General features: G+C 46.4%; 1 long non-coding RNA gene across 1 annotated transcript; it reads right to left on the bottom strand.

The window, feature by feature from the left end:
- Positions 1–21,643: 21,643 nt before the first annotated feature.
- LOC144135099 (uncharacterized) lies at positions 21,644–71,067 on the bottom strand. The gene is made up of 3 exons (XR_013315373.1): positions 70,898–71,067; positions 23,995–24,184; positions 21,644–21,796 (listed from the first exon to the last, which is right to left on the bottom strand). It is a non-coding gene; the product is annotated as an uncharacterized LOC144135099 (long non-coding RNA).
- Positions 71,068–72,089: the final 1,022 nt, after the last annotated feature.

Raw genomic sequence — 72,089 nt, 5'->3', positions numbered from 1 at the left:
CTTGTTGCACACCAGAAGACAGATGTATAAAATTTGACGACTCGTTGTCTACTGTTACTTGTTGGACACGGCAACTAAGGTATGAGGTAATTATTTGATGAAATTTTCCGCGAAAGCCATAGTGTTCGAGTTTCGCCAACATTGTGCTGTGATTGATGCGATCGAACGCTTTCGAAAAATCAATAAAGATGCCGAGAGTGAAAAGTTTTTGTTCAAAGGACTCTAGAATTAGTTCTTTTTGGGTTAGAAGCGCAGTTTCTGAAAAAAGTTCTTCCTGAAGCCATGCTGGATAGGCGTTAATATGTTACATTTCTCGCAGAAACTGGACATTCGCTTGTATAATATTTTTTCAAAACACTTCGAGAAAATGGGGAGGATAGAAATTGGCCGATAATTGGACAGGTCATTTTTGTCTCCACCCTTATGAAGAACGGTTACTTTGGCAATCTGCAATCGTCGGGGAAACACCGCATGTTCGAGGCAGCAATTAAAAATGTGCTCTAAAACTGGGCTAATTACATCAGCTACATATTTTATTGGTTGGAGTTTAAGATCGTCTATGTCTCGTGACCTGCTGTTACGGAGAGTGAGTAGGCAAGTTTTGATTTCATTGGCGTCCGTTGGCATCAAGAATGCAGTGGAAGAAACCCGCGAGTCGAAGCATTTGATATCCTGGGGTCCGTGATTGCCATTTACCAGTGACGCGAAGAAATCGTTAAATTTTTCTGCCAAAGGTTTCCCACTGACTGGTGTGTTATCAACCAAGACCTCAAGCATTCCGCTTGCATGTCCACCTGGGTTTAGAACTTGATTTATTGTTTTCCATACAAGGTCACTCCTTTTAATTACGTCTGGATTAAATAGTTTTTCCATATACTCTTGCTTTGTTTGGCGTAGAAAAGAAGTGACTTGGTTTCGATACGCCTTAAAACATGCTAGGTCATCGAGGGATCGGCTTTTGATAAAGCAGTTGTAAAGATTCATTTTTTGTTTTACCATTTCAAGGCATTCTTTTGTTATCCAGGGCTTACGGGCCTTGCGGGGTTTTTTATAAGTCACAAGTGAAAAATTTTGGTCATAGACAGACTTAAATGTAGTAATGAAGGCACCATATGCGTCCTCTGGATCATTATTGCTGAGCACGAGATGCCAGTCCACGCCTGCAAGTGCTGCGCGAAAGGAATTTAATGTGGCCTGGTTTATACGCCGATATTGTACCGCGGGAAACTTACGTTGTTTTGGGGGTGTAAAAGAGTCTACAAACATGAATATGGGTAGGTGGTCACTTATCCGGGAATTAATGACTCCTGAATGAAGACAGTGAACAGGATAGTTACTAATGAAGACGTCAATTGCCGTCGCTGCCTGCGGCCGTGTGGGGTTAATTATGACATTAGTAAATCCGTTGCTGTGCAATACGCAGTCGACCTCACGTTTATTTGTAGATTGAGATAGAAAGTCTATGTTAATATCACCGCCTAAAACTAGATTAAGGTTGTTTGCGGTGATCCATTGCAGATATTCATCAAGAAACCGATCAAATTAGATATGCTGCCTTTAGGAGGCCAGTCTATCGCACTCCACGCATGCACTGAAGACTTATGCAACGTCACACTCCATTCTTCAGCCGCCAACGTCAGTTCTTCCCCCATGGAAGTTTGTACAGCTCAGCGACAACAAGCCAACAGATAATCGCCGGCCAACATCAGCTCATTCGGCATCGTTGTTTCGCCAGAAATTTGAGGAACAAGATGCTTGCCTGTCTGAAGGATTCATTGTTGTCTACGTAGACGCAAACATACAAGACTGTAAAGCAACAACAGCTATCTACTGTCCGTGCAGACCTGCCCTGAATCAAACCTCTTGGTTTCAGCTTACGGAACCCCGTTGTCCTTTTGTGCTGAGCTCGTTGCAGTTCAAGCAGCACTCTGCTCTGTGGCCGACATAACTGTGCTCCCTGCGGTCCGCGTTGTCATCCGCACTGACGCCCTTCAAGTTGTCCGGTTGCTACGACGTGTTAGCCGCTGTCTCACGATATGTCAGGACATCCACCACCTCGCGGCACACATCCCGCAGCCAGTACGTATTTAGTGGGTCCCACACGATCTGCTGACCTATCAAAGCCAGGCAGATTTAGCGACCCGCCTTGCGAATACAAACTCATCACCGCCTCGGCTCCTTCATTTGGATAATTTTACCCTCCTTTCATCAAGAAAGGAACTCCTCCGGCGCCGTACACGTGCTCCCATCCCTCCGTGTGCGGTAACCCTCCCCCGCGGTCTTACCCGTGCAGAGGAGGTTGCGCTTAGGAGGATCCGGGTCGGGGTTTCCCTCGCACCAGCCATCACTCGGAAGTGGCCTCAGTACCGAGAATTGTTTCCTCGGCCAGGGTGTCCGATATCTAAACACGAGGACATTAAGGCCGACATTTATCACTTACTGTGGGACTGCCCAGCTCTCAAGCCTACAAGGATCCGGCACCTGATGGTAGGAGGTCTTTCACCAAGCAACCCTGCTTCATACATTCCCTGGACGCAGGGACCGTACCATCGCTCTCTACTGGACTTCATCAAATCAGCTAACCTTTATCCATTCATTTAATCTCTACTACATCATTCATCACACCTTAACCCATCGTTGATGCTCTGGGGCAATAAATTTCGCTTAAAAAAGCTGATCTGTCTCTGTGGCATGTTCGAAAGGCGTTTGAATTATTCTGAACGTGTTGGGCTTCCTGAAGCTGCACCCATCAGTTCAACTGTATTATGGGCATTAACACAAGTATTATTGCCATGTAATAACTCATGTTCATTCCAGTGCTACATTCGCCCTGCATTAGTGCGTATCTATTGGGTAGGGAACCAATATATTTGTTGTGTTGTTGCTGTGCAAGTACATAATAGGACAAGGGGGAGTGGACCCACAAAGCCTGATATTACCTGGCAGAATGTAGGCACAGAGAAAAAAATTACAAAAAGAGCAGCGATTTCTTCATCCCTGCCTACTCTTCTTACTTGGTAAGACGCTTCGATCTTGGCGCAATTCTGTGCGAAGTGGGCACGTACGCACACAAGTATTCTCATCATCATCAGCCGAACTAAATACGCCCAGTGCAGGGCAAATGCCTCACCCATGTCTCTCTAGTTAACCCTGTCCATTACCAGTTGCGGCCACCGTATCCCCGCAAAGTATCCTAGACCCTTTAATGTTACATGCTGTGGTGAAAGTAATGCATGATACATAGTGACGATGCCCACAGTCGTCGCAGGCCTAGCGCGACTCGACACCACATCACCTTCCACGTCGTAGTCTTCCCTCTCTAATATTATTCCTGGACAGCGATGATGATGATGATGGTCCGAGGTTTAATGTTCGTCACCTCATCAATCTTTCTCGTTTTTTGTTTTTTTCGTGATCGTCTTGCACTTCTTCAGGACCCACCCCGCTAACAGTGTGTAATATTTAAACTATATACCAGACATCTAAAGCGCTAAGGTTGGCCTAGGGATGATAACCATTAAAAGAAAAAATGGGGAAGAAATCAAAAGGCCCCGAGGGTTAAGAGCGCAGTTTGGGTTGCATATTCCCGCCCTCTCGGATTAATGCGAAGACAAGAAGGAAGAGATCGGATGCCTGCTAAACTCTCGCGCCTCACGCGGCATACGTGCCCAGGAACTGCGTTCGGCGGAGGACCCCTGGCGAACGCGTCGTGCCTGCTGCTCATTGTTCCAGCCCTCAAGGCTTGCCTCTACATCCCTGGACGACACCGACGGAAGTCATACCACGCTGCCCCCCGGCATATCGCGACGCGAAGACGGTTCAACACACCCTTAATACGAACCCGAGGGCACCGGTGAGCTGCAGAGTGGACATCTTTCGACGCCTGGTGCAGGTGCGGAGCCTCTCTGCTTGGAGCCTGGCGCAGTAGCCGTAGATTCTGCCGACAGGTGGAGCGTCCCTGGGCTACCGTGAGCCGCTGTTTTGGTTCCTGCTGAAATGGTATGGCACTACCCTTCCAGGATCGGGCTGCAGAATTCTCGTCCGCCCACGAGCCTATCCGCCGCACCCTGTGCACAGTCAGAGCGGTCAGTGGCCTACGACGGGACGGGCACTGCCCATGCTGACACCGCCGGGTTTTTCCATCTTGCCAGTGCAGGGGACAATGCTCCGCAGGTCTTCCGGGTACTGAAGCCCCGCCTAGGCTTAGAGAATAAGAACCAGAACATCGCTAAGCTCAATCAGGGTGATATGCCTCGCCCTGGAGGTAAACAACAGGCGGGCCAAGTTGAACGTCATGCTGGGATTGGCGTCGACATCACACGCAACGTGCTCGTTATCAGCACCCAGCGCACAGTGGTACCGATCTTACACGACGAGCTCCGCTATAAACGGTACCACGTCGTGCTCCTGGCTATTCCCCTCTTTGCCACTCGGCTGCCAGCTCTGCGCGCATGTTATACAGTTGCACCTCTCGCCCTCGACAAGGTCAAAAAAGCGGAGAAATCTGTGGTCCTGCTGGAAGATCCCGTCCAGGACGCTGCTCGAGTCTGCCGCCTCTCGAACAACCCCGCGGCGATGTTGACGGATGCCCGCCTTCCGGCTGACCACCATGATGTGCAAGAACCAGTGGACCGCGCCCAAGGCCTGCCCCATACCGCTGCTGGATCCCTTCTTTCTGAGATAGACCATCCCGATAATGCACCAGGGACAATTTCACCATCCTGCGTCTCTGGCGTCGGAGAACACGAGGAAGAACTTGTGCACACTCTGCTGGATCTCGTCCAGGCAGCTAGACAAGCGCAGCGCCCTGTGGCAGGTCCTGCTGGTGGCTCCTCTGCAGCGCCCTCACCATCTGGCTTCCGCTTCAAAAAAGAAGCGGAAGAACTCGCGTCCCCTGTCGTGCAATATGAGCACGCCACGGTCGCGTAGTTGACTGCCAGCGGGACGATCGGGCCGAGCACAGAGGATGCCAGCGAGCAGCAGAGCAACGGACGCCTGCGCTTGCCTCATCGTTGTGGCTGCGCGGCGACCGCATATAATGGGAAGATGAACGTGTGGAGTGACCGAAGATACACTGCGCACATCACGCGCCGCCGCCACAACGTTATAGTGTCATCACAGCGCTGGATTCCGGACTGGTTCCCATGTGATGGTCCTGAACCCGCCGGATTGATTTTTGCTAGAGCGGCGAACAAATATCGGCCTCTTCCCGGTGGTTTAAAAAATTGTAACACAGACGTAGTTTTGTTTAGAAGAAACTGAAGTTTACTTTCAGGACTTTGTCGTCGGCAAACTAGTTTCGGGTGCGTTCTATATGGTGCTCAATTTTTCCTATAGGAAGCATTGGTCTTGGTGTCTGCTTACGCCACGCCGTCAGCACGACAGCGATGAACGCTTCGACCACGAGCTCCCGAACGAAAGACAGCGCCTTGGGAGGCTAGTGAGTTTCCATAAACGGGCCCAATGGGCGTATTTTAATCGGCAGACGTATGTTCCTTATATCTCGGTCTTTTTCAGTTAGTCATATCACCTGACTGCACTGACATTTAAATGCGTGCTGACGGGTACAGTGCACTGTTTTGCCGCGAACTCTCTGTATACCACTCAGTGACCTCAGAGAATTGCGTTCTGTGGCGCAGTGCAGTGTCAACTAATCGCGATTTAGCTGGGGATCTCTCTGCTGCGGAACCAGCAGACCATGCAAGATCAGTCGCCAGTTGTCACTTGTTGTCAATGGGTGTTTTGTGCTCTAGCGTCCCAGAAACATATAGAATAACTGAAAGGTCAAAACTTCCATACGGTGTCTATGGGTGGGTCGGCGGCTTCGGTTTAGGAAGCCAGCGCAATGAACCCTGACATTTAGTACAGGCAGCGCAGTGGCAACAAGAGCGAAGAATTCTATTGAGTACATGATCCCCAAAATTTGATGCAAGGGGATTTCCAGCTCCTGGATTTTGTTTTCTGCGTGCGCTGGATTACTTTACCAGAGAGTAAAAGAATGGACATTGGGAACTTCATACCGGAGTGCATGGTTTGTTGAATCAGCTAAATTGTGTGGCAGTTCGACCCGAAATATTGCGATATTTCTGACGCACCATGCGCTGGGCTTTAAATAATAAGTCCCGAGGTTTCTTAACACAGCGCATAAGAATAAGCAAACGCATGAGCGAACAGTAAGCAAACCGGGCAGCATGTTGCATGTTTTCACTGGTGCGCCCATTCCTCGTTCGTCTATGGTGCGGCAGCGAGCTTGCGCTTGTCCTGCGTGCGAGTAAACTATAAGGAAACGCTAAAACTGTGGCTGTCATACAATGTCATCCTCCTTCATCGAAACCCATGATTAGGCGGTGATTACTCGCTGCTCACTTTAAATACTGCATACGACACCGTGTTGCGAAGGCGAAAAGAACTGGAAGAGGCCTGTTTTAAGTGGACATATATTCTTGTTGTCCGTGATAAAGATGAGGATTTCTGCGCAGACAGCTGTGCATGGTACTTTCTCCCGCGTAGGAAATGTTGAAGGGTGCATCTTTCAGTTCAGAACAGTTGAAGCACGATTGCGAAGAGCGGCAGTTGTAGGGATAACGCCGGGGAAGGAGCAAATAATGTGTGTTTTGTGTATTTCGCGAAGTATTTTGGTCTATGGGGTATGTCACACGCCCAGCTACCCTTACCGCCTTCTTATGCGCATATCTTCCTTTGACTGCCAGGAACGCTTGGCTTACCAGTAAGGCCGGTTGATCCACAGCTGCCCCAGGAAGTTTTGAGCACAAAATGGCTGTCTTGTGACTAAAACCAGTTTTCTCTGTTCAGAACAAGAGATCACCTAGTTCAGGTGGGCTGTCGTGGTGGGTAAATCTACCAGTGTTATTGATTCGTTTCTGAGGAGGCCGATTTCCCTGAGTGGTCCTGTTAATTATTTCCTTGCGATTGCTTTGTTCCTTGATCGTGCTTGACTGTGTGCCTGCCTACTTGCCTCGGCTAACCCCGCCCTTCAATGCGACAGTCAAAAGAGGCAGTGCCCAGTGCTGTCAAGATACCAGCCAGCCGTCAAGGGCTTGGCCGTTCGTGAATTTGATTCCTTGCCTCTTGTCTTTCGTTGCCGATTCCGAAGTTAACGATGTCTTTCCTCGACTGCATGCCTTTCTTTTTTTTCTTTTTTTTTCAGCGATGAGTGATACGTGCTGTATTGTGATGAGAGAGAGACAGCCATTTCGGTTGCTATATCCGAGGGCTGCTTGTTTGTTTTTCAAGGTCGGTTCCCAGCTCCAGCGTTGACGCGCAAAGCTCTAAAACTCGCCATGCGACAATATTGCCTACATGTCATATAAACATCCTCATAAATCAAAGTTGCTAGCACTGAATGCTACCATATTTGACCCGCGTGCAGGATACTCTCCTGATATCAAGTTAAACTGCAAAATGTTGAGCAAATTTGCTAGCACCACACAGTCAGTGTCTACCGCACAATTATGTCAATTAAATAAATATAGTTTCTACAGCGATGTGAATTCATTTATAGGCAAGAAATGGTCTTTTTCTTGTTATCCTGTAGAATATATCTCAAAGTGGACGAATCGGGCAACCTACAAATTGGTCTAGTTGATCTTGGTGCAGTCGGCGGTCGTACAAGAACATAAACAAAATCACAGAAATAATAATTACTGTAAAAAATGTATTCACCTCAAGCTGTAAAATATATAAGAAATACGAGATAATGTTTAAGTGAAGAGAAGTGTAAAAACTTATATATAGACCTTTTGAGAAAAGATCCCAGTCACAGTTTCCTTTTTCTTATACGAGAGAAGACATTCTATCTGCAGGTTCGTTTGTTGCGTCGCATGTTCCCCGGTATTCTAGTGGAATAGAGGCACTTCACATCGAAGTGCGGCATATGGTTATATTACCAACATCGCATTTACCACTTAAATTAAAGTAAAATTTAGCACTCCATAGTCATAGCCGAGGGTTCCACGAAAGTTCGTCGGGTCAGGCATGGATGCTGAACAAGTTGAAGGTTCCGTTCTAATTGTAACTGCCGGTTATACTTTCCCACACATACCTGAAATGAGGCATGCACATGCAGGGGCACAGGCAGAGAATGCTTCATTAATGAAACCGTTATATACTTTGCACGAAGAGACTACCGGATCGGCATGATGTTTTTCTGTAGCCCGAAGCACCGCTTAAAAATAAACAAACGTATCTATAGGATTTAGCTCAGACTGGCCATTTTCTCCAATACGTTCTGCAGTACGCTGCTGCACTTCTGAAACGTACAATATCTCCCTTGCAAAGAAGAGTGTGTGCGCGCAACCGCTCGTCACCAGTCACTTCTTTTTTTATTTATCAGGTCAGATTCTATTGTTTTTTGTAGGCGCGATAGGCGTCCGTGTTGAGAAGGCACCCTCACGAGTTGTGCGAGTTTTTCTTGAGACTTGGTCAGAAAAAGCAAGTGGGATCGATGCTTCCAAACGTAGCCACCTGGCCGCACGCCAATGCAAGGTCATAGGTCTTCATCTGGTTCATCCCCGATTGTTATCCACGAAGGACAGAAAAACATGGCTTGCGCATCGATGCAGGAGCAAAAGGCACTAAAGAAAAATGAGCTGACTGTCTCTTTTTTACATGTTCGAAAGGCGTTTTAAATACTCTGAATGTGTGTGGCTTCCTGAAGCTGCCCCCATCAGTTCAACGGTATTATGGGCATTAAAACAAGTATCCTTGCCACCTAATAACTCATATTCAATCCAGTGCTACATTCGGCCTGCATTACTGCGCATTTAAAGGACAGGGAACAAATACATTTGTTGTTTTCTTGTTGTGCCAGTTCATAATAGGACAAGGGGGAGTAGCCACACAAAGCCTGATATTAACGGGCAGAATGTAGGCACTGAGAAAAAATTACAAAAAGAGCAGCGATTTCTTCTTCCCTGCCTACTCTTCATTATCCGTAAAATGCTTCCTTCTTGGCGTCGTTGTGTGAGAAGGTGGCACGTACGCACACAAGTATTCTGATCATCATCAACCTGACTACGCCCACTGCAAGGCAAAGACCTCACTCATGTCTCTCCAGTTAACCCTGTCCTTTGCCAGTTGCGGCCACCGTATCCCCGCAGAGTATTCTAGGGCCTTTAATGTTACAAGCTGCGGTGAAAGTAATGCATGATACATAGTGATGATGCTCACAGTCATCGTGGGCCTAGAACGACACAACACCGCATCACCGTCCGCGTCGTAGTCTCCTCTTTCGCAATATTATTCCTGGACACCGATGATGATGATGATGCCCTGAGGTTTAATGATCGTCAACTCATCAATCCTTCTTGTTTTTTGTTTTTTTCGTTATAGTCTTCGACTTCTTCAGGACCCACCCAGATAACAGTGTGTAATATTTAAACGATTTACAGACGTCTAAACCGCTAAGATTGGGCGACGGATGATAACCATTAAAAAAGGGGGGAACAAATAAAAAGGCCCCGAGGGTTAAGACCGCAGTTTGGGTTGCATATTCCCGCTCTCTCGGATAAATGCGAAGGCAAGAAGGAAGAGATCGGATGCTTGTTAAACTCTCGCGCCTCACGCGGCATACGTGCCCAGGAACTGCGTTCGGCGGAAGACCTCTGGCGAACGCGTCGTGCCTGCTGCACATTGTTCCAGCCCCCAGGGCTTGCCTCTCCATCCCTGGACGACACCGACGCAAGTCATACCACGCTGCCCGCCGGCATATCGCGACGCGACGACGGTTCAACACACCCTTAATACGAACCCGAGGGCACCGGTGAGCTGCGGGGTGGACAACTTTCGACGCCTGGTGCAGGTGCGGAGCATCTCTGCTTGGAGCCTGGCGCAGAAGCCGTGGATTCTGCGAAAGGTGGAGCGTTCCCGGTCTACTGTAAGCTGCTGTTTTGCTTCCTGCTGAAATGATGCACCACTACCCTTCCATGATCGGGCTGCAGCATTCTCGATCGCCCGGGATCCTCTCCGCCGCAACCTGTGTAAAGTCAGATTGGTCAGTGGCCTACGACCGGACGTGCGCTGCCCATGCTGAGAGCGCACGGTTTCCCCATCTTTCCACCGCACCGGATAATGATACGCAGTTCTTCCAGGCACTGAAACACCACCTAGGCTTACAGAGTAAAAACCAACACTTCGGTAAGCTCAATAAGGGTGAAATGCCTCACCCTGAAACTAAACAGCAGGCGGGCCAGCTGGAACGTCACGCTGGTATTGGCGTCGACATCACACGCAACGTACTAGTTGTTAGTACCCAGCGCATAGTGGTGCTGATCTTGCACGACCAGAACCACTATAAACACTACCAAGTCGTGCTCCTGCCTATTGCCCTCTTTGCCACTCGGATGTCGGCTCTACGTACATGTTATGCAGTTGCACTTCTCGCCCTCAACAAGGCCGAAAGACCGGAGAAGTCTGCGGTCCTGCTGGAAGATCTCGTCCAGGACGCTGCTCGAGCCTGCCGCCTCTCAACATACCCCGCGGCGGTGTTGATGGATGCGCGCCTTCCGTCTGACCTCCAAGATGGGGAAGAAGCAGTGGGCCGCGCCCAAGGCCTGCCCCATACCGCTGGACCCCTTCTTCCTGAGATAGACCATCCCGATGATGCACCAGGGACGCTTTCACCATCCTGCGTCTCTGGCGTCGGAGATTACGAGGAAGAACTTGTGCACACTCTGCTGGGTCTCGTCCAGGCAGCTAGCCGTCCGCAGCGCCCTGTGGCCGGCCCTGTTGGTGGCTCGCCTGCAGCGCCTTCCCCATCTGGCTTCCACTTCAAAAAAGAAGCGGAAGAACTCGTGTGCCTTGTCGTGCAATATGAGCACGCCACGGTCGCGTAGTTGACATGCAGCGGGACGACCAGGCCAAGCACACAGGATATCGGCGATCAGAGGAGCAACGGACGCCTGCGCTTGCTTCATCTTCGTTGTAGCTTCGCGGCGACCGCATCTAACGGGAAGATGAACGTGTGGAGTGACCGAAGATACACTGCGCACATCAGGCGCCGCCACCACCACGTGATGGTGCTATCGCAGCGCTGGTTGCCGGACTGGTTCCCATGTGATTGCTCGGTGTTCGCCGCATTGATTTTTTTAGAACGGCGAACAGATATGGACCGTGTCGCGGTGGTGTAAAAAATTATAACACAGGTGTAGTTTTCTTTAGAAGAAACTGAAATTTACTTTCAGGACTTTGTCGTCGGCAAACTGGCTCCGGGTGCATTCTATGGCGCTCACTTTTCGCATAGGAAGCGTTGGTCTTAGTGTCTGCATACGCCATGCCGCCAGGGCGACAGCGATGAACGCTCCGACCACGAGCTCACGAACGATAGACAGCGCCTTGGGACGCTAGTGAATTTCCATAAACGGGCCCAATGGGCGTATTGTTAATCGCCAGGCGTATGTTCCTTATATCTCGGTCTTTTTCAGTTAGTCATATGACCTGCCTGAACTGACATCTAAGCGCGTGCTGACGGGTACAGTGCAGTGTTTTGCCGCGAACTTTCTCTATACCACCACTCAGTGACCTCAGAGAATTGCGTTCTGTGGCGCAGTTTAGAGTCAAGTAATCACGATTTAGCTGGGGATCTCTCTGCTGCGGAACCAGCAAATCATGCTAGATCAGTCGCCAATTGTCATTTGTTGTCAATAGGCATTTTGTGCTCTAGCTTCCCAGAAACATGTAGAATAACTGAAAGGTCAAAACTTCCATACGGTGTCTATGGGTGGGTCGGCGGCTTCGGTTTAGGAAGCCAGCGCTAAGAACCCAGACATTTAGTACAGGCAGCGCAGTAGCTACAAGAGCGCAGAATTCTATTGAGTACATGATCCCCAAAATTTGCTGAGAGGGGATTTTCAGCTCCTGGACTTTGTTTCGTGCGTACGCTGGCTTACTTTACCAGACAGTAAAAGAATGGACATTAGGAATTTCATACGGGGGTGGTTTGTTGAATCAGCTAAATTGTGTGGTAGTTCGACTCGAAATATTGCGATAATTCTGACGCACCGTGCGCTGGGCTTTAAATGGTAAGTCCCGAGGTTTCTTAACACAGCACATAAGAATAAGCAAACGCATGAGCGAACAGTAAGCAAACCGGACAGCATGTTGCATGTTTTCACTGCTGCGCCCAACCCTCGTTAGTCTATGATGAGGCAGCCAGCTTGCGCTTGTCCTGCGTGCGAGTAAACTATGAGGAAACGCTAAAACTGTGGCTGTCATACAGAGCCATCCTCCTTCAGCGAAGCCCATGATTACGCGGTGATTACTCGCTGGTCGCTTTAAATACTGCGCACGACGCCGTGTTGCGAAGGCGAAAAGAACTGGAAGGGGCCTGTTTTAAGTGGACATATATACTTGTTGTCCGTGATAACGATGAGGATTTCTGCGCCGACAGCTGTGCATGGTACTTTCTCCAGCTTTTAGGAAATGTTGAAGGGTGCACCTTTTGCTTCAGAACAGTTGACGCACGATTGCGAAGAGCGGCTGTTGTAGGGATAACAACAGGGAAGAAGTGAATAATGCACGATTGCGAAGAGCGGCAGTTGTAGGGATAAACACAGGGAAGGGGTGAATAATGTGTTTTTTGTGTATTTTGCGAAGTGTTCTTGTCTATGAGGTATGTCACATGCGTAACTACCCTTATCGCCTTCTTATGCGCATATCTCCATCCGACTGCCTGGAACGCTTGGCTTACCTGTAGGGCCAGTTTGATCAAAATCTGGCCCAGGAAGTTTTCAGCAAAAAACGGCTGTCTTCTGAATAAAGCCAGTTCTCTGTTCCCAGGGTAAGATCTCACCTGGTTCTGGTGGGCTTTGGTGGGTTTAGGGGGATAAATCTACCGCTATCATTCCTTCGTTTCTGAGGAGGCCGATATCCCTGTGTTCCTTGCGATTGCTTTGTTCCTTGATCGTGCTTGACTGTGTGCCTGCCTATTTGCCGCGGGTAACCCCGCCCTTCAATGCGACAGTCAAAAGAGGCAGTGCCCAGTGCTGTCAAGATACCAGCCAACAGTCAAGGGCTTGGCCGTTCGTGAATTTGATTCCTTGCCTCTTGTCTTTCGTTGCCGATTCCGAAGTTAACGATGCCTTTCCTCGACTGCATGCCTTTCTTTTTTTTTCTTTTTTTCAGCGATGAGTGATACGTGCTGTATTGTGATGAGAGAGAGACAGCCATTTCGGTTGCTATTTCCGAGGGCTGCTTGTGTTTTTTCAAGGTCGGTTGCCAGCTCCTGCAATTGACGCGCAAAACTATAAAACTCGCTATGCGACAATATTGCCTACATGTCACATAAACATGCTCATATATCGAACTTGCTTGCTCAGAATGCTAAAAAAATTGACCCGCGGGCAGGATTCGTTCCTGCTATCCAGTGAAACTGCAGAATGTCGAACAAATTTGCCAGCACCACACGGTCAGTGTCTTCCGCACAATAATGTCAATTAAATAAATATAGTTTACTACAGCGATGCGAACTCATTTGTATGCATGAAATGGTCTTTTTCTTGTTATGCTGTAGAATATATCTTAAAGTGGACAAATCGAGGAACCTACTAATCGGTCTTGTTGACCTTGGTGTAGACGGCAGTCGTACAAGAACATAAACAAAAGCAAAAAGGAGAAAATTACTCAAAAATGTATTCACCTCATGTTGTAAAGTTTATTAGAAATACGACGCAATTATTAAGTTATGAGAAGCGTAAATTTAGATATAGACCTTTTCAGAAAAGATCTCAGTCACATTTCCCTTCTTATGCGAGAGAAGACCTTTCATCTGCAGGTTCATTTGGTGCGTCACATGTTCCACGGTATTCTGGCGGAACAGAGGCACGTCACATCGAAGGTCGGCATATGGTTATATCACAAACATCGCAGTTACCACTTAAATTAAAGTAAAATTTCGCATTCCATAGTCATAGCCGAGGGCTCCACGGAAGTTCGTCTGGTCAGGCATGGATAGAGAACGAGTTGAAGGTTCTGTTCGAATTGTTGATAGTGTTGATAAAGAGGAGGAGGGAAAGGCAGGGATGTTAACCAGAAAGAGGTTCAGGTTGGCTACCCTGCACTGGGGAAGAGGAATTAGGGTACTAAAAGAAGAAAGAGAGAAGGGGAAAAGGCATAACACACACGCACCCACAACGCTGTCACAATTTGTCACTGAATTAAGTCGCTCTCAAGTAGTAAAAGAGTGCCTTGTATGCCTTGAGAGCAGTCGACTGCTGTGGCCACGGACAGAGGATCTTTTGCTCTGCTAATGGGCGAGGATCGAGGCGGTCCAAGTCAAAACACAGTGTATGTCTTGCACTCACAAATGCAGGGCACTCACAGAGAAGATGAGCGATGGCCTCCTCACAATCACAGCTTTCACAGGCAGGGCAGTCGGCCATCCCCATCCGGAAAGCATAGCGGTTGGTAAAAGCAACACCGATCCATAAACGGCATAACAATGTTGCTTCGCGACGTGCTAATTTACATGGAAGAAGGCGCAGTCCAGGGTCCAGTGCCTTGAGGCGGAGGTTGCAAAACTCTCCCGTGTTCCGCGCTGAAAGTGTGAGCTCCACGCCAAAGAGCGAAGCCCACACGCAGCGTCAGGTCTTGATATTGGGATCCTCACTAGAACACTAGAAGTCCGTCGTTGTGAGCAGACCGCGCAGCCGCATCGGCCTGGTGATCGCCGTTAATACCACAGTGTCCTGGCAGCCATTGAAATATGATGTCATGACCTTTGGATACGGTGTCGTGGTACAGTATACGGATCTAAGCAACAAGTTGTTACTGCGTCCCGCGGCATAGCGCTGCGTGCAGGGCTTGAATGGCTGCTTTAGGTTCGGTGAAAACCGTCCAGTCATGTGGAGGTTTCTCACTGATGAACTCTACCGCAGCCCGTAAGGCTGCGAGTTCCGCACCAGTTGAAGATGCTGCACAGGTCGTCTTCACTTTCATGAAGATAGATCTGGGCGGTATCACCGCCGACACCGCAGAACTGGTCGAGTGAACTGATCCATCTGTGTAAACATGTATGCGGTGACTGTGGTAAGAATGCAGGTGATTCAATGTCAGTTGTTTGAGAGCGGGATACACCAGCTTTCTCAGTAATGCCAGGAATATAGAGTGGAACCCGAGGTTCATGAAGACTCCATAAGGGTGAGCATGGTCTTGACGCAGGGCTGAACTCCGATGGAAGATACGCGCGATGGGCTTCAATGGCTTTGGCGAATCCAGTACGCTGCCTAATTATTGGGAGTGTTGCGTGGTGATGACAGAGAACCCGTGTGAGGTGCCGAATATGTGTTCTCATGGTGTCAACAGCAATGCATGTAGTAACAGGACGTTCCCGGGCAACAAGAACAGTTGCTGCTGTTGATGCACATTTGGGCAGTCCAATGCAGATACGGAGAGCTTGGGCTTGCACACTTTAAAGAGTCTTGAAATTTTCTGTCTAATGAAACTGAATATCGGAAGGCTGTACCGAATCTAGTCCAGAAATAGGGAACGGTACAGTTGTAGCTTCGAGCACACTGATGCGCCCCAGGACTTTCCCTCTAATTGTAACTGTTCTAATTGTAACTGTCGGTTATACTTTCCCGGACATATCCGAAATGAGGCATGCACACGCAAGGACACACACAGAGAATGTTTCATTGAAGAAACCGTTATATACTTTGCACGAAGAGACTACCGAATCGACTTCATATTTTTCTGTAATCCGGAACATTGCTAAATAAATAAATAAATGTAGCTACGGTATTTAGCTCAAGCCAGTCATTTTCTTCAATACGTTCTGCAGTACGCTGCTGCAGTTCCGAAGTGTACAATATCTCCCTTGCAAAGAAGAATGTGTGTGCGCGACCGCTCGTCGTTAGTTACGTTTTTTTAGGTATTTATCCCGTAAAAATTTATTGTTTTTGTAGGGTTGGAGAAAGCAGGTGGGATCGATACTTCCAAACATAGCCACCTGGCCGCAAGGCAGTGCAAGTTCATGCACATTCGTCTGTTTCGTCCCCGATTGTTATCCACGAACGACAGAAAAACCATGGGCTGCGCATCGATGCAGAAGCAAAAGGCACTAAAGAAAGAAGATGATCTGTCTCTTTGGCATGTCCCAAAGGCGTTTTAAATACCCTGAATGTGTGGGACTTCTTGAAGCTGCACCCTTCTGTTCAACTGTATTATGGCCAAAAACCCAAATATTCTTGCCATGTAAGAACTTATGCTCATTCCAGTGCTGCCTTCGGCCTGCATTGCTGCGCATTTAATGGATAGGGAACAAATATTTTTATTGTGTTGTTGTTGTGCCAGTTCATAATAGGACAAGGGGGAGTGGCCACACGAAGCCTGATATTACCGGGCAGAAAGTAGGCACAGAGTAAAAAAATACAAAAAGAGCAGCGATTTCTTCTTCCCGGCCGGCTCTTCTTCCTCCATAATGTGCTTCGTTCTTGGCGCCATTCTGTGAGAAGTGGGCGCGTACGCACACAAGTATTCTCATCATCATCAGCCTGACTATACTGTAAAAAAATCGCTGCTATTCATGGCAAAAGGTGCTGATAAAGTGTTGCTGTGGGCTTTCCGCCTTCTTTAAATTGTATTCTGTAAAAATATTGGCTCACCGTATAAAGTAATACGGAAAGATGTCGTACAAATAATGCAGGTTACATGAAAGGAATATGGAGAAAGGCCATAAAAATAATGCACGGTTCCTAAAACATAAAACGGAGCAATCATTTTTTAAATTTGAACTCTTCAGTAATTTCTATAATGACAGTACTTTATTCACGAATGGTTGCCCCGTAATTATAAAACAAGTAGTTCATTTTGTGTTTACGACATTTCCAGTAATTCAAAACTAGAGTTTCATTCCGGCCATTCCATGTAAACACTTCACGAGCTGAACTATTCCGAATTCCTGTGTACGGAATGGGATGCGCATGCATTCATAAAAAGCTGTGTTGTGTGTTGAAAAAATTAAAAACGCTGTACATGGTGAGCATAAAGTATATATTTGCTACAGCAGTCATGATGAAATGCTCAGAAAAAGCACAACATTAGTTCAGTCTTGCACCGCTCTTTTGACTCTTGTGCTGTTGTTGCATTCAACTGAAGAATGCAGTGGTGAGTGCCCTTCATAGGACCCTCTTCATCCAATCCTGTCCTCTGGTTCTCATGATGTCGTGGCTAACCCTCTAAATGGTATGAACCATGACGCCTTGACAATTGGCCTACGCTATTGGCTGGAGAGACTCCTATGAGGGGAATTGGCTGCTGTGTTCTTGAGTTGCATCTGACTTTTGTACGCCGCATGAGTTCAGTATTCCTGCAAAACAAAAACATGCACAGTCAATTTTTCAATGAGCAGTGCAGTGCAAGTTGCTTTCACAAAGCAACTCTGCGGTTTTTCCTTGGTATGCCATGACTGACAGACACTATATTTGAGTTTTCAGTTCAAATATGCGCAAATGAATGCAACAGCTGGTTACCCAAAGAAAAATTCTGCTCTAAGTTTTCAGCAGAGGAGTAGTATGCTACTTGGTTGTGCAGACTACTAGTTGAAGCTAACTCCGCAAATGCAAAAGAGGAGAAATACCTAATATTATTTCTTTATACATTAAGGTTATAGAACATGCCTCATCTACAATGGGCTTAACAATGGGATGGCATGAAAATGCATTTATTAACTCCTCTAGAAAAGAAGTCCACAGAAAGCCCAAAACACAACTTTGTGGGTGGCCCTTTACATTTATTTATTTATTTGTTTGTTTGTTTATTTATTTATTTATTTATTTATTTATTTATTTATTTATTTATAAATGTACCTACATTCTCCCGCAGGGGCATTACAGTAGGGGGGTGTACCACAGTATTCTTCATACATTAGCGCCGAGGAAACAAATATTCAAACAAGTAAAACAATAATAGAGGATAATGCAAGCACTCCGATATTACATAGCAAGAGCATGGAACAAAATATTAGCGGAAATGAACACTGTGAATTCAATGGAAATACATGGTAAAAAATATTAGCGGAAATGAACACTGTGAATTGAATGGAAATACATGGTAATGTCGCCGCGCACACTAAAAATTTGCCAAGTTTAAAACGCGGCAAAGTGAACGAATGTTTCCCCCACTATGTCGACATAAGACCCCGACATACACACAGACCGAAAGTCGACATAAAGACCGCGAAAATCAGTGTTAAACCAGAGCAGCCTTTAGCGCAACAGAAAATTCTGAATTGGATGTTGCCCCAGCTATGTCGTGGGGAAGATTATTCTATGCACTAATTGTGCATGGAAAAAATAAATGTGCGAAAACTGAGGTACGCGCTGATATTTCCTTAACCTTACGCGGGTGATCTCGACGCAGATAAGCATCTTTGTTCAGTACGGTGCGACAATGAAATATATCTTGTAAAAACACGAGTCGAAAAAATTCCCCCTGTGATGATACAAGAGGCCATTCTACGCTACTTTTTATGTCACTGATACTGCTAAGACGCGAATAGTTGTGGAATACAGAACGGGTGGCTCAGTTCTGAAGTTTTTTTCCAATATGTTGTTAAAAACTTGCGTATACGGGTCTCATATGACACAAGCATATTCTACGATTGGGCGGACATTTGTTACGTAGAGCAGTTTTTCACATCTTGTGGAGCATATTTAAAGTTTCGTTTGATAAAATTTAAAGAGCGGGCAGCCTGCAAAGTTAGTGTCTACATGACGGTTTCATGTCAAGTCGGTGCTAATTGTTACACGTAGGTATTTTGCCCCGCTTACTTGAGAGATCATTTCAATGTTTAAATAGTAATGGGTATTGATCGGTTTATGCTTTCGGGTAAAACGAACATGCTTGCATTTAGACACATTTAGATTCATAAGCCAGGAGTGACACCAGGATGAAATACAGTTGAGGTCATTTTGAAGTTATATCCAGCCCGAATCATGTTTTATTTCTAGGTACAAGACGCAATCATTAGCATACAATCTAATTTTGGAGGTTATACTGTAGCGAATGCCATTCTCGTAGATCAGAAACAGTAGTGGGCCGAGAACTGTCCCCTGGGACACACCTGGAAGCACGGAAACGTCTGTCGATTGGGATCCATTAATCAAGATCTTTTGACTGCGTCCTGTCAAATAATTTTGTATCCAGCAAAGTATATTATGCGGCAAGCAGAGAAAAGATAACTTGTGCACAAGCCTAATAAATATTGTAAAGAGATGATCTCTTTTTAAGTGCCATATAAAACCTATTATCAGATATTTGCAGATACATAACTTTCCCCAGAGGAGTAACTTATGCTGCATACAAAGTGAATGCGTCAAATGGTCAAGTCATCTGTTAATTCCACGTATTAGCGACATTTAAGCACAAGGTGGAAGCATCACAGAGGAGCAAAACATCGACTTAAAACTTCATACCGTAGTTTGTTTACAAGGTTCATAATTTCTGACGGCACAGATGTCCTGGAACATTTAACATCTTTCCGGCTGCTGCCATTCGGGGGATTTATGTCAAAGTGCTTGTAGGCAAAGAAAAAAAAAGACATGCTTTACATTAGAGTCCTTTGCATCAACAATTTTTTAATGGTATTTTCTCACTTGATTAATCCTTGAATACGTGTTCACTGTAAACAAAGATATAGGTCTCAAAAGTATCATTATGCGTAGTGACCGCAGGAAAGCGTGTGTGTGCAGACCATGTGTATATAATTTGCAAGACACCTTTTTTTGCCCCCTCCTCTGCAGTGTCTGCTTAGGGCCATTAAATCACTTAAATAAACAAGCAGCACTTTTGAAGAATCACCAATGTTTATAGTGGTGATATCGAAACCAAATATTCAGAAATGTCTACATAGAACACACCAATTATACTCTTGAACATCTTCTGTAAAAGTACAGGGAAGTCGCAATGTATACCGAATTCCTATGTCCTAACGGCGCTTTTCAGTCACTTTCCGTGCGCACAGACAGGTCGGTTGTGCTGTTTTACGAACATTCTGATAGTGCTAGCACTGTGAAACCGCATGAAGAGGTTAACGTGGCATGTGCTTGAGGGTGGCCTTAGGTCTCGTGCAGTCACTTCTCATGCCACATCACTGTTATGCTGTTAAGTCAAGCTAACTAAAGCCTAGAGTCCAGAGGCGGCCCTCACTTGCTTCGCTACTGAAGGCGTTGCGGGAGGGAGCCAACTGTGTCTTCATTTTAATGATTGATTATACAATGTACGGTGCAATGGCAACAGAATTGGACCTTTTCAAAGAAACAGTCCCTATGCACGGCACGCTACAGTTTTGATACTAAGCAAGTTAGGCCGACCAATGCCTAGCGAGTGGTGCGCTGCCAGCACGCTGGTGGGTGGCACATTACTGCAAGAAGGACATCATTGGCTTGAATGAAATGTACTCTTGCGTCTAGGTCATAGGCAAGCTTATTATTAATACTGTCATGACCGTAGGCAAGGACGAAGTGTTGTGCATGTAAGACGACGAGGACGAAATGTGTGTTCTAGCATTGTGATGCTCGCCAGTTTGTTGCTCGTATCTTTGGTGGGCTCACCCTGTACATGCCTTCAATCTTTTTTTTGTAAATATATTTTCCTCATTACGTTACATAATATCAAATTATTCTGCATAGACTTTCGAGTTCAATATATCCCGGTTTGACTGCAATACAGATTTGTTCTCATGCCAGGAAGTTGAGACGTCAGTATTCAGGCTTAGTTATGTCTCCATAATTGAGCTCAAGTATATCCCACAGAGGTGACAGTTATATCAGCATCAGACACAACTAGCCTGCCCAGTCATTTTTCATCTCCTTAAGGCGCAGCATGTGGACACAAGTGAGCAAATTAATTTCCTGTTGGTAGCTGTTCTTTGGAAGAGCTGTGCAGTAAATTGCGTATGCAAAGAAAAGTATAAGAGGCAGATGTAGCAGTCCAGAAATGAAGTAAAGTAACTTTTGTGTGCATGACAGGCTTCATATGCTAAAGATGCATGCTGTCAAAAGCTGCAGTGACCTCCTCTATTATATATCAGCAATATAGTATGAAAAGCAGTGGACGGATTTTACACTGAGGACCTATGAGAAACAACCCAAATAAAGCTGTTCGTGCTGTTCCGAAGAACTTTTTAGCAGTATCACAACGGTGTGAAACAGATGGTCGTACAGCAGCCTGTGATGCAGTGAGGCTGCAAAGAGCCAAGAATATGCACGTGCAAAAAATTGCTTGCAAAGTGCTTGCCATTTTCATCCTCGTTTTCCGCTCTGCTATGTCACACAGCACAGTACAGGTGTTGCTCAGTGCTGTAGTGGTAGTGTTAAAGAACTGGCCGTGTGTACATCAGGTTCAGCTTACCAAAGCAGTGCAATGCATACGTGGAGGCACACAGGAAAACTATGCATTGGGAACTGCAACCTACACCAGGCAAGTTGTAGAAAAAACAAAATTAGCTAGTCTATAATAAGCTAGTCAGTGGTCGGTACATAAAATACATTTTCAGCCCATAACAATATCCTAGAAAGCAAAATGCTTCTTATTAAAATGGCTGCAAGATCTACGAACATATACTGTCAGAATTACTAGGAAAAGAAGTTGGCCCCAAATTCTTTAAACATGGGGCACTCACCTTTGCACTAATTCGAGGGTTATGGCAGCACCTTCTGGGTACTCCAGATTCATCATGTAGTATAATATGAAGGCAGTACATGCTGCTTCAGTGAAGTCCCTCGCTGCTGAGGAAAAGATTTTGTTCTCACAACAAAGCACTGTTCGCTGTATATGCTTCCTGTAAAATGAAGAGCCACATTTAAAAGGCTTGAAAATTTTGAATCCACGCAGTGTTCATTCCTTTTTTGCTGACTCCTGACCCATTATTTATTTTCAAATAAAAGTCCAAGAAGCTAATTCCTAGCAATAGCAAACAGAAGAAAACAAGATTAGACTATTGGCTGGGAGGCAAAGTCGTTACGGTGGTATATTAATTCCATAGTAATTTGTTACACACAGGATAAGGCCCATGCTAGAATTTTACCTTCGAGATGAAATGTAGTCCTCAATTACAACTATGAGGCATGCAACCTGGGCAGGTGTTATCTTCGGTGCAAGAAGAACATCAATTATTTGCATTAATGTAAGCACAAGGTGCCAAACGGGATCATCTATGTCTGCCACTTTGGTGCCAATGTAGAGAGGCAGCAGCTTAAGCAGAGTGCAATTTTGCATTGCATGCCCAGAAAGCTTAAAGCCCTGGCTGTGCACTTTTGCAGGCTTATTGCGCAAACCAAGGTTGGTATATTTCATTGTTGATATCCTGTTGTTCAGGTAATCATATGGAACCAGGATTTCTCATTCACAAAATAATGAATATACAATGCCACATCATGCTTAACCACCCCCTCCAAGAGGTCATGTGCAATGCATGGCGGCAGTCTAGAATTACATACATTAAAAAACTTAAGGGCATGGAACGGACGCTGTTCAACAATACCACCGTCACTGTTACTTGAGAAACTTCCTGCAATGCTCTCGACGCATTCATCATAATGCTGAGGCGTTCACTTTTCCCCAGTCGCAAGAGGTTCCTGCTCAAAATCAGAGCCAGTAGCAAGGCAGAACCGACAAAAGTAAGCGCTTGTGATAACATTCCGTGCAAAGCCACCAATGCCATGACTGCCAAGGTTGTCTCCCATTAGAAAGTCTAGCCGCACATCATGAGGGGCTCCACTGATCAAAACTCCTGACCTCAAGAGCGACCATGTCCTCTATCAATGGCTGCAAAACCTTTGCCAACCCAAATTCTTTGATATCCTACTGGTGGCAAAGCAAAACCATTTGCGTGGCTTCCACACAAGACCTGCAGTACAAAGGCACATTTCCAAGTGTCAGGTACACATCCAGCAGCTTAAATCTCCCTTCGCGAACCTAGAGGGGTTGCAATTTCAAATTCATCTTGATATAACAAAATTCGTTTCAATTTGCTTTCCCTGTTTTAGAAAGGCTCACATCAAATGTAATCTTCCAACCATTCTTCAGAAGTTGTATTCTTCTCACTGCTTACTTGAGACATCGAGAATTTCATGAGGCTTTCAGCTGGCACATAGTGATATATAGACTCATTATTCTGTCAGTTGAGGCTTAGAGACACTTCCATGGGATCTATAAAGTTGAATTTTTATAGAAGTAGCGGCGGCAGTATGATGACCTCAGAGTTGTAGACATCCCACTATGAAGCGCGCCTTTTGCAAACACAGATCCAATTTTCCCAAGTACGTCTTCTGGAACGTCAACCAGGCCCTCTAGTGAAATCTGATTGCTCAAGGTACGCAATGTATCAATCTCCTTAACTATGGTTTGTACTTTTCTGGCTGGCAAATGATGTTGCGTTTCCAGTTTAAGCAGAAACTGGACAAGGTGGGTAGTGAAGAGGTTGCTACTTGAGGGGTTGCTAGCACTGGCCCCCACGCTACATACACTATTTGTATCAGTTGCTGATGACTGTCAACTGTGGTCAGCTTCTGCCATGCTCTGTGGCTCCAATTCCAGATGAGCAGAAGAGGGCTAAGTGCTTTCTAAAACGCCTCTGCCTTTTCGGTGGTACCTTGAGACAAGTGTTCTGAATGAACCAGCTGTTCTCAACACACCCAGTAAAGGGGCACACAACTGCTTCAGCTGAGTTGCTGAAGTGGCTGGCTAACTGACACAGAATTTGAGAGGCCGCTATCAGAGTCAAGGCGTGGTTTCTTATGATGCCTCGAGAGATAGCTCCTAAAGCTTCCATAATTACTAAACACAGCACCACATGAACCGACCGGGCAAGGTGCACCAGCCATTACGCTACTATGAAACTTGAAATGGTCGAAGTAGAGTGACAATGACTGAAAACTGACTACGAACATTACAAGAGGGCATATTTGATTAGTGGTGAGCATTAAAAACATCTACACAGAAAGAATATGCATCATGAAACATCATGGTCACACTCACCCGAAGCAGTTTGAGTTCCACTGGGATTGATAGTGGGTTGCACAAGAGCCAGAATCACCGCAAAAATGCCCTTGACGGCTTTGTACAGAAGCACTGATTGAAGCTTCTGGTAGCAACTGCTCATCCAATCAGCCCCTCAGGACGAAACTCGGGATCACAAGCTGCAGTCCCCAGGGGTTCTAAACACGGGCTTGGGAATCAAAGAAAATTGTCAGATTAGAGCGAGTAGTCATTTCCTATATATAGTGTAGTGTACACACCACGTTAACTTCCACAGAAAAAAAATATATTGCTTGCTTTGAAAGAGCAATTGCAGGGGGACAGGCTGAAAGTGCCTAAGGAGGCTCATGTCACTCTGCTGCCATCCTGAAGTTAGAGCGCGTACCTCGCCCTCAGAAGGAACTATTCGTTGGTCATGAGTGGGAGCTGTTACTACAAAGCTACCTTCCATACATTTTTATTTTCTAATCAAACACATGCTTGTGAATTATGAGCGATCATGATGAATATGTACAGATGATGACGATGGTCGCACAGTGTGCTTACAACAGCGCTATTTGAACATAGGCTATACAACAAGAATTCGGACCATGCCTAATCGAGTGCACCAAATTGAAAAGCATCTGTGGGCTCGGGGTTTCTTTTTTTTTCTGTCGCATATCTATCAGCATCAGCGATATGAAATAGGTAGCCACGGCCATCATTCCCGTGCTAATGACGACTTGTAACGCACAAAGGTATTCAACTCAGTTTTTCGATCAGCGTTGTTCACACTAAAGTGTACATACTGTGGGAACCGGTTCACCGTTACATTGTTGCCGCTTATGAAGTGGTGGTATGTGGGATTCAGCGTTCTGAAGCGACACATGGGCTATGAGTAGAAGTTGGAATTTTTCGTTAGAACCGAAAATCGTCAGTATTCTCATGCAGGGTATAGCTATGGTAGGTGCAGTTGGTAACACTGGGCAACGGTCTGCATTGCCCTGTATTATTCCGCCGGACATCTGCAACAGCGAACAAAATCAGCTTCTCAATGTCTGACTTTCCAAAAAAAAGATACCATAATTCTAGAGCTTTAATTTTTTTCTTGAGGGAAAGGCACGAAGGCGCGGACGTCCAAATTCTGACTACATATAACTCAGCTTCCGCAAAACAAATTAAAAAAAAATCTAGCTGGAGGATATTTGTGAAGCAGCATCTTTTAACATACCGCAACTTTGTGAGAGTCCCTTTCAGTGGCTCTCTAAGTTGTCTCCAACTATAATTGGCTGTTGAGTAAGTTACACACTGTCAAATTTTATGAGTAAATAGGGAAGCGAGAGTCGTGATGCGACCGCGGTATCGTTACATAAGCACCTTAGGTGTGGGATTTGATGTATTGCTCCTCTTGCTTACATGCGTATATGGACCGGAAAAGCCCCACCTCCTCGCCACCTGCTAGCTAAATAATGTTTTTTTTTCATTTTCACCACCTGAGAGCTCAGTCAGTTAAGGGATTTTTTTCTTCTGCATCTAGGACAGTGACACAAAACCGTGCATGGCCGTCACGAAAAGCTGTCATGTTCTGGCTGAGCAGCATTTCCAGTGCTGCCATCATCACGCAGACCATACTCGTTCAAACCAGTGCGAACACCCAATGACAACGTGTCAGACTAGCTCTTGGAAGTATACTTCCTCTTTTGTTTTCGTCTCTCAGCTCTCATTTAATCTCTGCTACATTTTTAATGACGACAACAATTCCACTTATATGCACCGCTCGAAGTACCACCATCGTCACCTTAATTACTGGTGAAAAAACTGTTCAAGCTGACCAAAACGCCGAGAGAGACTCCAAGTGACTTCACACCTCAATGGACTGCCGCATTAAAACAACAAATATAGTCAGTCTTCATTAATATAAAAATATTATTCACCAAAGAAAAATACTTGCGTCCTGGAATAAACATCGAAAGAAGTATGCCCAATTTTCATAAATAAAAGCTGAAAAGTCCAACAGATAGCTATGAAAGATACTGTAGTGAAGAGCTCCGTGCGCTGACATTGCAGAGCACACCGGCGTAGTCGCATGTTGTGGGATATCTTAACTATGGACTGGTTCTTGAACAGTTCATAGACACTTTTTAAGGAAAAACAAAAAGAAAACGGGACTGTATTACAGAATTAAGTGCACGAAAGGTCTTTAAAGGGCGGTCTACAATTTTCTTCTGACCTGACTCGCCGCTTGTAAGCTGTCTTCGTCATCTTACTCTCCTCGTCGGACCGAATACGGACCGAATACGGAAGAATCGTTTGTTTTCGCCAAACGGCATAACCTACTTAAGGACGATTCCCCCAAAAAGTTACCGAAATTTTTTTCAGTAATATATATATATACGCCCACTGCAGGGCCAAAACCTCGCCCATGTCTCTCCAGTTAACCCCGTCCTTTACCAGTTACGGCCACCGTATCCCCGCAAAGTATCTTAGGACCTTTAATGTTACATGCTGTGGTGAAAGTAATGCATGGTACATAGTGATGATGATCACAGTCGCCGCGGGCCTAGCGCGACTCGACACCATGCACATCACCTTCCACGACGTAGTCTTCTCTCTCGCAATATTATTCCTGCACAGCGATGATGATGATGATGATGTCCTGAGGTTTAATGATCGTCACATCATCAACCTTTCTCGTTTTCTGTTTTTTTCGTGATCGTCTTGCACTTCTTCAGGACCCACCCAGCAAACAGAGTGTAACATTTAAACTATATTCCAGACATCTAAAGCGTTAAGGTAGACTGACGGATGATAACAATTAAAAGAAACAAATGGGGAAGAAATCAAAAGGCCTCGAGGGTTAAGAGCGCAGATTAGGTTGCATATTCCCGCCCTCTCGGATTAATGCGAAGACAAGAAGGAAGAGATCGGATGCCTGTTAAACTCTCGCGCCTCACGCGGCATACGTGCCCAGGAACTGCCTTCGGCCAAGACCTCTTGCGAACGCATCGTGCCTGCTGCACATTGTTCCAGCCCTCAAAGCTTGGCTCTCCATCCCTGGACGACACCGACGGAAGTCATACCACGCTGCCCTCCGGCATATCGCGACGCGACGACGGTTCAACACACCCTTAATACGAACCCGAGGGCACCGGTGAGCTGCGGGGTGGACAACTTTCGACGTCTGGTGCAGTTGCGGAGCCTCTCTGCTTGGAGCCTGGCGCAGAAGCCGTGGATTCTGCCTACAGGTGGAGCGTTCCTGGGCTTCAGTAAGCCGCTCTTTTGGTTTCTGCTGAAATGGTGCGGCACTACCCTTACATGATCGGGCTGCAGCATTCTCGACCGCCCGGGAGCCTCTCCGTCTCTCCCTGTGTACAGTCAGGTAAACAACACGCGGGCCAGGTTGAACGTCGTGCTGGGATTGGCTTCGACATCACACGCAACGTGCTCGTTGTCAGCACCCAGCGCACAGTGGTACTGATCTTACACGACCAGCTCCACTATAAACGCTACCACGTCGTGCTCCTGGCTATTCCCCTCTTTACCACTCGGCTGCCTGCTCTGCGTGCATGTTATGCAGTTGCACCTCGCGCCCTCTGCAAGGTCGAAAAAGCGGAGAAATCTGTGGTCCTGCTGGAAGATCCCGTCCAGGACGCTGCTCGAGCCTGCCGCCTCTCGACCAACCCCGCGGCGGTGTTGATGGATGCCCGCCTTCCGGCAGACCTCCAAGATGTGCAAGAACCAGTGGGCCGCGCCCAAGGCCTGCCCCATGCCGCTGCTGGATCCCTTCTTCCTGAGATAGACCATCCCGATGATGCACCAGGGACGCTTTCACCATCCTGCGTCTCTGGCGTCGGAGAATACGAGGAAGAACTTGTGCACACTCTGCTGGGTCTCGTCCAGGCAGCTAGGCGAGCGCAGCGCCCTGTGGTCGGCCCCGCTGGTAGATCCTCTGCAGCGACTTTACCATCTGGCTTCCACTTCAAAAAAGAAGCGGAAGAACTCGCGTCCCTTGTCGTGCAATATGAGCACGCCACGGTCGCGTAGTTGACAGCCAGCGGGACGACCGGGTCGAGCACATATGATTTCGGCGAGCAGCAGCGCAACGGATGCCTGCACTTACCTCATCTTCGTGGTGGCTGCGAGGCGACCGCAACTAATGGGAAGATGAACGTGTGGAGTGACCGAAGATACACTGCGCACATCACGCGCCACCGCCACCACGTGATGGTGCTATAGCAGCGCTCGATGCTGTACTGCTTCCACTGTGATTGCTCTGAACCCACCGGATTGATTTTTGCTAGAGCGGAAAACAGATATCGGCCTCTTCCCGGTGGTGTAAAAAATTGTAACACAGATGTAGTTTTCTTTAGAAGAAACTGAAATTTACTTTCAGGACTTTGTCGTCGGCAAACTAGTTTCGGGTGCGTTCTATATGGTGCTCATTTTTTCCTATAGGAAGCATTGGTCTTGGTGTCTGCTTACGCCACGCCGCCAGCACGACAGCGATGAACGCTTCGACCACGAGCTCCCGAACGATAGACAGCGCCTCGGGGCGCTAGTGAGTTTACATAAACGGGCCCAATGGGCGTATTCATAATCGCCAGACGCACGTTCTTTATATCTGTATTTTTCAGTTAGTCATATGACCTGACTGCATTGATTATGTGCGTGCTCACGGGTACAGTGCAGTGTTTTGCAGCTAACTTTCTGCATGCCACTTAGTGACGTCAGAGAATTGGGTTCTGCGGCGCAATGTAGTGCCAAGTAATCGCGATTTAGTTGGCCATCTCTCTGCTGCAAAACCAGTAAAACATGCCAGATCAGTCGCCAGTTGTCAATTGCTGTCAATAGGTGTTTTCTGCTCTAGCTTCCCAGAAACGTATAGAATAACTGAAAGGTCAAAACTTCCATACGGTGTCTATAGGTGGGTCGGCGGCTGCGGTTTAGTAATCCAGCGCAAGGAACTCTGACAATTAGTACAGGCAGCACCGTAGCCACAAGACCGCAGAATTCTATTGAGTACATGATCCACAAATTTTCTGAAATCGGATTTCCAGCTCCTGGATATTGTTTTGTGCATGCGCTGGATTATTTACTATAGAGTAAAACAACGGACATTAGGAACTTCATACGGGGGTGGTTTGTTGAATCAGCTAAATTGTGTGCTAGTTCGACTCGAAATATTGCGATATTTCTGACGCGCGGTCTGCTGGGCTTTAAATGGTAAGTCCCGAAGTTTCTTAACACAGCACATAAGAATAAGCAAACGCATGAGCGAACAGTAAGCAAACCGGGCAGCATGTTGCATGTTTTCACAGCTGCGCCCAACCCTCGTTAGTCTATGATGAGGCAGCCAGCTTGCGCTTGTCTTGCGTGCGAGTAAACTATGAGGAAACGGTAAAACTGTGGCTGTAATACAGCGCCATCCTCCTTCATCGAAGCCCATGATTAGGCGGTGATTACTCGCTGATCGCTTAAAATACTGCATACGACGCCGTGTTGCGAAGTCATGAAGAACTGGAAGGGCCCTGTTTTAAGTGGACATATATATTTGTCCGTGATAACGATGAGGATTTCTGCGCCGACAGGTGTGCATGGTACTTTCTCCAGCGTAGGAGATGTTGAAGGGTACACCTGTTGCTTCAGAACAGTTGAGGCAAGATTGCGAAGAGCGGCAGTTGTAGGGATAACGCCGGGGAAGAGGTGAATAATGTGTTTTTTTTTGTGTATTTTGGGAAGTATTTTTGTCTATGTGGTTTGTCACATGCCCGGATACCCTTACCGCCTTCTTATGCGCATATCTCCCTCAGACTGCCTGGAACGCCTGGCTTACCTGCTGAACCAGTTTGATCAAAAGCTGCCCCAGGAAGTTTTGAGCACAAAATTGCTGTCTTCTGGCTAAAACCAGTTTTCTGTGCCCAGAATAAGTGGTCAGCTGGTTCAGGTGACCTGTGTTGGGGGGGAATCTACCACTGTTATTCCTTTCTTTCTGAGGAGGCCTATTTCCCTGAGTGTTCCTGTTAATTTTTTCGTTGATATTGCTTTGTTACTTGATCGTGCTTGACTGTGTGCCTGCCTACTTGCTACGGCTAACAGCGCGACTTTCAATGCGACAGTCAAAAGAGGCAGTGCCGGTGCTGTCAAGATGCCAGACACCCGTCAATGGCCTTGACCGTTTGTGAATTTGATTCCTAGCCTCTTGTCTTTCGTTGCCGATTCCGAAGCTAACGACGTCTTTGTTCAACTGCATGCCATTATTTTTTCTTTTTTTCTGCGATGAGTGACACGTGCTGAATTGTGATGAGAGAGAGATAGCCATTTCGGTTGCTATTTCCGAGGGCTGCTTGTTTGTTTGTTTTTCAAGGTCGGTTCCCAGCTCCAGCAATTGATGAGAGAATCTCTAGAACTTGCTGTGCAACAATATTGCCTACATGTCATATCAACATCCTCATAAATCGAACTTGCCAGCACTGAATGCTATCAGATTTGACCCGCGTGCAGGATTCTCTACTGCTATCCAGTGAAACTGCAAAATGTCGAGCAAATTTGGTAGCACAACACAGTCAGTGTCTTCCGCACAATAATCTCCATTAAATAAATACAGTTTACTACAGCGACGTGAACTCATTTATAGGAAAGGAATGGTCTCTTTTTTGCTATGCTGTAGAATATATATTAAAGTGGACGAATCTAGGAACGTACAAATTGGTCTAGTTGATCTTGGTGCAGTCGGCGGTCGTACAAGAAGAGAAAGAATAGCAGAGAGGAAAAAATTACTCGAGAAAATGTTTTGTTGTCACGCTGTAAAGTGTAGAAGAAATAGGAGATAATGTTGAAGTGAAGAGAAGTGTAAAAATTAATATATATATATATATATATATATATATATATATATATATATATATATATATATATATATATATATATATATATATATATATATATATATATATATATATATATATATCTTTTGAGAAAAGATCTCAGTCATATTTTCCTTCTTTCTTATACGAGAGAAGACATTCTATCTGCAGGTTCGTTTGGTGCGTCGCATGATCCCCGGTATTCTGGCGGAACAGAGGCACGTCACATCGAAGTGCGACATATAGTTACATCGTAGTTACCACTTAAAGTAAAATTTGGCACTCCATAGTCATAGCCGAGGGTTCTACGAAAGTTCGTCTGGTCAGGCATGGAAACTGAACAGGTTGAAGGTTCTATTGTAATTGTAACTGTCGGTTATACTTTCCCGCACATATCCGAAATGAGGCATACACACGCAGGGACACACACCGAGAATGTTTCATTAAGGAAAACATTATACCGTTTGCACGAAGAGACTACCGGATCGGCTTGATGTTTTTTTTGTAATCCGAAACACCGCTAAAATAAATAAATTAATGTAGCTACCGTATTTAGCTCAGACTGGACATACAACCCCAGTTACAACCCCAGATACAACCCCTGGAAGATACAACCCCAGTTTATGTAAATGAACATCTTTGCCCAGCGCTAAAAAAGCTTCTTGGAATGACCGTGAAAAGGAAATACGAACACAGCTGGAAATCAGTTTGGACGAACAACGGAAAGATTTTCGCGAAGCAAGCAGAAAATACGCCTATCATTCAGATAGCGAGGGAGTGTGATGTCGAGAAGATTGTTTCCAGGCAGATAGGCGACACATCGGCTTGTAACGAGAGTGGGCAGGAATGATGACTCCACAAAGCCAGAACATAAGTTGCACAATGAATTATCAAGAGCTCGCTTTACCTACCGAAGTCAAATGTGATTTCCCCTTGTGCGAATCTGTTATTCATATAAACGCCCGCTCAGTTGGTAATAAGGAGGATGATATTGCTCTGCTTTTGGATCAGTTTCGCTTCAAAGTTGACATTCTTATGATTTCTGAGACATGGTATTCAACTGATTGTAAAATGGTAAATATATATGGCTACGATAATTTTTTTCTTAATCGTCCAGCAAGACGAGGTGGTGGCGTGGCAGTTCTTGTCAAGAAAACAAAGAATTGTTGCCTGGTGTCGGATTTTAGCACTGTAACGGATGACTATGAAATCGTGACCGTCAAAAATAGGAGCGATGTCATCTCTGTGCTATATCGCCCTCCGAGTGGTAATATTGCACGCTTTATGGAATTTTATGAATCTTTTTTGGACTATGTTTGTGATAATAACCTTCGCCTGATCTGCTCTGGAGATTTTAATATTAACATGCTTGAAGAATGCAATTCTGTTTTCGAGTTTAATGACATTTTGGTTTCATCTGGTTTCAAAAATTTAATAATCACGCCAGCTCGTATCACAAGAACTACATCATCAGTACTTGACCTCCTTGTAACTAATATCGATACCACTGTTTACAATTCTGGCACTATTGTGTCCGACATAAGTGATCATTGTCCAGTTTTCATGGCATATTCTACCCACTCACCCAAATCTATCAAACAAAAACAGTCCTTTATTGCTCAGCACATCACCCAGAATGGTTTACAGGCATTTCAGCAGGACTTTCTTTCACAAGACTGGTCACCTGTGACCAATAAAATGGATGTTAACGATGCCTATAATGAATTCATTACACGTTTTGTGTGTGTGTACGCTAGGCATTTTCCATTGAAGATGCACAAACCTTCAAAAAAAGCCAGGAAACCATGGGTAACTCGTGACCATTTAAAGAAAATTACAAAGAAAAACCGCCTCTACCATTCTTTCTTGAAGACACGCTTAGAAAAAACCTTAAAAGAATTTAAGAAAGTCAGAAACGAAGTGAACAGTGAACTTAGACGGGCAAAGTGTGCATATTACGAGCATCTGTTTGCACATGTTGCCCGGCAGAGCCCAGACATTGCTTGGAAGGCTATGAACGACGTCCTCGGTCGTGAGAGCAAAAATTATATGCCAGATACTGTAATGGTAGATGGTAATGAATTACGGGACAAAGCTCTAGTAGAACACTTCAATCATCAGTTTGTAAACGCTGCTGCCGCATGTAATGGCACCCCCTCCACAAATTCGCACCATAGTGTTGTCACTGAAACCATATTCCTCCAGCCAACTGATGAATCTGAGATATACAGTACTTTTATGTGCCTGCGGAACAGTAAAGCATTAGACATTCACGACCTGCAGATAAGACCGGTTAAGTACGTTTTACCGATAATTAGTCCTGTACTTGCACATATCTTTAATTTAATTCTAGAGTCTTGAGCCTTTCCTGAGCAAATGAAAACAGCCAGAGTATCTGTTATTTTTAAAGGTGGCGAACGTATCTTGTCCACTAACTACCGCCCGATATCTGTGCTGCCTATCTTCTCCAAGGGAATGGAAAAAATCATTTTCACTCGGATAACACAATTTTTCGATAAAGAAAACGTTATCACAGCTGCACAATACGGATTTAGGAAAGGCAGATCAACGGAATCAGCTTTGTTAGCACTTAAAGAAAATAGCTTGCGGAATATTGAAAATAATTTGTTAACTGCTGCCCTTTTTATAGATTTCAGCAAGGCATTTGATTGCTTACATCATAAAGTACTCCTTAGTAAGCTGCAGTCATATGGCATTCGCGGTAATTGTTTGGCCCTGCTGGAGTCCTACCTCAGCCACAGGACTCAGTGTGTATATGTAAACGGTTATATGTCCTCCCTCCTACCAGTTACTCACGGCGTTCCACAAGGTAGCATATTAGGACCGTTATTATTCAATACTTATATAAATGATCTTGTAAACATAGATGCCACAGTTCAATTTATAATATATGCTGACGACAGTACCATACTTATTCCCGAGTACAATGTGGACCGACTAATAATAAAATGCAATGAAGTCCTCCAGAAGTTATCCATATGGTCTCAGCTCAACGTAATTAAAATAAATACAATGAAAACAAAAGCAATGATATTCCGTGCCCGAAATAAACCTGTTGAAATACATCAGTCTATTAATTTTCAGTGCCATAACATCGAAATTGTGGACGTTCATAAAATCCTCGGTGTACATTTTTCTCAGAACTTAAGCTGGGATGCACACACTCACTATCTTAGGAAAAAACTATCCTCAGTTGCAGGCATGATATCGCGTTGTCGGAGACTGCTTCCAGTAAAAGCTAAACTTCAAGTCTATAATGCTTTATTCAAGTCTATAATGCTTTATTAAAGAATGATTGATTGATTGATTGATTGATTGATTGATTGATTGATTGATTGATTGATTTTCTCCACTAATTTCTGCAGTACGCTGCTGCATTTCTGAACCGTACAATATCTTCCTTGCAAAGAAGAATGCGTGTGCGCAACCGCTCACCGTTAGTCACTTTTTGTTAGTTATTAATCTGGTCAGATTTTATTGTTTTTTGTAGGAGCGATAGGCGTCCGTGTTGAGAAGGTACCCTGACGCGTTGTGAAAATTTTCTTGAGGCTTGGTCGGAAAAAGCAAGTGGGATTGATACTCCCAAACGTAGCCACCTCGCCGCACGGCAATGCAAGGTCGTAGACGTTCGTCTGGTTCACCCCCGATTGTTATCCACGACCGATAGAAAAATTATGGGTTGCGCATCGATGCAGAAGCAAACGCAATAAAGAAAAAGGTGATCTGGGTAGAAGAAGTGTGCCCCTGCTAAAGTGGCTGCACAGCGCTCTTCAGAAAAACCTCGCCGTCTACGTAAATACGTGCCGTATTTGAAGAGAACTGCATCCTCGCCTACTGAAGAAGCTCCGGACGTCCTCCCACCGCCTGAGGCCTCCTGGGAACCATGCATGAGTACAGCTGAGCTGGGCACTGACGCTAGGCTTAGTGCCTCCGCTGCCACGCTGGCGGAGGTAGCTCTGCCGGCGTCTCTCGTGGCATCACCTGCCAAGCAGTCGACACCTGATCCGCGGCGCCAGGTCCAGCTTTGTGCTCCCGGTTCATCGGCAGATGCACCCCTCCTGCCTTCCCGAAATGCCGGACTGCTTGTGAGTGATCTGCCATCAGGGTACATGACCATCAACTCTGCACCACCGGATGGGCCTCAAACCGCATGGCATGATGAACAGGGCATTCCAATGGACTTATCGGCACCTCCACCCGTGCAAAAGTACCCTCGCGCAACTCACAAGCGTCCCTCAAACGACAGCCAACCTATTCCACCTTCGGCAAGTGATGGCTCCCTAGGTAAGCGCACTTGTCTTACGATCGAGAACTCGGTGGAGCCTACACCCGGATCATCTTCCTACAAAGCGATTATTAAATCACTGGCCAATAAAAGACTCACGGATATACCCAACAAGATTTTACAAGCTAACTTGGACGCGTTCCTGGGAACCAAAGGTTTTCGGGGCTTCACAGCCAGGACAAAGTCCAACACAATTGCAGCGTGGCTTCCGACTGCCGTAGAACGGCTGCAAACGCTCACCAGTATTTCACTGACAAGAGAAATCTCAGTGCCAGTACAAGTGTGTTTAGTTGAAGGCTCCGACTTGCAGCGCTGCGTCGTCTGCAACGTCGATATCACTGAGGATCAAACTGCCCTCCAGCGGGAACTGTACTGTCCCACGCACCGTGTCATCCAGGCCCGACGCATGGGGAAGGGGTGCTCTTGCATAGTCACCTTGCAAGGCCCTTTGTCACTACCAGCCCGTCTGTACTATTATAGCTGTATTTTAGAGCTTCGGCCATATAAACCGAGTGCGGTATATTGCTATAACTGCTTCCGTACTGGACATATGCGCAAATCCTGCCCCTTCACTGCTGCCGGTGAAAGTACATCGGAAGGGAAAGTGGCTTATCGATGTGGCCTTTGTAAATCCGACGACCACGAGATAACATCTCCAAGCTGTCCGACAAAACAAAAGGCAACACAACAGGCTCGTCGTCGAACGACTAAGCATTGGCCAATACAAGACAGTATAACTTCATTTCAGACATCCAATCGGTTCGCAGCTCTCCAGTGGGATGACGACGAGTGGCCGGAGCTCCCTGAGCACACCTCGCATGATCCTTCAGCTCAGCAGCCTTCTAACGATACTGTGCGAAAAGAACGCATCCGAAAACAGCCAGCAAAGCAGCGCGGTGTGCTTGAACTACCGCAGGACGACATGGCCGCAGTCGACGAACAAATCGCACGTCTTTTAGCGGAGGTCACCAAGCTCCGGCTACATCGTGAACTGCTAGCTCGACGTAGACGGGCAGCGGAATCATCCGCCGCATCTATCAATGGCGCAGCAACATCGCCTTCCTGCCGCCCACCAGTGTCATTTCCTGCCGCCTCTTCCCAGACTACATCAATGCCACTGGACAACTCTGCGACTTCTTTGCTCTGGTTTATGGTCAACCAGTTGTCCAACCTGACGTCCGTGATTCTACAGTGCTTTGGCTGGTAACTAGAAATGGCAAGTTCCAGTCGTGCTGGTGTGCTGCAGTGGAACTGCAGAAGCATTTCCACGAAGGTGGGAGAGCTCAAGACCCGACTACAAATTCACAAGCTCCAGGTGTGGGCCATGCTGCTACAGGAAACAAACGCCTTGCCATCGATTCCAGGCTTCAGTGCCTACCTGTCTCCTTCAATGATAGACCGTCGTGTACAAACTGCTGCTCCCCCGGGAAAGGCGGTGGTGTATGTGGACTCACGCTTTCCGCATGTACTCCTTGCTCTCGAATACTGGTGCACGTCGTATCAAGAGGTAGTGGCAGTGGCTGCGAAACTTAAGAAGTGAACCGTTGTGGTCGTTTCATTTTACGTTAGACCAGCCGGTGGTGCTTCCTCCCGTATTAATCTTGGCTGGTTAACAACTGTCCGTCGGCAGTATCCCGGGTGTCTGATTTTAGTCGGAGGCGACTTTAACGCCCCTCACCAGGATTGGGGGTACCCCACTTCAAGCCCTCGTGGCAGGCGTGTGCGGGACGCCTTCACGGATGCCCAATTTGTGCTGCTCAACCATCCTGGGACAGCAACACGGCCAGTGCGTCAAACTCGCAGTGCTTCCTATGCTCCAGACTTGACGTGGTGGTCGGGTCTGGGTACTCCCTCCTGGCACATGGAGACTGACTGCTGGGGAAGTGATCATCCTCCTATCATCACCGGTCTTCACATCTCAGATATCCGACCTTTACGCGATTGCATTATCTTACAGCTAAGGCACGCAAATATGAACGCACCTCTCTCGGCGGCAGTGGAATGCGTGGTGCGAACAATTTTCTGCAAAATCCCCGAATGCCTCTCTCTGGCGAACATTCCGTACAATGGAACGCGATCGCCGTTGGACTGACGCAGCGGCAACTGCATGCTTCGCGGCTAACTTGTCGCCAGGGGATTTCGCCAAAGAAGCAGCGCGAAAGTTTTTCCCGAAATACGATGCTGTGCCTTTTTCATCCGCTAGTTTAAATATGACAGGCATCTCAGCGTATGTATATCAAATGCTGTCTGATGTCGACGTAGATGGAATTGCGTGTCCATTCTCTATGCCTGAGTTGCTGGCTGCAATAGATGATGCGAAACGGAAAACAGCGCCCAACCCGGACAATATTCACTACGAGGTGTACAAGAACCTGAGTAGCGCTGCACTCCCTGAACTACTTGACACCATAAACAGAGTATGGTTGGATGGCGGAGTGCCCGAGAGCTGGAAATCCGCTGTCGTGGTTCCTATCCCGAAATCAGGAAAGCCTCCGACGGACCTTGCCAACTTGCGACCTATCTCCTTAACTCCTACGCTGTGCAAGCTGGCGGAGAAAATGCTAGCCACACGATTGTCATGGTGGCTAGAGCAGCACGGTTTTTATCACCCCGCACAAATCGGCTTTCGTCCATATATTGGTACAGAGGACGGGTTGGCTGTCTTAGCATCTGCAGTTTTGTCATCTACCCGCAGCCGCAATGTGCGTACTGTTTTAGCAATGGACGTTGAAAAGGCATATGACAACATCAGTCATGCAGCCATTCTGAACTCCATTGACATGCTTCATCTCCCTCTGAGAGTGCGTAGTTTTTTCCAACCATTTTTGGAAGGCAGAAAATTTGCAATACGCCTCAGCGGCGAAGCGGCCGGATCATTTGTTCCTCTCTGCGGCGTGCCCCAAGGATCAGTATTGTCGCCGACGTTATTTAATATTGCTTTCATCCCCCTGGCTTGGCGCTTACATGACATCCATGACATAAAATTTCTTCAGTACACTGACGACATCACGGTGTGGAGTACTCACCAAGATCTCCGTACTCAGGAGGCTGCCCTTCAATCTGCCTTGAATGTTACCTGTAATTACGCCTCATCCATCGGACTTCAGCTATCCGTGCATAAAACAACATACACGTCAGTCGCCAACCGCTAGGGACGCCGTAAACTTGCTGCAAGTCCAATCCGTCTTTGTCTATCAGGCACCCCACTACAGGAAAGTCCGAGTGTAAAAATCCTTGGCTTAATGATTCACCAATCAGGATCAGCGACTGCATGGCTTTCTCAGGAAAAAAGGCAAGCTATTCAGACTTTGGGTTTGATTAGGAGAATTGCCCCTAAAACTGGTGGCGCAGGCTCGTTCGTTGCACGGCAATTGGTGAGGGCAGTTCTGCATATTGTTCATCAAGTCCAGTTTCAACATCATACAAGAGCCCAATGGGATCGCCTTGAACCCGTGAACCGAGAGGCTATGAGGACCATTACGTACCTTCCACGCATCACACCGGTCGTAGCTTTACAAGAGAATGCGCAGCTCAATACCATTGATGAGCTGGTGCTCAGCAGCGCCGTGAAGCGCGCAGCCTTAAGGCCAGTCTATCGCACTCCACGCATGCACTGAAGACTTATGCAACGTCACACTCCATTCTTCAGCCGCGAACGCCAGTTCTTCCCCCATGGAAGTTTGTACAGCTCAGCGACAACAAGCCAACAGATAATCGCCGGCCAACATCTGCTCATTCGGCATCGTTGCTTCGCCAGAAATTTGATGAACAAGATGCTTGCCTGTCTGAAGGATCCATTGTTGTCTACGCAGACGCAAGCATACAAGACTACAAAGCAACAACAGCTATCTACTGTCCGTGCAGACCTGCCCTGAATCAAACCTCTTGGTTTCAGCTTACAAAAACCCCTTCGTCCTTTTGTGCTGCGCTCGTTGCAGTTCAAGAAGCACTCTGCTCTGTGGCCGACATAACTATGCTCCCTGCGGTCCGCGTTGTCATCCGCACTGACGCCCTTCAAGTTGTCCGGTTGCTACGACGTGTTAGCCGCTGTCCCACGATATGTCAGGACATCCACCGCCTCGCGGCACACATCCCGCAGCCAGTACGTATTGAGTGGGTCCCACGCGATCTGCTGACCTATCAAAGACAGGCAGATTTAGCGACCCGCCTTGCGAATACAAACTCATCACCGCTTCGGCTCCTTCATTTGGACAACTTTACCCTCCTTTCATCAAGAAAGGAACTCCTCCGGCGCCGCACACGTGCTCTCATCCCTCCGTGTGCGGTAACCCTCCCCCGCGGTCTTACCCGTGCAGAGGAGGTTGCGCTTAGGAGGATCCGGGTCGGGGTATCCCTCACACCAGCCATCACTCGGAAGTGGCCTCAGTACCGAGAATTGTTTCCTCGGCCAGGGTGTCCGATATCTAAACACGAGGACATTGAGGCCGACATTCATCACTTACTGTGGGACTGCCCAGCTCTCAAGCCTACAAGAATCCGGCACCTGATGGTAGCAGGTCTTTCACCAAGCAACCCTGCTTCATACATTGCCTGGACGCAGGGACCGTACCATCGCTCTCTACTGGACTTCATCAAATCAGCACCTTTTTCCATTCATTTAATCTCTACTACATCATTCATCACACCTTCACCCAACATTGATGCTCTGGGGCAATAAATTTGGCTTAAAAAAAGCTGATCTGTCTCTGTGGCATGTTCGAAAGGTGTTTTAATTATTCTGAATGTGTTGGGCTTCCTGAAGCTGCACCCATCAGTTCAACTGTATTATGGGCATTAACACAAGTATTCTTGCCATGTAATAACTCATGTTCGTTCCAGTGCTACATTCGCCCTGCATTACTGCGTATCTATTGGGTAGGGAACAAATATTTTTGTTGTGTTGTTGTTGTGCCACTTCTTAATAGTACAACGGGGAGTGGACCCACAAAGCCTGATATTACCTGGCAGAATGTAGGCACAGAGAAAAAAATTACAAAAAGAGCAGCGATTTCTTCATCCCTGCCTACTCTTCTTACTTGGTAAGACGCTTCGATCTTGGTTCAATTCTGTGCGAAGTGGGCACGTACGCACACAAGTATTCTCATTATCATCAGCCGAACTAAATATGGCCACTGCAGGGCAAAGGCCTCACTCATGTTTCTCCAGTTAACCCTGTCCTTTACCAGTTGCGGCCACCGCATCCCCGCAAAGTATCCCAGGACCTTTCATGTTACATGCTGTGGTGAAAGTAATGCATGATACATAGTGACGATGCCCACAGTCGTCGCAGGCCTAGCGCGACTCGACACCACATCACCTTCCGCGTCGTAGTCTTCCCTCTCTAATATTATTCCTGGACAGCGATGATGATGATGATCAATCTTTCTCGTTTTTTTTTCGTCATCGTCTTGCACTTCTTCAGGACCCACCCCGCTAACAGTGTGTAATATTTAAACTATATACCAGACATCTAAAGCGATAAGGTTGGCCGAGGTATGACAACCATTAAAAGAAAAAATGGGGAAGAAATCAAAAGGCCCCGAGGGTTAAGAGCGCAGTTTGGGTTGCATATTCCCGCTCTCTCGGATAAATGCGAAGACAACAAGGAAGAGATCGGATGCCTGTTAAACTCTCGCGCCTCACGCGGCATACGTGCCCAGGAACTGCGTTCGGCGGAGGACCCCTGGCGAACGCGTCGTGCCTGCTGCACATTGTTCCAGCCCTCAAGGCTTGCCTCTCCATCCCTGGACGACACCGACGGAAGTCATACCACGCTGCCCCCCGGCATATCGCGACGCGACGACGGTTCCGTACACCCTTAATACGAACCCGAGGGCACCGCGGTGAGCTGCAGAGTGGACATCTTTCGAAGCCTGGTGCAGGTGCGGAGCCTCTCTGCTTGGAGCCTGGCGCAGAAGCAGTGGATTCTGCCGACAGGTGGAGCGTCCCTGGGCTACTGTAAGCCGCTGTTTTGGTTCCTGCTGATATGGTGTGGCACTACCCTTCCAGGATCGAGCTGCAGCATTCTCGACAGCCCAGGAGCCTATCCGCCGCACCCTGTGCACAGTCAGAGCGGTCAGTGGCCTACGACGGGACGGGCGCTGCCCAAGCTGAGACCGCAGGGTTTCCCCATCTTGCCAGTGTAGCGGATAATGCTCCGCAGGTCTTCCGGGTACTGAAGCCCCGAATAGGCTTAGAGAATAAGAACCAGAACATCGCTAAGCTCAATCAGGGTGATATGCCTCGCCCTGGAGGTAAACAACACGCGGCCCAAGTTGAACGTCATGCTGGGATTGGCGTCAACATCACACGCAACGTGCTCGTTATCAGCACCCAGCGCACAGTGGTACCGATCTTACACGACGAGCTCCGCTATAAACGGTACCACGTCGTGCTACTGGCTATTCCCCTCTTTGCCACGCGGCTGCCGGCTCTGCGTGCATGTTATGCAGTTGCACCTCTCGCCCTCGACAAGGTCGAAAAAGCGGAGAAATCTGTGGTCCTGCTGGAAGATCTCGTCCAGGACGCTCCTCGAGTCTGCCGCCTCTCGACCAAGCCCGCTGCGGTGTTGACGGATGCCCGCCTTCCGGCTGACCTCCATGATGTGCAAGAACCAGTGGGCCGCCTCCAAGGGCTATCCCATGCCGCTGCTGGATGCCTTCTTCCTGAGATAGACCATCCTGATGATGCACAAGGGACGCTTTCACCATCCTGTGTCTCTGGCGTCGGAGAATACGAGGAAGAACTTGTGCACACTCTGCTGGATCTCGTCCAGGTAGCTAGACGAGCGCAGCGCCCTGTGGCTGGTCCTGCTGGTTGCTCCTCTGCAGCGCCTTCACCATCTGGCTTCCGCTTCAAGAAAGAAGCGGAAGAACTCTTGTGCCTTGTCGTGCAAAATGAGCACGCCACGGTCGCGTAGTTGACTGCCAGCGGGACGATCGGGCCGAGAACAGAGGATGCCGGCGAGCAGCAGAGCAACAGACGCCTGCGCTTGCCTCATCGTTGTGGCTGCGCGGCGACCGCATATAATGGGAAGATGAACGTGTGGAGTGACCGAAGATACACTGCGCACATCAGGCGCCGCCGCCACAACGTGATGGCGTTATCACAGCGCTTGATGCCGGACTGGTTCCCATGTGATGGGCCTGAACCCGCCGGATTGATTTCTGCTAGAGCGGCGAACAGATATCGGCCTCTTCCCGGTGGTGTAAAAAATTGTAACACAGATGTAGTTTTCTTTAGAAGAAGCTGAAATTTACTTTCAGGACTTTGTCGTCGGCAAAATAGTTTCGGGTGCGTTCTATATGGTGCTCATTTTTTCCTATAGGCAGCATTGGTCTTGGTGTCTGCATACGCTATGCCGCCAGGGCGACAGCGATGAACACTTCGACCACGAGCTCCCGAACGAAAGACAGCGCCTTGGGACGCTAGCGAGTTTCCATAAACGATCCCAATGGGCGTATTTTAATCGACAGGTGTATGTTCCTTTTATCTCGGTCTTTTTCAGTTAATCATATCACCTGACTGCACTGACATTTAAATGCGTGCTGACGGGTACAGTGCAGTGTTTTGCCGCGAACTTCCTGTATACCACTCAGTGACCTCAGAAAATTGCGTTCTGTGGCGGAGTGCAGTGTCAAGTAATCACGATTTAGCTGGGGATCTCTCTGCTGTGAAACCAGCCAACCATGCTAGATCGGTCGCCAGTTGTCTATTGTTGTCAATAGGCGTTTTGTGCTCTAGCCTCCCAGAAACGTATAGAATAACTGAAAGGTCAAAACTTCCATACGGTGTCTATGGGTGGGTCGGCGGCTTCGGTTTAGGAAGCCAGCGCAAAGAACCCTGACATTTAGTACAGGCAGCGGAGTAGCAACAAGAGCGAAGAATTCTATTGAGTACATGATCCCCAAAATTTGCTGAAAGGGGATTTCGATCTCCTGGATTTTGTTTTGTGCGTGCGTTGGATTACTTTACCAGAGAGTAAAAGAATAGACATTAGGAACTTCATACGGGGTGCATGGTTTGTTGAATCAGCTAAATTGTATGGCAGTTCGACTCGAAATATTGCGATATTTCTGACGCACCGTGCGCTGGGCTTTAAATGGTAAGTCACGAGGTTTCTTAGAACAGCGCATAAGAATAAGCAAACGCATGAGCGAACAGTAAGCAAACCGGGCAGCATGTTGCATGTTTTCACTGGTGCGCCCATTCCTCGTTCGTCTATGGTGCGGACCCCAGCTTGCGCTTGTCCTGCGTGCGAGTAAACTATGAGGAAACGCTAAAACTGTGGCTGTCATACAGCGCCTTCCTCCTTCAGCGAAGCCCATGAGTAGGCGGCGACTATTCGCTGGTCGCTTTAAATACTGCATACGACGCCGTGTTGCAAAATCGAAAAGAACTGGAATGGGCCTATTTTAAGTGGGCATATATACTTGTTCGTGATAGCCATGATGATTTCTGCGCCGACAGCTGTGCATGGTACTTTCTCCAGCGTATAGGAAATGTTGAAGGGTCCCCCTTTTGCTTCAGAACAGTTGACGCACGATTGCGAAGAGCGGCAGTTGTAGGGATAACAACAGGGAAAAGGTGAATAATGCACGACAGTGAAGAGCGGCAGTTGTAGGGATAACAACAGGGAAGGGGTGAATAATGTGTTTGTGTATTTTGCGAAGTATTTTTGTCTATGTGGTATGTCAAATGCACAGCTACCCTTACCGCCATCTTATGCGCAAATCTCCCTCAGCCTGCCTGGAACGCTTGGCTTATCTGTAAGGCCAGTTTGATCAAAAGCTGGCCCAGGAAGTTTTCAGCACAAAATGGATGTCTTCTGTATAAAAACAGTTCTCTGTGCCCAGGGTAAGATCTCACCTGGTTCAGGTGGGCTTTGGTGGGTTTAGGGGGATAAATCTACCGCTATCATTCCTTCGTTTCTGAGGAGGCCGATATCCCTCAGTGTTCCTTGCAACTGGTTTGTTCCTTGATCGTGCTTGACTGTGTGCCTGCCTACTTGCCGCGGCTAACCCCGCCCTTCGATGCGACAGTCAAAAGAGGCAGTGCTCAGTGCTGTCAAGCTACCAGATAACCGACAATGCATGGTCTTGGGCGAATTTGATTCCTAGCCTCTTGTCTTTCTTTGCCGATTCCGAAGTTAACGATGTCTTTCCTCAACTGCATGCCTTTCTTTTTTTCTTTTTTTTCTGCGATGAGTGACTCGTGCTGTATTGTGATGAGAGAGAGACAGCCATTTCGGTTCCTATTTCCGAGGGCTGCTTGTTTGTTGTTCAAGGTCGGTTGCCAGCTCCAGTAATTGACGCGGAAAGGTATAAAGCTCGCTCTGCGACAATATTGCCTACATGTCACATTAACATGCTCATAAATCGAACTTGCTACCACAGAATGCTATCAAATTTGACCCGCGTGCAGGATCCTCTCCTGCTATCCAGTGAAACTGCAAAATTTCGAGCAAATATTCTAGCTCCACACAGTGTCTTCCCCACAATAATTAATGTCATTTAAATAAATATAGCTTATTGCAGAGATGTGAACTCATCTATCGGCAAGAAATGGTCGTTTTTTTTTTTTGCTATGATGCAGAATATATTTAAAGTGGACGGACGAATCCACGGACGGACGAATATGGAGAAAGGCCATAAAAATAATGCACGGTTCATAAAACATAAAACGGAGCAATCATTTTTTAAATTTGAACTCTTCAGTAATTTTTATAATGACAGTACTTTATTCATGAATGGTTGCCCCGTAATTATAAAACAAGTAGTTCATTTTGTGTTTACGACATTTCCAGTAATTCAAAACTAGTGTTTCATTCCAGCCATTCCATGTAAACACTTCACGAGCTGAACTATTCCGAATTCCTCTGTACGGAATGGGATGCGCATGCATTCATAAAAAGCTGTGTTGTGTGTTGAAAAGATTAAAAACGCTGTACATGGTGAATATAAAGAATATATTTGCTACAGTGGCCATGATGAAATGTTCAGAAAAAGCACAATATTGGTTCAGTCTTGCGCCACTCTTTTGACTCTTGTGCTGTTGTTGCATTCAACTGAAGAATGCAGTGGTGAGTGCCCTTCATAGGACGCTCTTCATCCAATCCTGTCCTCTGGTTCTCATGATGTCGTGGCTAACCCTCTAAATGGTATGAACCATGACGCCTTGACAATTGGCCTACGCTATTGGCTGGAGAGACTCCTATGAGGGGAATTGGCTGCTGTGTTCTTGAGTTGCATCTGACTTTTGTACGCCGCAGGAGTTCATTATTCCTGCAAAACAAAAACATGCACAGTCAATTCTGCAATGAGCAGTGCAGTGCAAGTTGCTTTCGCAAAACAACTCTGCTGTTTTTCCTCGGTATGCCATGACTGACAGACACTATATTTGAGTTTTCAGTTTAAATATGCGCAAATGAATGCAACAGCTGGTTACCCAAAGAAAAATACTGCTCCAAGTTTTCAGCAGAGGAGTAGTATGCAACATGGTTGTGCAGACTACTAGTTGAAGCTAACTCCGCAAATGCTAAAGAGTAGAAATACCTAATATTATTTCTTTATACATTAAGGGTATAGAACATGCCTCATCTACAAAAAAAAGAGTTACCATAAATCTAGAGCTCTAATTTTTTTCTTGAGGGAAAGGCACGAAGACGCGGACGTCCAAATTTTGACTACATATAACTCAGCTTCCACAAAACAAATTTAAAAAATTCTAGCTGGAGGATATTTGTGAAGCAGCATCTTTTAACATACCGCAACTTTAGTGAGAGTACCATTCTCAGGCTCTCTATGTTGTCTCCAACTATAATTGGCTGTTGCGTAAGTTACGCAGTTTCAATATTTATGAGTAAATAGGGAAGCGAGAGTCGTGATGCGACCGCGGTGTCGTTATATAAGCTCCTTAGGTGTGTGATTTTATGTATTGCTCCGCTTGCTTACATGCATCTATGGACCGGAAAAGCCCCACCTCCTCGCTACCTGCTAGCTAAATAATGCTTTTTTTTCATTTTCACCACCTCAGAGCTCAGTCAGTTAAGGGATTTTTTTCTTCTGCATCTAGGACAGTGACACAAAACCGTGCATGGCCGTCACGAAAAACTGTCATGTTCTGGCCGAGCAGCATTTCCATTGCTGCCATCATCACGCAGACCATACCAGTTCAAACCAATGACAACGTGTCAGACTACCTCTTAGAAGTATACTTCCACTTCTGTTTTCGTCTCTCAGCTCTCATTTAATCTCTGCTACATTTTTAATGACGACAATTCCTCCTATATGCACCGCTCGAAGTACTACTACCTTCGTCTCCTTAGTTAATGGTGGAAAAACTGTTCAAGCAGACCAAAACGCCGAGACAGACTCTAAGTGGCCTCACACCTCAATGGACTGCCGCGTTATATATAGTCAGTCTTCATTAATAGAAAGATAATATTCACCAAGGAAAAATACTTGCGTTCTGGAATAAACATCGAAAGAAGTATGCCCAATTTTCATAAATAAAGCTGAAAAGTCCAGCAGATAGCTATGCAAGATACTTTAGTGAAGAGCTCCGTGCGCTGACATTGCAGAGCACACCGGCGTAGTCGCATGTTGTGGGATATCTTAACTATGGACTGGTTCTTGAACAGTTCATAGACACTTTTTAAGGAAAAACAAAAAGAAAACGGGACTGTATTACAGAATTGAGTGCACGAAAGGTCTTTACAGGGCGGTCTACAATTTTCTTCTGACCTGACTCGCCGCTTGTAAGCTGTCTTCGTCATCTTACTCTCCTCGTCGGACCGAATACGGACCGAATAGGGACGAATCGTTTGTTTTCGCCAAACGGCATAACCTACTTAAGGACGATTCCCCCAAAAAGTTACCGAAATTTTCTTCAGTAATATATATATACGCCCACTGCAGGGCAAAAACCTCGTCCATGTCTCTCCAGTTAACCCCGTCCTTTACCAGTTACGGCCACCGTATCCCCGCAAAGTATCTTAGGACCTTTAATGTTACATGCTGTGGTGAAAGTAATGCATGATACATAGTGATGATGATCACAGTCGCCGCGGGCCTAGCGCGACTCGACACCACATCACCTTCCACGACGTAGTCTTCTCTCTCGCAATATTATTCCTGGACAGTGATGATGATGATGATGTCCTGAGGTTTAATGATCGTCACATCATCAACCTTTCTCGTTTTCTGTTTTTTTCGTGATCGTCTTGCACTTCTTCAGGACCCACCCAGCAAACAGAGTGTAACATTTAAACTATATTCCAGACATCTAAAGCGTTAAGGTAGACCGACGGATGATAACAATTAAAAGAAACAAATGGGGAAGAAATCAAAAGGCCTCGAGGGTTAAGAGCGCAGATTAGGTTGCATATTCCCGCCCTCTCGGATTAATGCGAAGACAAGAAGGAAGAGATCGGATGCCTGTTAAACTCTCGCGCCTCACGCGGCATACGTGCCCAGGAACTGCCTTCGGCCAAGACCTCTGGCGAACGCGTCGTGCCTGCTGCACATCGTTCCAGCCCTCAAGGCTTGCCTTTCCATCCCTGGACGACAGCAACGGAAGACATACCACGCTGCCCCCCGGTATATCGCGACGCGACGACGGTTCAACACACCCTTTGTACGAACCCGAGGGCACCAGTGAGCTGCGGGGTGGAGAACTTTCGACGCCTGGTGCAGGTTTGGAGCCTCTCTGCTTGGAGCTTGGCGCAGAAGCCGTGGATTCTGCTGACAGGTGGAACGACCTTGGGCTACGGTAAGCCGCTGTTTTTGGTTCCTCCTGAAATGGTGCGGCACTACCCTTCCAGGATCGATCTCCAGCATTCTCGACCGCCCGCGCGCCTCTCCGCCGCACCCTGTGTACAGTCAGGTAAACAACACGCGGGCCAGGTTGAACGTCATGCTGGGATTGGCGTCAATATCACACGCAAAGTGCTCGTTGTCAGCACCCAGCGCGCAGTGGTACGGATCTTACACGACCAGCTCCGCTATAAACGCTACCACGTCGTGCGCCTGGCTATTCCCCTCTTTACTACTCGGCTGCCTGCTCAGCGTGCATGTTATGCAGTTGCACCTCTCGCCCTCGACAAGGTCGAAAAAGCGGAGAAATCTGTGGTCCTGCTGGGAGATCTCGTCCAGGATGCTGCTCGAGCCTGCCGCCTTCCGACCGACCCTGCGGCGGTGCTGACGGATGCGCGCCTTCCGGCTAACCTCCATGATGTGCAAGAACCAGTGGGCCACGCCCAAGGCCTGTCCCATACCGCTGCTGGATCCCTTCTTCCTGAGATAGACCATCCCGATGATGCACCAGGGCCGCTTTCACCATCCTGCGTCTCTGTCGTCGAAGAATACGAGGAAGAACTTGTGCACACTCTGCTGGATCTCGTCCAGGCAGCTAGACGAGCTCAGCGCCTTGTGGCCGGTCCTGCTGGTGGCGCCTCTGCAGCGCCTTCACCATCTGGCTTCCACTTCAAAAAAGAAGCGGAAGAACTCACGTGCCTTGTCGTGCAATCTGAGCATGCCAGGGTCGCGTAGTTGACAGCCAGCGGGACGACCGGGCCCAGCACAGAGGATGTCGGCGAGCAGCAGAGCAACGGATGCCTGCGCTTGCCTCACCTTCGTTGCGGCTGCGCGGCGACCGCAAGTAATGGGAAGATGAACGTGTGGAGTGACCGAAGATACAGTGCGCACATCAGGCGCCGCCGCCACCACGTGATGGTGCTATCGCAGCGCTGGATGCTGTACTGCTTCCACTGTGATTGCTATGAACCAACCGGATTGATTTTTGCTAGAGCGGCGAACAGATATCGAACTCGTCGCTGTGGTGTAAAAAATTGTAACACAGGTGTAGTGTTCTTTAGAAGAAACTGAAATTTCCTTTCAGGACTTTGTCGTCGGCAAACAAGTTCCGGGTGCGTTCTAAGCTGTTCATCTTTTCCTATAGGAAGCGTTGGTCTTGGTGTCTGCTTACGCCACGCCGCCAGTGCGACCGCGATGAACGCTTCGACCACGAGCTCCCGAAGGATAAACAGCGCCTCTGGCGCTAGTGAGTTTAGATAACCGGGCCCAATGGGCGTATTCATAACCGCCAGACGTAAATTCCTTATATCTCGATCTTTTCCAGTCAGACATATGACCTGAGTGCATTGACATTTAAGTGCGTGCTGACGGGTACAGTGCAGTGTTTTGCCGGGAACTTCCTGTATACCACACAGTGGACTCACAGAATATCGTTCTATGGCGCTTTGGGGTGCGAAGTAATCACTATTTGGCTGGGGAACTCTCTGCTGCAGAACCAGCAAAGCATATTAGATTAGTCGACAGATGTCACTTGTTGTCTATAGGCGTTTTGTGCTCTAGCCTCGCAGAAACGTATAGAATAGCTGAAAGGTGTCTATAGGGGGTCGGCAGCTTCGATTTAGGAAGCCGGCGCAAGGAACCCTCACATTTAGTACAGGCAGCACCGTAGCTACAAGAGCGCAGAATTCTATCGAGTACATGATCCCCAAAATTTGCTGAAATCGGATTTTCAGCTCCTGGAATTTGTTTTGTGCGTGTGCTGGCTTACTTTACCAGAGAGTAAAATAATGGACATTAGGAACTTCATACGGGGGTGGTTTGTTGAATCAGCTAAATTGTGCTGTAGTTCAACTCGAAATATTGCGATATTTCTGACGAACCGTGCGCTGGGCTTCAAATGGTAAGTCCCGAAGTTGCTTAACACAGCGCATAAGATTAAGCAAACGCATAAGCGAACAGTAAGCAAAACGGACAGCATGTTGCATGTTTTCACTGCTGCGCCCACTTCTTTTTATGATGAAGCAGCCAGCTTGGGCTTTTCCTGCGTGCGGAAACGCGAAAACTGTGGCTGCCATACAGCGCCATCCTCCTTCATCGAAGCCCATGATTAGGCGGTGATTACTCGCTGGTCACTTTAAATACTGCATACAACGCCGTGTTGCGAAGGCGAGGAGAACTGGAAGGTGCCTTTTTAAGTGGACATATATACTTGTTGTCCGTGATAACGATCAGGATTTCTGCGCCGACAGCTGTGCATGGTACTTTTTCCCGCGTAGGAAATGTTGAAGGGTACACCTTTCAGTTCAGAACAGTTGAAGCACGATTGCGAAGAGCGGCAGTTGTAGGGATAACGCCGGGGAAGGGGAAAATAATGTGTGTTTCGTGTATTTTGCGAAGTATTTTGGTCTGTGTGGTACGTCACATGCCCAGCTACCTTTACTGCCATCTTATGCGCATATCTCCCTCCGACTGCCACGAACGCTTGGCTTACCTGCAGGGCCAATTTGATCAGCAGCTGCCCCAGGAAGTTTTCAGCACAAAATGGCTGTCTTGTCACTAAAACGAGTTCTCTCTGTGCAGAACAAGAGATCACCTGGTTCAGGTGGGCTGTGGTGGTGGGTAAATCTGCCAGTGTTATTCCTTCGTTTCTGAGGAGGCCGATTTCCCTGAGTGGTCCTGTTAATTATTTCCTTGCGATTGCTTTGTTCCTTGATCGTGCTTGACAGTGTACCTGCCTACTTGGCGTGGCTAACCCCGCCCTCCAATGCGACAGTCAAAAGAGGCAGTGCCCAGTGCAGTCAAGATACCAGCCAACCGTCAAGGGCTTGGCCGTTTGTGAATTTGATTCGTAGCCTCTTCTCTTTCGTTGCGGATTCCGAAGCTAACGACGTCTTTATTCAACTGCATGCCATCATTTTTTATTTTTATGCGATGTGTGACACGTGCTGTATTGTGATGAGAGAGAGATCGCCATTTCGGTTGCTGTTTCCGAGTGCTGCTTGTTTGATTGTTTTTCAATGTCGGTTCCCAGCTCCAGCAATTGAAGCGCAAAGCTCTAAAACCCGCCGTGCGACTATATTGCCTACATGTCATATAAACATTCTCATAAATCGAACTTGCTAGCACTGAATGCTACCATATTTGACTCGCGTGCAGGATTCTCTGCTGATATCCAGTGAAACTGCAAAATGCTGAGCAAATTTGCTAGCACTGCACAGTCAGTGTCTTCCGCACAATTATGTCCATTAAATATAGTTTACTACAGCGATGTGAATTCATTTATAGGCAAGAAACGGACTTTTTCTTGTTATGGTGTAGAATATATCTCAAAGTGGACGAATCGAGGAACCCACAAATTGGTCTAGTTGATCTTGGTGCAGTCGGCGGTCGTACAAGAACATAAACAAAATCACAAAGGAAGAAGTTACTCAAAATATGTATTTACTTCATGCTGTCAAGTTTATAAGAAATAAGAGATAATGTTTAATTTACGAGAAGCGTAAAAAATTAGATATAGAGCTTTTGAGAAAAGATCTCAGTCACATCGAAGTGCGGCATATGGTTATATTACCAACATCGCAGTTACCACTTAAATTAAAGCAAAATTTCGCACTCCATACTCAAAGCCGAGGGCTCCACGGAAGTTCGTCTGGTCAGGCATGGATGCTGAACAAGTTGAAAGTTCCGTTCTAATTGTAACTGCCGGTTATACTTTCCCACACATATTCGAAATGAGGCATGCACATGCAGGGGCACAGGCAGAGAATGCTTCATTAATGAAACCGTTATATGCTTTGCATGAAGAGACTACCGGATCAGCTTGATGTATTTCTGTAATCCGCAACACCGCTAAAAATAAATAAATAAAAAATCGATAAAAATGTAGCTACGGTATTTAGCAAAGTCTGGTAATTTTCTCCAATACGTTCTGCCGTACGCTGCTGCACTTTGGAAGCGTACAATATTTCCCTTGCAAAGGAGAATGTGTGTGCGCAACCGCTCGTCATTAGTCACTTTTTTTAGGTATTTATCAGGTCAGATTTTATTGTTTTTTTGTAGAGGCGATAGGCGTCCGCGTTGAGAAGGCGCCCTCATGAGTTGTGCAAGTTTTTCTTGAGGCTTGGTCGGAAAAAGCAAGTACGATCGATACTCCCAAACGTAGCCACCTGGCCGCACAGCAATGAACAGTCATAGACATTCGTCTGATTCACCCTCAATTGTTACCCACGTACGGCAGAAAAACCATGGGTTGCGCATCGACGCAGAAGCAAAAGGCACTAAAGAAAAAAGCTGATCTGTGTGTTTGGCATGTCCGAAAGGCGTTTTAAATACTCTGAATGTGTGGCACTTCCTGAAGCTGCACCCATCCGTTTCATTGTGCCCATTAACACCAGTATTCTTGTCAAGTTAGAAGTCATGTTCATTCCAGTGCTGACTTCGCCTTGCATTACTGCATATGTAATCGGTAGGGAACAAATATTTTTATTGTGTTGTTGTTGTGCCAGTTCATAATGGGACAAGGGGGAGTGGCCACACAAAGCCTGATATTACTAGGCAGAATGTAGGCACAGAGAAAAAAAATTACAAAAAGAGCAGCGATTTCTTCTTCCCGGCCTGCTCTTCTTCCTCCGTAAGATGCTTCGCTCTTGGCGTCGTTCTGTGAGAAGTGGGCACGTACGCACACAAGTATTCTCATCATCATCAACCTGACTACACCCCTTGCAGGGCAAAGGCCTCGCCCATGTCTCTCCAGTTAACCCTGTCCTTTGCCAGCAGCGGCCACCGTATCCCCGCAGAGTATCCTATGACCTGTCATGTTACATGCTGTGGCCTATGACCTGCCATTTTACATGCTGTGGTGAAAGTAATGCATGATACATAGTGATGATGCTCACAGTCGTCGCGGGCCTAGAACGACACGACACTGCATCGCCTTCCGCGTCGTAGTCTCCTCTTTCGCAATATTATTACAGGACACCGATGATGATGATGATGATGATGATGATGATGATGATGATGATGATGATGATGCACTGAGGTTTAATGATCGTCACCTCATCAGTCCTTGTTTTTTGTTTTTTTCGTGATAGTCTTGGACTTCTTCAGGACCCACCCAGATAACAGTGCGTAATATTTAAACTATTTACAGACATCTAAAGCGCTAAGTTTGGCCGACGGATGATAACCATTAAAAAAGGGGGGAAGAAATTAAAGGCTCCGAGGGTTAAGAGCACAGTTTGGGTTGCATATTCCCGCATCTCGGATAAATGCGAAGACAAGAAGGAAGAGATCGGATACCTGTTAAAACTCTCGCGCCTCACGCGGCATACGTGCCCAGGAACTGCGTTCAGCGGAGGACCTCTGGCGAACGCGTCGTGCCTGCTGCACATTGTTCCGGCCCTCAAGGCTTGCCTCTCCACCCCTGGACGATAGCGACGGAAGTCATACCACGCTGCCCCCCGGCATATCGCGACGCGACGACAGTTCGGCACACCCTTAATACGAACCCGAGGCCGCCGGTGAGCTGCGGGGTGGACAACTTTCGACGCCTGGTGCAGGTGCGGAGCCTCTCTGCTTGGAGCCTGGCGCAGAAGCCGTGGATTCTGCCGAAAGGTGGAGCGTTCCCAGTCTTCTGTAAGCTGCTGTTTTGCTTCCTGCTGAAATGGTGCGCCACTACCCTTCCAGGATCGGGCTGCAGCATTCTCGATCGCCCGGGAGCCTCTCCGCCCCAACCTGTGTGCTGTCAGAGTGGTCAGTGGCCTACGACGGGACGTGCGCTGCCCATGCTGAGACCGCAGGGTTGCCCCATCTTGCCGGCGCACCGGACAACGCTCCGCAGTTCTTCCAGGTACTGAAGCACCACCACGGCTTAAAGAGTAAGAAAGAGAACATCGCTAAGCTCATTCAGGGTGATATGCCTCGCCCTGAAAGTAAACAAGAGACGGGCCAGCTGGAACGTCATGCTGGGATTGGCGTCGACATCACACGCAACGTGCTCGTTGTCAGTACCCAGCGAATAGTGGTGCTGATCTTACACGACCAGCACCAGTATAAACACTACCAAGTCGTGCTCCTGGCTACTCCCCTCTTTGCCACTCGGATGTCGGCTCTACGTGCATGTTATGCACTTGCACCTCTCGCCCTCAACAAGGTCGAAAGACCGGAGAAGTCTGCGCTCCTGCTGGAAGATCTCGTCCAGGGCGCTGCTCGTGCCTGCCGCCTCTCGACCAACCCCGCGGCGGTGTTGATGGATGCGCGCCTTCCGTCTGACCTCCAAGATGTGCAAGAACCAGTGGGCCGCGCCCAACGCCAGCCCCATGCCGCTGCTAGATCCCTTCTTCCTGAGATAGACCATCCCGATGATGCACCAGGGACGCTTTCACCATCCTGCGTCTCTGGCATCGGAGATTACGAGGAAGAACTTGTGCACACTCTGCTGGGTCTCGTCCAGGCAGCTAGTCGACCGCACCGCCCTGTGGCCTGTCCTGCTGGTGGCTCCCCTGCAGCGCCTTCACCATCTGGCTTCCCCGTCAAAAAAGAAGCGGAAGAACTCGTGTGCCTTGCCGTGCAAAATGAGCACGCCACGGTCGCGTAGTTGACATACAGCGGGACGACCGGGCCCAGCGCAGAGTATCTCAGCGAGCAGCAGAGCAACGGACGCCTGCGCCTGCCTCATCTTCGTTGTGGCTGCGCGGCGACCGCATATAATGGGAAGATGAACGTGTGGAGTGACCGAAGATACACTGCGCACATCAGTCGCCGCCGCCACAACGTGATGGTGCTATCGCAGCGCTGGATGCTCTACTGGTTCCCATGTGATTGCTCTGAACCCGCTGCATTGATTTTTGGTAGAGCGGCGGACATATATCGTCCTCTTCGCGGCGGTCTAAAAAATTGTAACACTGCTGTAGTTTTCTTTAGAAGACACTGAAATTTACTCTCGTGACTTTGTCGTCGGCCAACTGGCTCCGGGTGCATTGTATGATGCTCACTTTCCGCATGGGAAGCGTTGGTCTTAGTGTCTGCATACGCCATGCCGCCAGTGCGACAGCGATGAACGCTCCGACCACGCGCTCCCGAACGATAGACAGCGCCTTGGGACGCTAGTGAGTTTCCATAAACGGGCCCAATGGGCGTATTCTTAATCGCCAGACGTATGTTCCTTATATCTCTGTCTTTTTCAGTTAGTCATATGACCTGCCTGCACTGACATCTAAGTGCATGCCGACGGGTACAGTGCAGTGTTTTGCCGCGAACTTTCTGTATACCGCTCAGTGACCTCAGAGAATTGCGTTCTGTGGCGCAGTTTAGAGTCAAGTAATCACGATTTAGCTGGAGATCTCTCTGCTGCGGAACCAGCAAACCATGCTAGATCAGTCGCCAATTGTCACTTGTTGTCAATAGGCATTTTGTGCTCTAGCTTCCCAGAAACGTGTAGAATAACTGAAAGGTCAAAACTTCCATACGGTGTCTATGGGTGGGTCGGCGGCTTCTATTTAGGAAGCCAGCGCTAAGAACCCAGACATTTAGTACAGGCAGCGCAGTAGCTACAAGAGCGCAGAATTCTATTGAGTACATGATCCCCAAAATTTGCTGAGAGGGGATTTCCATCTCCTGGACTTTGTTTCGTGCGTACGCTGGCTTACTTTACCAGAGAGTAAAAGAATGGACATTAGGAATTTCATACGGGGGTGGTTTGTTGAATCAGCTAAATTGTGTGGTAGTTCGACTCGAAATATTGCGATAATTCTGACGCACCGTGCGCTGGGCTTTAAATGGTAAGTCCCGAGGTTTCTTAACACAGCACATAAGAATAAGCAAACGCATGAGCGAACAGTAAGCAAACCGGACAGCATGTTGCATGTTTTCACTGCTGCGCCCAACCCTCGTTAGTCTATGATGAGGCAGCCAGCTTGCGCTTGTCCTGCGTGCGAGTAAACTATGAGGAAACGCTAAAACTGTGGCTACCATACAGCGCCTTCCTCCTTCAGCGAAGCCCATGATTAGGCGGTGACTACTCGCTGGTCGCTTAATACAATGCATACGACGCCGTGTTGCAAAATCGAAAAGAACTGGAATGGGCCTATTTTAAGTGGGCATATATGCTTGTTCATGACAGCGATGAGGATTTCAGCGCCGACAGCTGTGCTTGGTACTTCCTCCAGCGTATAGGAAATGTTGAAGGGTTTACCTTTTGCTTCAGAACAGTTGACGCACGATTGCGAAGAACGGCAGTTGTAGGGATAACAACAGGGAAGGGGTGAATAATGTGTTTTTTGTGTATTTTGCGAACTATTTTTATCTATGTGGTATGTCACATGCCCAGCTACCCTTATCGCCTTCTTATGAGCATATCTCCCTCCGACTGCCTGGAACGCTTGGCTTACCTGTAGGGCCAGTTTGATCAAAATCTGGCCCAGGAAGTTTTCAGCACAAAACGGCTGTCTTCTGAATAAAGCCAGTTCTCTGTGCCCAGGTTAAGAGCTCACCTTGTTCGGGTGGGCTTTCATGGGTTTAGGGGTATAAATCTACCGCTATCATTACTTCGTTTCTGAGGAGGCCGATATCCCTCAGTGTTCCTCGCGACTGCTTTGTTCCTTGATCGTGCTTGACTGTGTGCCTGCCTACTTGCCGCTGCTAACCCCGCCCTTAAATGCGACAGTCAAAAGATGCAGTGCAAAGTGCTGTCAAGATACCAGCCAACCGTCAACGCATGGGATTGGCCGTTCGTGAATTTGATTCCTAGCCTCTTGTCTTGCCCCGCCGCGGTGGCTCAGTGTTTAGGGCGCTCGACTACTGATCCGGAGTTCCCGGGTTCGAACCCGACCGCGGCGGCTGCGTTTTTGTGGAGGAAAAACATCAAGGCGCCCGTGTGCTGTGCGATGTCAGTGCACGTTAAAGATCCCCAGGTGGTCGAAATTATTCCGGAGCCCTCCACTACGGCACCTATTCTTCGTTTCTTCTTTCACTCCCTCCTTCATCCCTTCCCTTACGGCGCGGTTCAGGTGTCCAAAGATATATGAGACAGATACTGCGTCATTTCCTTTCCTCAAAAAACCAATTATTAATTATTATTAGCCTCTTGTCTTTCGTTGCCGATTCCGAAGTTAACGATGTCTTTCCTCAACTGCATACCTTTCTTTTTTTCTTTTTTTCAGCGATGAGTGATACGTGCTGTATTGTGATGAGAGAGATACAGCCATTTCCGTTGTCATTTTCGAGGGCTGCTTGTTTTGTTTTTTTCAAGGTCGGTTGCCAGCCCCAGCAATTGACGCGCAAAACTATAAAGCTCGCTATGCGACAATATTGCCTACATGTCACATAATCATGCTCATAAATCGAACTTGCTACCACAGAATGCTGTCAAATTTGACCCGTGTGCAGGATTCGTTCCTGCTATCCAGTGAAACTGCAAAATGTCGAGCACATTTGCTAGCACCACACGGTCAGTGTCTTCCGCACAATAATGTCAATTAAATAAATATAGTTTACTACAGCGATGCGAACTCATTGGTAGGCAGGAAATGGTCTTTTTCTTGTTATGCTGTAGAATAATATATCTGAAAGTGGACGAATCGAGGAACCTACAAATCGGTCTTGTTGACCTTGGTGCAGACGGCAGTCGTACAAAAACATAAACAAAAGCAAAAAGGAGAAAATTACTCAAAAAACGTATTCACCTCATGTTGTAAAGTTTATTAGAAATACGAGGAAATTTTTAAGTTGCGAGATGCGTGAATTTAGATATAGACCTTTTGAGGAAAGATCTCAGTCACATTCTCCTTCTTATACTAGAGAAGTTATTCCATCTGCAGGTTCATTTGGTGCGCCACATGTTCCCTGGTATTCTGGCGGAACAGAGGCACGCCACATCGAAGTGCGGCATATGGTTATATTACCAACATCGCAGTTACCACTTAAATTAAAGTAAAATTTCGCACTCCATACTCATATCCAAGGTCTCCACGGAAGTTCGTCTGGTCAGGCATGGATACTGAACGAGTTGAAGGTTCCGTTCTAATTGTAGATAGATAGATAAAGAGGAAGAGGGAAAGGCAGGTAGGTTAACCAGAAAGGGGTTCCGGTTGGCAACCCTGCACTGAGGAAGAGGAATTAGGGGACTAAAAGGAGAAAGAGAGAAGGGGAAAAAGGCATAACACACACGCACGCACAACGCTGTCACAATTTGTCACTCAATCCAGTCGCTCTCAAGTTGGCAAAGAGTGCCTTGTATGCTTGAGAGCAGTCGACTGCTGTGGCCACGGACCGAGGGTCTTTTGCTCTGTTAATGGGCGAGGATCGAGGCGGTCCAGGGCACAACACAGTGTATGTCTTGCGCTCGCAAATGCAGGGCACTCACAGAGAAGATGAGCGATGGTCTCCTTACCACAACAGCTTTCACAGGCAAGACTGTCGGCCATCCCCATCCGGAAAGCATAGTGGTTGGTAAAAGCAACACCGATCCATAAAACGGCATAACAATGTTGCTTCGCGACGTGCTAATTTACATGGAAGAAGGTGCAGTCCAGGGTCCAGTGCCTTGAGGCGAAGGTTGCAAAACTCTCCTGAAAGAGTGAGCTCGAGCGCCAAAGGGCGAAGCCCACACGCAGCGTCATGTCTTGATATTGGGATCCTCACTAGATGTCCGTCGTTGTGAGCAGAACGAGCAGCCGCATCGGCCTGGTGATTGCCGTTAATACCACAGTGTCCTGGCAGCCATTGAAATATGATGTCATGACCTTTGGATACGGTGTCGTGGTACAGTAGACGGATCTCAGCAACAAGTTGTTCCTGCGTCCCGCGGCGTAGCGCTGCTTGCAGGGCTTGAAGGGCTGCTTTAGAGTCGGTGAAAACCGTCCAGTCATGTGGAGGTTCCTGACTGATGAACTCTACTGCAGCCCGTAAGGCTGCGAGTTCCGCACCAATTGGAGATGCTGAATAGGTCGTGTTCACTTTCATGAAGATGGATCTGGCCGGTATCACCACAAAGCCCGCAGAAGTGGTCGACTGAACTGATCCATCTGTGTAAACATGTATGCGGTGACTGTGGTAAGAATGCAGGTGATTCAATGTCAGTTGTTTGAGAGCGGGCCGTGATACGCCAGCTTTCATAGTAATTCCAGGAATATAGAGGTGAACCCGAGGTTCATGAAGATTCCATAAGGGTGAGCACGGTCTTGACGCAGGGGTGAACTCCGATGGAAGATATGCGCGATGGGCTTCAATGACTTTGGCGAATCCAGTACGCTGCCTAATTATTGGGAGTGTTGCGTGTTGATGACAGGGAACCCGTGTGAGGCGCCGAATATGTGTTCTCATGGTGTCAACAGCAATGCATGTAGTAACAGGACGTTTCCGGGCAACAAGAACAGTTGCTGCTGTTGATGCACATTTAGGCAGTCCAAGGCAGATACGGAGAGCTTGGCCTTGCACACTTTGAAGAGTCTTGATATTTGTCTTTCTAATGAAACTGAATATCGGAAGACTGTACAGCATCTAGCCCAGAAATAGGGAACGGTACAGTTGCAGCATCGAGCGCACTGACGCGCCCCAGGAATTTCCCTCTAAAGGTAACTGTTCTAATTGTAACTGTCGGTTATACTTTCCCGGACATATCCGAAATTAGGCATGCACACGCAGGGACGCACACAGAGAATGTTTCATTGATGAAACCGTTATATACTTTGCACGAAGAGACTACCGAATCGACTTGATATTTTGCTGTAATACGCAACATTGTTAAATAAATAAATAAATGTAGCTACGGTATTTAGCTCAGACCAGTCATTTTCTCCAATACGTTCTGCAGTACGCTGTTGCACTTCCGAGGTGTACAATATCTCCCTTGCAAAGAAGAATGTGTGTGCGCGACCGCTCGTCGTTGGTTACGTTTTTTTAGGTATTTATCCCGTAAGAATTTATTGTTTTTGTAGGGTCGGAAAAAGCAAGTGGGATCGATACTTCCAAACGTAGCTACCTGGCCGCACGACAATGCAAGGTCATACACATTCGTCTGGTTCGTCCCCGATTGTTATCCACGAACGACAGAAAAACCATGGTCTGCGCATCGATGCAGAAGAAAAAAGCCACTAAAGAAAAAAGGTGATCTGTCTCTTTGGCATGTCCCAATAGCGTTTTAAATACCCTGAATGTGTGAGACTTCCTGAAGCTGCACCCATCTGTACAACTGTATTATGGCCATTAACCCAAATATTCTTGTCATGTAAGAACTCATTCTCATTCCAGTGCTGCCTTCGCCCTGCATTACTCCGTATCTAATGGGTAGGGAACAAATATTTTTATTGTGTTGTTGTTGTGCCAGTTCATAATAGGACAAGGAGGAGTGGCCACACAAAGCCTGATATCACCGGGCAGAATGTAGGCACAGAGAAAAAAATAAAAAAGAGCAGCGATTTATTCTTCGAGGCCGGCTCTTCTTCCTCCATAATGTGCTTCATTCGTGGCGCCGTTCTGTGAGAAGTGGACCCGTACGCACACAAGTATTCTCATCATAATCAGCCTGACTATGCTGTAAAAAAATCGCTCCTATTTATGGCAAAAGGTGCTGGTAAATTGTTGCCGGGGGCTTTCCACCTTATTTAAATTATATGTGCTGTAAAAATATTGGCTCTCCGTAGAAAGTAATACGGAAAGATGTCGTACAAATAATGCAGGTTACGTGAAAGGAATATGGAGAAAGGCCATAAAAATAATGCACGGTTCCTAAAACATAAAACGGAGCAGTCATTTTTTAAAATTTGAACTCTTCAGTAATTTCTATAATGACAGTACTTTATTCATGAATCGTTGCCCCGTAATTATAAAACAAGTAGTTCATTTTGTGTTCACGACATTTCCAGGGATTCAAAACTAGAGTTTTATTCCAGATATTCCATGTAAACACTTCACGAGCTGAAGTATTCCGAATTCCTGTGTACAGAATGGGATGCGCATGCATTCATAAAAAGCTGTGTTGTAAGTTGAAAAAATAAAAACGCTGTACATGGTGAGCATAAAGTATATATTTGCTACAGCAGTCATGATGAAATGCTCAGAAAAAACACAACATTAGTTCAGTCTTGCACCACTCTTTTGACTCTTGTGCTGTTGTTGCATTCAACTGAAGTATGCAGTGGTGAGTGCCCCTCATAGGACGCCCTTCATCGAATGGCGTCCTCTGGTTCTCAAGATGTCGTGGCTAATCCTCTAAATGGTATGAGCCGTGACGCCTTGACGATTGGCCTACGCTATTGGCTGGAGAGACTCCTATGAGGGGAATTGGCTGCTGTGTTCTCAAGTTGCATATGACTTTTGTACGCCACATGAGTTCATTCTGTTCCCTGCAAAACAAAAACATGCACAGTCCACTCTGCAATGAGCAGTGCAGTGCAAGTTGCTTTCACAAAGCAACTCTGCTGTTTTCCTTTGGTATGCCATGACTGACAGACAATATAGCTGAGTTTTCAGATAAAATATGCGCAAATGAATGCAACAGCTGGTTACCCAAAGAAAAATACTGCTCTAAGTTTTCAGCAGAGGACTAGTATGCAACATGGTTGTGCAGACTACTAGTTGAAGCTAACTCCGCAAATGCTAAAGAGGAAAAATACCTAATATTATTTCTTTATACATTAAGGGTATAGAACATGCCTCATCTACAATGGGTGAACAATGGGATGGGATGAAAATGCATATATAAACTCCTCTACAAAAGAAGTGCACAGAAAGCCCAAAACACAAATTTGTGGGTGGCCCTTTACATTTATTTATTTATTTATTTATTTATTTATTTATTTATTTATTTATTTATTTATTTATTTATTTATTTATTTATTTATTTATTTATACATGTACCTACATTCTCCCGCAGGGGCGTTACAGTAGGGTGATGTACCACAGTATTCTTCATACATTAGCGCCGAGGAAACAAATATATAAACAAGTAAAACAATAATAGAGGATAATTCAAGCACTCCGAAAGGACATAGCAAGAGCATGGAACAAAATATTAGCGGAAATGAACAATGTGAATTGAATGGAAATACATGGCAATGTCGCCGCGCACACTAAAAATTTTCTAAGTTTAAAACATGGTAAAGTGAACGAATGTTTCCCCACTATGTCGACATAAGACCCCAGCATACATACAGACAGAAAGCCGACATACAGACTGCTAAAATCAGCGTTAAACCACAGCAGCCTTTAGCGCAACAGAAAATTCTGAATCGGATGTTGCCCCAGCTATGTCGTGGTGAAGATTATGCTATGCACTGATTGTGCATGGAAAAAATAAATGTGCGAAAACTGAGGTACGCGCTGATATTTCCTTAATCTTACGCGGGTGATCTCGACGCTGGGAAATGTAGTAGGTGGTAAAAGATAAGCACCTTTGCGACAATGAAATATGTATCGTAAAAACGCGAGTCGAAAAAATTCCCCGTGCGATGATACAAGAGGCCATTCTACGCTACTTTTGATGTCACTGATACTGCTAAGACGTGAATAGTTGTGGGATACAGAACGGGCGGCTCAGTTCTGAAGTTTTTTCCAATCTGTTGTTAAGAACTTGCGTATACGTGTTCCATATGACACAAGCGTATTCTACGATTGGGCGGACATTTGTTACATAGAGCAGTTTTTTTCACATATTGTAGAGCATATTTAAAGTTTCGTTTGATAAAATTTAAAGAGCGAGCAGCCTTCAGAGTTAACGTGTCTACATGGCGGTTCCATATGAAGTCGAAGCTAATTGTTACTCCTTGGTATTTTGCCCCACTTACTTGAGAGATCATTTCAGTGTTTAAATAGTAATGTGTATTGATCGGTTTATGCTTTCGGGTAAAACGAACTTGCTTGCATTTAGACACCTTTAGATTCATAAGCCAGGAGCGACACCAGGATGAAATACAGTTGAGGTCATTTTGAAGTTCTATCCAGCCCGAATCATGTTTTATTCCTCGGTACAAGACGCAATCATTAGCATACAATCTAATTTTGGAGGTTATACCGTAGCGAATGCCATTTACGTAGATCATAAACAGTAGTGGGCCGAGAACTGTCCCCTGGGATACACCTGGAAGCACGGAAACGTCTGTCGACTGGGATCCATTAATCAAGACCTTTTGACTGCGTCCTGTCAAATAGTTTTGTATCCAGCAAAGAATATTGAGCGGCAAGCAGAGAAAAGATAACTTGTGCACAAGCCTAATAAATATTGTAAAGATATGATCTCGTTTTAAGTGCCATATAAAACCTATTATCAGATATGTGCAGATACATAACTTTCCCCAGAGGAGTAACTTATGCTGCATACAAAGTGAATGTGTCTAATGGTCAAGACATCTGTTAATTCCATGCATTACCGACATTTAAGCACAAGTTGAAAGCATCACTGAGGAGCAAACGTCGACTTACATCTTGAAGCCGTAGTTTGTTTACAAGGTTCATAATTTCTGACGGCACAGATGTCCTGGAACATTTAACATCTTTCCGCCTGCTTCCATTCAGCGGGTTTTTGTCAAAGTGCTTGTAGGCAAAGGAAAAGAAGCCATGCTTTACATTAGTGTCCTTTGCATCAACCATTTTTTAATGTTATTTTCTCACTAGATTAATCCTTTAATACGTGTTCACCGCTCAAAAATGTAAACACAGATATAGGTCTCAAAAGTATCATTATGCACATCGCCCGCAGGAAAGCGTGTGTGTGTGCAGACCATGTGTATATAATTTGCAAGACACCTTTTTGTTTGCACTCTCCTCTGCAGTGTCTGCTTAGGGATTTAAATGACTTAAATAAACAAGCAGCACTTTTGAAGAATCACCAATGTTTATAGTGGTGATATCGAAACCAAATATTCAGAAATGTCTACATCGAACACACCAATTATCCCCTTAAAAATCTTCTGTAAAAGTACAGGGAAGTCGCTATGTATACCGAATTCCTATTTCCTAACGGCGCTCTTCAGTCACTTTCCGTGCGCACAGACGGTTCGGTGATGCGGTTTTGGGAACCTTCTGATAGTGCTAGCACTGTAAAACCGCATGCAGAGGTTAACGTGGCATGTGCTTGAGGGTGGCCTTAGGTGTCGTGCAGTCACTTCTCATGCCACATCACTGTTATGCTGTGAAGTCAAGCTAACTAAAGGCTAGTGTCTAGAGGCGGCCCTCACTTGCTTCGCTGCTGAAGGCGTTGCGGGAGGGAGCCAACTGTGTCTTCATTTTAATGAATGATTATGCAATTTACGATGCAACGGCAACAGAATTGGACCTTTTAAAAGAAACAGTCCCTAAGTACCGCACGCTGCAGTTTTGATACTAAGCAAGTTAGGCCGACCAATGCCTAGCGAGTGGTGCACTGCCAGCACGCTGGTGGGTGGCACATTACTGCAAGAAGGACATCATTGGCTTGAGTGAAATGTACTCTTGCATCTAGGTCATAGGCAAGCTTATTATTAATACTGTCATGACCGTAGGCAAGGACGAAGTGCTGCGCATGTAAGACGACGAGGACGAAATGTGTGTTCCGGCATTGGGCTGCTTGCCAGTTTGTTGCTCGGATCTTTGGTGGGCTCACCCTGTACATGCCTTCAATCTTTTTTTGTAAATATATTTTCCTCATTACGTTACATAATATCAAATTATTCTGCATTCTCTTTCGAGTTCAATATATCCCGGTTCGACTGCAATACAGCTTTTTTCTCATGCCAGGAAGTTGATACGTCAGTATTCAGGCTTAGTTATGTCTCCATAATTGAGCTCAAGTATATCCCACAGAGCTGACAGTTATATCAGCATCAGACACAACTAGCCTGCCCAGTCATAGTTCATCTCCTTAAGGTGCAGAATGTGGACACATGTGAGCAAATTAATTTCCTGTTGGTAGCTGTTCTTTGGAAGAGCTGTGCAGTAAATTGTGTATGCAAAGAAAAGTATAAGAGGCAGATGTAGCAGTGGACAAATGACGTAAAGTAACTATTGTGTGCATGAGAAGCTTCAGATGCCAAAGATGTATGCTGTCAAAGGCTGCAGTGACCTCCTCTGTTCTATACCAGCAATATAGTACGAAAAGCAGTGGCCGGATTTTACACTGAGGACCTATGAGAAATAATTAACCAAATAAAGCTGTTCGTGCTGTTCCTAAGAACACTTGGCAAATTTTTTAGCATTATCACAATGGTGTAAAACAGATGGTCGTACAGCAGCCTGTGATGCAGTGATGCTGCAAAGAGCCAAGAATATGCACGTGCACTCAAATTGCTTGCAAAGTGCTTGCCATTTTCATCCTGTTTTTCCGCTCTGCTATGTCACACAACACTGTACGGCTGTTGCTCAGTGCTGTAGTGGTACTGTTAAAGAACTGGCCGTGTGTACATCAGGTTCAGCTTGCCAAAGCAGTGCAATGCATACGTGGAGGCACACAGGAAAACTATGCATTAGGAACTGCAACCTACACCAGGCAAGGTGTAGAAAAAAAACAAAAAAGCCAGTCAGTGGTCGGTACATAAAACACATTTTCAGCGCAGAAAAATATCCTAGAAAGCAAAATGCTGCTGATTAAAATGGCTGCAAGATCTGCGAACATTATCCTGTCAGAATTACTAGGAAAAGAAGTTGGCCCCAAAGACTTTAAACATGGGGCACTCACCTTTGTACTAATTCGAGGGTTATGGCAGCACCCTCTGGGTACTCCAGATTCATCATGTAGTATAATATGAAGGCAGTACATGCTGCTTCAGTGAAGTCCCTCGCTGCTGAGAAAATGATTTTGTTCTCACAACAAAGCACTTTTCGCTGTATATGCTTCCTGTAAAATGAAGAGCCACACTTAAAAGACTTGAAAATTTTGAATTCACGCAGTGTTTATTCCTTTTTTGCTGACTCCTGAACCATTATTTATTTTTAAATAAAAGTATAAGAAGCCAATTCCTAGCAATGGCAAACAGAAGAAAATAAGATTAGACTATTGGCTGGAGGGAAAGTCGTTACGGTGGTATATTAATTCCATAGTAATTTGTTAAACACAGGATAAGGCCCATGCTAGAATTTTACCTTCGAGATGAAATCTAGTCCTCAATTACAACTATGAGGCATGATACCTGGGCAGGTGTTATCTTCGGTGCTAGAAGAACGTCAGTTATTTGCTTTAATGTAAGCATAAGGTGCCAAACTGGATCATCTATGTCCGCCACTTTGGTGCCAATGTAGAGAGGCTGCAGCTTAAGCAGAGCGCAATTTTGCATTGCATTCACAGAAAGCTTAAAGCCCTGGCTGAACACTTTTGCACGCTTATTGCGCAAGCCAAGGTTTTTATATTTCATTGTTGATATCCTGTTGTTCGGGTAATCATATGTGAACAAGGATTTCTTGTTCACAAAATAATGAATATACAATGCCACATCATGCTTAACCATCCCCTCAATGAGGTCATGTGCAATGCATGGCGGCAGTCTAGAATTACACACATGAAAAAACTTAAGGGCATGGAATGAAGGCTGTTCAACAATACCACCGTTACTGTTAGTTGAGAAACTTCCTGCAATGCTCCCGACGCATTCATCATAATGCTGAGGCGTTCACTTTCCCCAGTCGCAAGAGGTTGCTGCTCAAAATCAGAGCGAGTAGCAAGGCAGAACCGGCAAAAGTAAGTGCTTGTGCTAAAATTCCGTGCAAAGCCACCAATGCCATGACTGCCAAGATTGTCTCCCATTAGAAAGTCTAGCCGCACATCATGAGGGGCTCCACTGATCAAATCTCCTGACCTCTCAAGAGCGACCATGTCCTTTATCAATGGCTACAACACCTTTGCCAACCCAAATTCCTTGATATCCTACTGGCGGCAAAACAAAACCATTTGCGTGGCTTCCACACAAGACCTGCAGTACAAAGGCACATTTCCAAGTGTCAGGTACACATCTAAAAGCTTAAAATCTCCCTTCGCAGAGCCTAGAGGATTTGCAATTTCAAATTCATCTTGATATCACAAAATTCGTTTCAATTTACCATCCCTGTTTTAGAAAGGCTCACATGAAATGTAATCTTCCAACCATTCTTCAGAAGTCGTATTCTTCTCACTGCTTACTTGAGACATCGAGAATTTCGTGAGGCTTTCAGCTGGCACATAGTGATATATAGACTCATTATTCTATCAGTTGAGGCTTAGAGACACTTCCACGGTTCCATAAAGTTTAATTTTTTTTATAGAATCTGCGGCGGCAGTATGATGACCTCAGAGTTGTAGACATCCCACTATGAAGCGCGCCTTTTGCAAACACTGATCCAATTTTCACAAGTACGTCTTCTGGAACGTCAACCCCGCCCTCCAGTGAAATCTGATTGCTCAAGCTATGCAATGTATCAATCTCCTTAACTATGGTTTGTACTGTGCTTGCTGGCAAATGATGTTCCGTTTCCAGTTTTAGCAGAAACTGGACAAGGTGGGTAGTGAAGAGGTTGCTACTTGAGGGGTTGCTAGCACTGGCCCCCACGCTACATACACTATTTGTATCAGTGGCTGAAGACTGTCAACTGTCGTCATCTTCTGCCATGCTCTCTGGCTCCAATTCCATATGAGCAGCAGAGGGCTACGTGCTTTCTAAAACGCCTCTACCGTTTTGGTGGTACATTGAGACAAGTGTTCTGAATGAACCAGCTGTTCTCAACACACCCAGTAAAGGGGCGCACAACTGCTTCAGCTGAGCTGCTCAAATGGCCGGCTACATGACACAGAAATTGAGAGGCCGCTATCAGAGTCAAGGCGTGGTCTCTTATGGTGCCTCGAGAGATAGCTCCAAAAGCTACCATAATTACTAAACACAGCACCACATGAACCGACTGGGCAAGGTGCACCAGCCACTACGCTACTATGAAACTTGAAATGGTCGAAGTAGAGTGAGAATGACTGAAAACTGACTACAAACATTACAAGAGGGCATATTTGATTAGTGATGAGTACTAAACACATCTATACAGAAAGAATATGCATCATGAAACATTATAGTCACACTCACCCGTAGCAGTTTGAGTTCCACTGGGATTGCTGATGTGTTCCACAAGAGCCAGAACCACCGCAAGAAATGTTCTTGACGGCTTTGTACAGAAGCACTGATTGAAGCTTCCCATAGCAACTGCTCATCCAATCAGTCCCTCAGAATGAAACTCGGGATCACAGTCGAAGCTGCAGTCCCCAGGGATTCTAAACACGGGCTTGGGAATCAAAGAAAATTAGCAGATTAGGGCGAGTAGTCATTTCCTATATATAGTGTAGTGCACACAGCACGTTAACCTCCACAGCAAAATATATATTGCTTGCTTTGAAAAAGCAATTGCAGAGGGACAGGCTGAAAGTGCCTAAGGAGGCTCATGTCACTCTGCTTCCATCCTGAAGCTAGAGGGCGTACCTCGCCCTCCGAACGAATCATTCGTTGGTCATCAGTGGGAGCTGTTACTGCAAAGCTACCTTCCGTACATTCCTATTTTTTAAACAAACACATGCTTGTAAATTATGAGCGATCATGATGAATATGTACAGATGATGACGATGGTCGCACAGTGTGCTTACAACAGCGCTATTTGAACATAGGCTATACAACAAGAATTGGGACCATGCCTAATCGAGTGCACCAAATTGAAAAGCATCTGTGGTCTCGGGGTTTCTTTGTTTTTCTGCTGTCGCATATCTTTCAGCATCAGCCATATGAAATAGGTAGCACCGGCCATCATTTCCGTGCTCATGACGACTTCGACTTGTAACGCACAAAGGCACTCAACTCAGTTTTTCGATCAGCGTTATTCAAACATAAGTGTACATACTGTGGGAACCGGTTCACGCTTACATTGTTGCCGCTCATGAAGTTTTGGTATGCGGGATTCAACGTTCTGAAGCGACACATGGGCTATGAGTAGAAGTTGGAATTTTTCGTTAGAACTGAAAATGGTCAGTATTGGTCAGCATATAGCTATGGTAGGGTGCAGTTGGTAACACTGGGCCACGGTCTGCAATGCCCTGTATTATTCCGCCGGACAAATGCAACAGCGAACAAAATCAGCTTCTCAATGTCTGACTTTCCTAAAAAAAAGATACCATAATTCTAGAGCCTTAATTTTTTTTCTTGAGGGAAAGGCAGGAAGACGCGGACGTCCAAAATTTGGCTACATATAACTCAGCGTCCACAAAACAAATTTAAAAAAATCTAGCCGGAGGATATTTGTGAAGCAGCATCTTTTAACATACCGCAACTTTAGTGAGAGTCCCTTTCTGAGGCTCTCTAAGTTGTCTCCAACTATAATTGGCTGTTGAGTAAGTCACACAGTGTCAAATTTTATGAGTAAATAGGGAAGCGAGAGTCGTGATGCGACCGCGGCATCGTTACATAAGCACCTTAGGTGTGTGATTTGAGGTATTGCTCCGCTTGCTTACATGCGTCTATGGACCGGAAAAGCCCCACCTCCTCGCCACCTCCTAGCTACATAATGATTTTTTTTTTATTTTTCACCACCTCAGAGCTCAGTCAGTTAAGGGATTTTTTTCTTCTGCCTCTAGGACAGTGACACAAAACCGTGCATGGCCGTCACGAAAAACTATCATGTTCTGGCTGAGCAGCATTTCCATTGCTGCCATCATCACGCAGACCATACTCGTTCAAACCAGTGCGAACACCCAATGACAACGTGTCAGACTAGCTCTTGGAAGTATACTTCCACTTCAGTTTTCGTCTCTCAGGTCTCATTTAATCTCTGCTACATTTTTAATGACGACAACAATTCCTCCTATATGCACCGCTCGAAGTACCACCATCGTCACCTTAATTACTGGGGGAAACACTGTTCAAGCTGACCAAAACGCCGAGAAAGACTCTAAGTGACTTCTGACCACAATGGACTGCCTCATTAAATCAACAAATATAGTTAGTCCTCATTAATAGAAAACAAATAATACCAAAGAAAAATACTTGCGTTCTGGAATAAACACCGAAAAAAGTGTGCCAAATTTTCTTAAACAAAAGCTGAAATGTCCAACAGATAGCTATGCAAGATACTTTAGTGAAAAGCTCCGTGCGCTGACATTGCAGAGCACACCGGCGTAGTCGCATGTTGTGGGATATCTTAACTATGGACTGGTTCTTGAACAGTTCAGAGACACTTTTTAAGGGAAAACAAAAAAAAACGGGACTGTATTACAGAACTGAGTGCACGAAAGGTCTTTGCAGGGCGGTCTACAATTTTCTTCTGACCTGACTCGCCGCTTGTAAGCTGTCTTCGTCATCTTACTCTCCTCGTCGGCCCCCCCCCCCCCCCCCCCCCCCCCCCCCCGAGTTCGCCTAGCGCAGGAGCCGTCTCGAATTAACCGCGGACGTGCCATGTACGGCCGTGCGGTGTCTATGCGGAACCTCGCTTTTGTTCCCTCCATTCGCGTTCGTGGCCACCTCTGAAAGACGCCAATATTTCTCGCCAGGCTGCAAACCCGTGACGAGAAGACAGCCGAGCTATGTGCCTATACTCTGGTGTTAGGACTGTTTACATCTGACGCGAGATGGGCATTATTATTTTTATTTCTTTTTAACCTCCCCACACTATATAGTCTCACGGCGGCCATCGACTGTGCTGATCACCGCTGCCTGAACTGTCTCACGTGGATCGCCAAGACGCGACGACCAGCCGGCACGGTAACCGGGGCTTTATGTCTTAAGATCCGCGAAGGAGCGAAGTGCACACAAAGCGGCGGGTAAAACAAGACGCGCGCTGGGGCGTTGTGCGTGGCTCGCTCTCATGGACGGCCTTGTTATGGATCCGATGTGTATTTACTACATGAACAAATAGCAAGGCTGGCGCAACGCGTCGCGAAGCGAGCACGTTTATGGCTCTCAACGCGGGAACCGGCGCTATGAAGGCGATGCAGCACCGCCGCACACCACATCTGCTAACGCTACCAAACTGACCCTTACCTTGTCGCGAAGAACAGAATGCTCCAAAAGGAAGCAGGCTCACTCCGGGCTGCTCGTTGAGGAGAAAAGGTCGTCCCGAGGTGAGTGCAAAGACTGCGTTGCTTTGAGGCGGGGAACGAAGAGACGTGCACACCAAACAACGCGCTCTATATTGGCGACGCCATGTACAATATAGCCAAACTTTTCCTTCCTTCATGACCATAGCCAAGTTATAGCCAAGTCATGCCGCCAAATTCTAAAGCGCACATGGATAAATGGAAGGAAGATAGCAGCGTCTCCTTCGATGTGGGGTGGTCGCAGATGCTTTTGGGCTCTTTTACTGTTCGGATCAACGTTCCTAGACTGTGGAAGGACAAAATACGGACCGAATACGGACGAATCGTCTGTTTTCGCCAAACGGCAGAACCTACTTAAGGACGATTCCCCCAAAAAGTTACAGAATTTTTTGCAGTGATATATATATATATATATATATATATATATATATATATATATATATATATATATATATATATATATATATATATATATATACTTTGCGGGGATACGGTGGCCGTAACTGGCAAAGGACAGGGTTAACTGGAGAGACATGGGCGCGGCCTTTGCTCTGCAGTGAGCGTATATATATATATATATATATATATATATATATATATATATATATATATATATATATATATATATATATATATATGTATATATATATATATATATATATATATATATATATATATATATATATATATATATATCACTGCAAAAAATTCTGTAACTTCTGTAGCGTGTGTATATATATATATTTATATATATATATATATATATATATATATATATATATATATATATATATATATATATATATATATATATATATATATATATATATATATATATATACGCTCACTGCAGAGCAAAGGCCTCGCCCATGTCTCTCCAGTTAACCCTGTCCTTTGCCAGTTACGGCCACCGTATCCCCGCAAAGTATCTTAGGACCTTTCATGTTACATGCTGTGGTGAAAGTAATGCATGATACATAGTGATGATGCTCACAGTCGTCGCGGGTCTAGCGCGACTCGACACCACATCACCTTCCACGTCGTAGACTTCTCTCTCGCAATATTATTCCTGGACAGCGATGATGATGATGATGATGTCCTGAGGTTTAATGATCGTCACCTCATCAATCTTTCTC

Source organism: Amblyomma americanum, chromosome 1 (genome assembly GCF_052857255.1).
Source record: "Amblyomma americanum isolate KBUSLIRL-KWMA chromosome 1, ASM5285725v1, whole genome shotgun sequence".
NCBI classification, from domain to species: domain Eukaryota; kingdom Metazoa; phylum Arthropoda; class Arachnida; order Ixodida; family Ixodidae; genus Amblyomma; species Amblyomma americanum.
The sequence above is the reverse complement of the archived record's forward strand: the minus strand, read 5'-3'. Positions and strand labels throughout refer to the sequence as shown.